The 72,089-nt window shown below is 37.6% G+C and overlaps 4 protein-coding genes and 2 long non-coding RNA genes across 6 annotated transcripts; 3 read left to right on the top strand and 3 right to left on the bottom strand.

Moving 5' to 3' along the window:
* Window positions 1-28,830: 28,830 nt before the first annotated feature.
* On the bottom strand, window positions 28,831-33,433 carry LOC103424556 (N-carbamoylputrescine amidase). The gene is made up of 9 exons (XM_008362641.4): window positions 33,154-33,433; window positions 31,854-31,902; window positions 30,674-30,765; window positions 30,371-30,522; window positions 30,246-30,292; window positions 30,118-30,151; window positions 29,754-29,920; window positions 29,318-29,414; window positions 28,831-29,190 (listed from the first exon to the last, which is right to left on the bottom strand). The coding sequence occupies exons 1-9, from the start codon at window positions 33,240-33,242 to the stop codon at window positions 29,015-29,017; spliced, it is 903 nt and encodes a 300-aa protein (XP_008360863.3). The 5' UTR covers window positions 33,243-33,433; the 3' UTR covers window positions 28,831-29,014.
* Window positions 33,434-34,376: 943 nt separating this feature from the next.
* Window positions 34,377-38,262, bottom strand: LOC103424546 (uncharacterized protein At2g27730, mitochondrial-like). Its single transcript, XM_008362631.4, has 4 exons — window positions 37,887-38,262; window positions 36,783-36,902; window positions 35,265-35,303; window positions 34,377-34,788 (listed from the first exon to the last, which is right to left on the bottom strand). The coding sequence occupies exons 2-4, from the start codon at window positions 36,882-36,884 to the stop codon at window positions 34,579-34,581; spliced, it is 351 nt and encodes a 116-aa protein (XP_008360853.3). The 5' UTR covers window positions 36,885-36,902; window positions 37,887-38,262; the 3' UTR covers window positions 34,377-34,578.
* Window positions 38,263-43,332: 5,070 nt separating this feature from the next.
* On the top strand, window positions 43,333-46,351 carry LOC114823948 (small ribosomal subunit protein eS25-like). Its single transcript, XM_029099913.2, has 4 exons — window positions 43,333-43,801; window positions 43,939-44,013; window positions 44,176-44,310; window positions 45,955-46,351. Exons 1-4 carry the CDS (start codon window positions 43,799-43,801, stop codon window positions 46,066-46,068), a joined length of 327 nt encoding a protein of 108 aa, XP_028955746.1. The 5' UTR covers window positions 43,333-43,798; the 3' UTR covers window positions 46,069-46,351.
* Window positions 46,352-52,527: 6,176 nt separating this feature from the next.
* Window positions 52,528-53,129, top strand: LOC139194449 (uncharacterized). Its single transcript, XR_011579292.1, has 2 exons — window positions 52,528-52,751; window positions 53,034-53,129. It is a non-coding gene; the product is annotated as an uncharacterized lncRNA (long non-coding RNA).
* A 40-nt stretch (window positions 53,130-53,169) lies between these two features.
* Window positions 53,170-53,690, top strand: LOC139194450 (uncharacterized). The gene is made up of 2 exons (XR_011579293.1): window positions 53,170-53,384; window positions 53,469-53,690. It is a non-coding gene; the product is annotated as an uncharacterized lncRNA (long non-coding RNA).
* Window positions 53,691-64,840: 11,150 nt separating this feature from the next.
* On the bottom strand, window positions 64,841-65,983 carry LOC139194686 (uncharacterized). Its single transcript, XM_070819585.1, has 3 exons — window positions 65,599-65,983; window positions 65,318-65,439; window positions 64,841-65,257 (listed from the first exon to the last, which is right to left on the bottom strand). The coding sequence occupies exons 1-3, from the start codon at window positions 65,981-65,983 to the stop codon at window positions 64,841-64,843; spliced, it is 924 nt and encodes a 307-aa protein (XP_070675686.1).
* Window positions 65,984-72,089: the final 6,106 nt, after the last annotated feature.

Genomic DNA, 72,089 nt, shown 5'->3' with positions numbered 1-72,089 from the left:
GTTGAGGGTAGTGGGCTTATGTGCAATTTTGGTCATCACCTCCAGGCTGCACCTGCTTGCCTGAAATGTGACTTCAAAGGGGGAGCGGATGTGATAAGAGGTTCCACAGTGCACTAAATCAAAGAAGGGGATTGGGATGGCTTGCCTAAATCTCAACTACCTACCACAGAAGTTTGGGTGATAAACTTCTAGGCCACACTCATAACTAACTTAGTCACTCCTCACTCCCCAAGCAAAATCTCATTGTTGGATGTAGCTAATAAATTTCTCCTTACAGAAGCTGCTAGCATCTGCCCCAAATAAGTCTTGGAAAAGATTGTCTGAGAACCAGGGGTACCTCCTAAGCACAGAAGCCCCCTACTCAAGGTCAGTTCTGGTTCTACAGACTTTGAAAAAGTAAAGGTAAGAGAAGGTTGAGTGATTGGTAGCTAGAGCCCCTACCAGAATTCTAGCAGGAGCTACACCTTTAGGGAATTCCAGGTTTAAAACCCGAAACTCTAGAAAGTACCACTGGAGCTAGATTTGGATCATCCAGGTTACTCCAATGAGATTGGTCACGAATGGCTGCTGATGCGTAAAATAAGTTAACACACAAAATTAAACCCTCTTTTTATCAAATGTAGTAAACTATGTAAGTAGGGATCGTTCTAGGCCGGGGATTAGGAGGGATTGCTAAACACTTGAAAACTGACTTAAAAACATAAAAACAAAATTTAAAACACTAAACTAGACTCAAAGAATGCAAAACTATACTTTAAAATACTTAAACAAACATAAAACTCAAAACAGCAACCTAATGACTCAAAACTACCTAAAAACCACTTTCTGGGCAGTTTTGAGAACCTAACAAGAACTTGGACGAAGTTGGATGAAAACTTGAATCAAAACACTTAGAAACACAAATCAAAACACTTTCTAACTAATCTAAGACTTCAAAATAAAGGGGGATTTGTTTTGGACGAAAATTGAAAACAACAGAAACTTTAAAACAAAACAGATTGTAAAACGTTTTTGGATGAAAATGATGGATAAAAGGCTAGTTAGGAGGTTATTCTCCACACATGACACACTTGCAAACAAAATGATTTTCAGTTGTTCTTTCAATAAATTATGAAACTCAACACCCCAAGTTAATTAGATACGCTTAAATTAACCTTCAAGTTCTCCTTAAGTTAATGAATTGGATGGAAAAGCGCATACAACAATTCAAAGCATTCCTCAAAGGTTCCTTACGTGATGAGCACAATAAAGATACAATCAAGAATCATGAAGCACAATGAGAACTATAAGTGTTGACGAGGCATTCGTTACTATGATGAGCATGAAACTAGTGCCAAGAATTCATTCAACGCGATCGTTTTCAAGCGACCTTCACTACTTGTGATTATAAGATTGTAACTATTAGGTGAAACTCCCTCATAATCTAGCATCATATTCATGCATGAAAACTAAGCGTGCACTCTCAATCAACATACACAAATAAGTTATCAATCAAGTAGATGAACGAATTGAATCCGCAACTTATGAAATAACAACTGAATGTAATCAAATCATATTGCAAGCATGTACATGGTTTCGAATCACCCCCCAACTAAGGGGGTTTAGTTCCCCATTCTTGAAATACAAAGATACATAAAATTAGACATTAAAATCAAAGGAAAGAAAACACCTAAAATGCTCCAACTTGGAAAGCAAGTGCATCAATGGATCTCCCTTCCTCCTTGTTGCGGCATGAAGCTTGTGGACAGATTTTTGGGTGGATTTATGGTGTAGAATGGATGGGGAATGATATGGAGGGGTTTAGGGTGAGTGTGGAAGAGTATTTGATGGTTGGAGGGTGGTGGAGAACTAGGCAAAGAGGGTGGAAGAAGGTGGAGTGGCTGTTATGTTTTCTAGGCACTAGAATGGTGTTTTTGGGGTGTTTTGCTTCCTAGGGTGTGTATGGACGAATTTTTGTGATAAAATGATGAATATGGGGGATTGTCCTTTGGCCAAGGGGTGTAAACATGTATTTATAGGCCCCAAAAACCTTAGAAAATCAGGTTAGGTTAAGGATGAAATGCATGGCAATTTGTGTGTGTGGTGTGCAATGGTCCAAGGGTGAAAATGAAGTAATGATGCAAAGTGTGAAGGGTAAAATGGAGTGGTGTTGTAGCTAGGGAGCATGAATGATTGTGTACATTGCATAGAGATGGAAAAGGAGGTGAAATGTGTCAACAAATGGGTCAAAAGTGCAACAACATGTGTTGCACATGGCATTGGATTCCAAATGTGAATGATGGAGCATCAATTGGTGCATGTAATGGATGTAAATGTTGTCTAAAATCTAATGAGTGAAGGGAACAAGAGGTATCAAGCAATTGAGTGTAATAATTAAATGAATTGAAGCATGAAATTAGAAATTATGTAGGGGACAAGAGTGATCAAGCATGGCATGGAATCCAAAGGGAATTCTATGTGGTTTGCATGGCAAGGAATGCAAGTTGGGGTGACAGATTTTTGGGCTGTTTTCTTCATCTTTTGGACCATAATTCTTCATATTATTGGCCTCTTTAGTTCTCAAATTCGTCCATCCACTTGGCCCATGCATTTGCTATCCATTCCAAGCCCGAAACATGCTCCAAAGGCCTCCAAAATGCATCTTCTTGCATACTTTGTACTTAGAGTATGAAAACACACGAAAATGACTTTAAACATTAAAATAACTAAGGAAACATGACATAAATGCACAAGAACAAGCCAACTAAGTCGCATAAATATGCTCCTATCAAATTCCCCCACACTTAGCTTTTGCTAGTCCTCGAGCAAAACAAAGAGATAAAACGAAACAAAGTAAATAAAACACAACCTAAACCTTCCAACATTTGCCTCAGGGATTTCCAATGCACATGACATGTTAAAAATTATTATCCCCACAGATTTGAGTCATCTTCACACTTAAACATGTACTTAATCATAGTCACTACTTACTTGTTCACAATTAATCGATTAAAACAATGTTTTTGATGTAGTAACATGCCTTAGAGAATTTACTCAATTCCTTTCAAAGTATGCACTCAATTTTCACTCAGATTTTCTAACTACACACCCTATACTAGTTATATGTGAGAAGATTGATGTAGATATGAAAACGAACGCTCACATATATGTATCACAAAGAAAGCAATTTCTGGAGTTAATAAGCAAGTTTAGATATGATCTCATGAATGGAATGCTACTACTTAGATGCGAGAACCAGTGACACCATATGCTCATACCAAATTCAAACTCCACATATTGAAACACATGACACTCAAGATGAAGTTAAGGGTTGTAACGGGGCTTGGGGTGATGGCTAACAAATGAAGGATAAGGATAACAATCATTCTTAAAGCAATAGCAAGTAAAGTAATGAAATTGAAACTTAGAATTCACTTAGATTGCATAAATCAGCTTTTAGACACGAAGGGAAAATTCAAGCAATAATTAGGGCCGAATTCTATGTTTTGGACCCTTTCTTCAACAAGCAGCACTTTAAAACTCTTTTTCGCATATTTTTCAACTCTTTTTTTTTATTATTTTTTTTATTTTTTTTTACTCTTCTTTTCTTTTCAACAAGCATAATAACTCACACTTCCCCCACACTTGTTTTCTGCCATACATTAATCAAAAGAAATTCAATTTGAATCATGTTTTACTATGCTTCAAGAACAAGGGTATGGATGGTCCTAAACTAGGCTAGGTAAGGATAATGTGGTTTAACAAAGAATGTAGGCTATCAAGGCTCAATGGGGTTAACTTAAACATATAACGATATGGGATACATGGCAGTTTGGCTTTGGTGGTGGTAACTACACAACTTCATCTTGAATATGTTTTATGCAAATCAATAGCATGCTTTGAATGAAATAGGCATGAGTTCTAGCATTTGGAACTAAATGATGAAACGCCTTCTAAGTAATAACCAAGCAAAGAATAATGAGATCATGCAATGACTTTAGAAAACAAGAATGCACAGATTTTAACTCTCCAAATAAACGTTTAAGCTCAAGTCTCACAAGGTTGTAGTGTTAGTTTGAGTTCTTTCCTTCAAGCATGTTACAAAAACTAATTTTTTTTCTTTTATGATTACATGTGATTTCATAAGTTATAACCACAACCACGCATAAATAAAGAGTAAATCAAACTTTCATCCATGTTTATAACTCTCTTTAACAGTCATGCAATTACAAACCGAATCCTCATCATTGTGTTGGAAGGTACCCTAAGACACAAATAAGCGCACATAAACAACTCTTTTTTGGATTTTCAAAACAATTTTTCAAATTTTTATGAATTTTCGGATTTTTATGTCAAAACACACTGAAACACTCCAAAACAGCTTAAAAATACTTAAAACAGCAAGGAACAACACTAGAAGTAATGGGTGATAAATTTCTACGAATTTCATATAAAACAATGGTTACCCCCCCCCCACACTTAAATCAAACATTGTCCTCAATGTTTCAAGCATATACTCACACCAAAAACAAGCAAATAACAAATGACAAATAAATATGACAAATATGGCAAAGTAAAAACCAGACAGAGTAGAGTTTAAGAACGCAAATCTGGTTTTGGAGATAGTTGATCTTGTTGACTTTCCACAGCTTTGATCTTGAACTGGATTGGAATTGTACGGTGAAGCTTTGCTCTTTGGTGATGTTGCAGTTCCTTATTTGTTCTCCAAGCAGATGTGGCAGCTTCTCTAGTTCTTCATCTCAGACTCCTTCCGCTGGGATGATTGTGCAAGCTGCATTCTTCTCTGCTTGTTTCTTCTGCACGACGGGCAGGCACGAGGGAGAGGTGTTGGTCTGTTTCTTTCTTCAATCTTTCCAAGTGCCCACCTCTTGCTCTATTTCTCCTTGTCCTTAGTTGAGGATGAATCAGCACGTTGTCTCCACATGCTTCGAGGTATCATCTTCACTTCCCTTATAAGTGAGAAACAAAGCGAAAGCATAAGATGATGAGTACTCGAGAGCAAGAGCTGGCTGGAGAAAGGACAGGGAGAAAGCATGATATGAGATACTCTTGCTCTCAACCCTTATGATATGAAATACTTGTGCTCTGGATGGGTTGTTTGCAGGGGTATCCCAGGGGATGAAAAATACAGAATGACTCGAGAGGGTTTGTTGGAAAGCCATTTCAGAGAGGATGAAGGGTTAAGTGAGGCTGAAAGTTGGGTGAGACTGCTTCACTTTGAAGTTCAACATTTATAGAATTTTCTTAATGGCTGGGAAGGCATTGTTCCATTACTCGTGTCGGCAAGCCTGGGATAATTTAACAGTATTTTCCACGTGCATTCCGCTTCTCCAAAAAAATTTCAACAGATTGCGCGTGATTTACGCAACGCAGATGTGCAAATTGACAGATGCTGACACGTCTCGATAAAGCAGAGGTCTCTTTAATATCCAGAATTTACGCTTCGAGTTCTGAGCTTCGTTGAGGGCAGAGATTGCATGTGACAAGTGCTGACGAGGCTGAGAGAGACAGATGGTTGGAATCGGTGCTTCGACAGACTGCCCGTGATTTTCGCAAAGCTGAGTTGCGTGTGATAGGTGCTGACGAGGCTGAGACAGTTGACACTCTTCGGTATCTGGAATTGGTGGTTTGTGAGCAAGCCCAACTTTTGAGAAAGCTGGCGCCTCTTCGATCTCCGAATGGCTTCTTCGATTTCTGAGCTCACCTCTTCGATCTCTGAAATCCCATCGCGTGCTGATTTTTATAGAGGTATGTAGGACGTTCAAAGCACTCTTGAATTTCTGCCTGTAAAAACTCCCGTTTTGCACTTCTACGATCTTGACTTGTCCGATCTCCTCTTTCTTTAACACCTCTGAAAAATGTCTGGCCCTTCCGACCGTCGTTTTGACTTGAACCTTAGTGAAGGAGCAGCTCCTCCTTCTCCAGACAACATATGGCGCCCGTCCCTCATATCCCCTACTGGTCCTCTTACCGTTGGGGATTCGGTGATGAAAAATGACATGACCGTTGCGGTGGTGGCCCGGAACCTTGTCACCCCCAGAGATAACAGACTGCTCGCTAGACGGTCTGATGAATTGGTAGTTAAGGAGTCTCTGGCTCTTAGCGTGCAGTGTGCGGGTTCTGTGTCTAACATGGCCCAACGCCTATTTGCTCAAACTCGTCACGTTGAATCGTTGGTGGCTGAAATACAGAGTCTCAAAGAGGAGATTAGAGGACTCAAGCATGAAAATAAACAATTGCATAAGCTTGCACACAGTTATGCCACAAACATGAAGAGGAAAATTGACCAGCTGCAGGAAACTGATGGTCAAATTTTACTTGATCACCGGAGGTTTGTGGGTTTGTTCCAACCGCATCTGCCTTCGTCTTCTGGGGCGGCATCGCGTAGTGAAGCTCCAACTGATCAACCTCCGATACCTCCTCCTTCCGTGGCCCCACCGACTGCTGAGACTCCGCCGACTACTGCAACTCTGCCGACTACTGCGACCCCGCCGACTACTGCGACCTCTCCCAAGCAGCCTTTGTGAAAGCTCCCCCTTGTATTATGCTATGTTTTTTTTATTTCCCAGTTTGCTGTTCATTTCCACGAAGTTTAATGTTAAAATCCTTTGCATATTTGTTAATGTTTCAAAATAGAAAATCACAACCAAAAATAATTAAACAAGTAATAAAATTTATAATCAAGCAGAATAAATGGGTTGCCTCCCTTAAAGCGCTTGCTTTAACGTCTTCCAGCCGGACGATGAACACAATTATTCCCCACTGGAGCCCACGGCATGGAATTGATCCTTGAATGGACGGTGATACTTGACATGATCCGGCAATGGTTTAAATTCTAGTGTAGGTGCCTGAATCATCAAATTCAACAAGTTAGTATATACTAAAATCGAAGTTGGAGAAGATGGCTTACTTGCTTGCTCCAACACAAACTCAATTATGAACACCACATCTTTGAAGGTTGCAGGGATATGGGACTTGGCTAGATTTGGTGTTTTGAGAGTTATAACTTGTCCCGTGTCATAAAATCCAACTTCTTTGGGAATTTTCGTCTCAAGTGTATCTTCTTTGATGAATTCTAGACATTCCCCATCCGCTTCTTGCTCTTAATTCTTTGGAAAGGTTTCGAAGATGCCTTTCTCACCTTCTTCTTCCTTGGATTGCATGATCCTACAAGGAATAAGGACATTTGGTGAAACGGGGTCAAGACAAATTGAATTTAGGCTTACCTTGGTTGTAGTGGACGGCATAGATGGCATATGGGGCTGCGGCAAGGGTGGTTCTTCCATTGCCGTGGTCTTGTTACTCTCCTCCTCTTCGAGTAGCAGCTGTTCATCCATGTTTTGGCTTGGTTTGGATGTCTTCGGTTCACCTCCAACCTCCATAGCACTTCCCAAAGTGATAGCATCATGGATTTCAAAATCTTCCTTCAAATTTTCAACAGTTGAGTTGGAGAATTCACTTTGCTCTTGAATTTGTGCTGTGAACTCCATAATTTGCCCAAATTGCTTTTCCAATTCGCCCGTCTTCTTGGCTTGATTTTGTATCTCTTTGTTTTGATTTTCTACTTTCTGGTTCAAAGAGGTGAGTAACTTATTAAACATATCATCATCCAAAGACGTACCTGAATTGAATTGGGCAGATTGTTGTGGTGACTGTGACGGTTGATATGGCCAGTGATAGAACTCCTCCGATAGTGGCAGATATTCTTCTTGTTGTGAGCCCTGCACCCTAGAGTTTAATTCATTAAGAATTTGATTGTAATCTATTGACGAGTCTGAGTTTGATTGGCCATATTGTATATGAGGTTGTGGTGGCTGCCAATATCCTTCATGTTGAACTTGTTGAGCTTCCCACCACATAGAGTTTGAATGATCACTCCAATCTCTTTGTGGGCATTGATTGGCTTGATATCCTTGCCTATAAGACGCACCAAATGTAGGGACACTTTGCATTGTGGTCCTTTCGGCATACTGTGACAATTGAGAAGTAAGAATTGCCAATTGAGTTTGAATGCTAGCAAAATCCATGTCTTACTTCTCTAGTACCTAAAATCAAAGAAAGAAAACTAAATCAAATATCAAAAGTAACAAACAAAAGACATGAAAAAGAAATAACGGGGGATTAGCAAAGTTGCTAATCCCCGGCAACGGCGCCAAAATTTGATGCGTAAAATAAGTTAACACACAAAATTAAACCCTCTTTTTATCAAATGTAGTAAAGTATGTAAGTAGGGATTGTTCTAGGCCGGGGATTAGGAGGGATTGCTAAACACTTGAAAACTGACTTAAAAACATAAAAACAAAATTTAAAACACCAAACTAGACTCAAAGAATGCAAAACTATACTTTAAAATACTTAAACAAACATAAAACTCAAAACAGCAACCTAATGACTCAAAACTGCCTAAAAACCACTTTCTGGGCAGTTTTGAGAACCTAACAAGAACTTGGACGAAGTTGGATGAAAACTTGAATCAAAACACTTAGAAACACAAATCAAAACACTTTCTAACTAATCTAAGACTTCAAAATAAAGGGGGATTTGTTTTGGACGAAAATTGAAAACAACAGAAACTTTAAAACAAAACAGATTGTAAAACGTTTTTGGATGAAAATGATGGATAAAAGGCTAGTTAGGAGGTTATTCTCCACACATGACACACTTGCAAACAAAATGATTTTCAGTTGTTCTTTCAATAAATTATGAAACTCAACACCCCAAGTTAATTAGATACGCTTAAATTAACCTTCAAGTTCTCCTTAAGTTAATGAATTGGATGGAAAAGCGCATACAACAATTCAAAGCATTCCTCAAAGGTTCCTTACGTGATGAGCACAATAAAGATACAATCAAGAATCATGAAGCACAATGAGAACTATAAGTGTTGACGAGGCATTCGTTACTATGATGAGCATGAAACTAGTGCCAAGAATTCATTCAACGCGATCGTTTTCAAGCGACCTTCACTACTTGTGATTATAAGATTGTAACTATTAGGTGAAACTCCCTCATAATCTAGCATCATATTCATGCATGAAAACTAAGCGTGCACTCTCAATCAACATACACAAATAAGTTATCAATCAAGTAGATGAACGAATTGAATCCGCAACTTATGAAATAACAACTGAATGTAATCAAATCATATTGCAAGCATGTACATGGTTTCGAATCACCCCCCAACTAAGGGGGTTTAGTTCCCCATTCTTGCAATACAAAGATACATAAAATTAGACATTAAAATCAAAGGAAAGAAAACACCTAAAATGCTCCAACTTGGAAAGCAAGTGCATCAATGGATCTCCCTTCCTCCTTGTTGCGGCATGAAGCTTGTGGACAGATTTTTGGGTGGATTTATGGTGTAGAATGGATGGGGAATGATATGGAGGGGTTTAGGGTGAGTGTGGAAGAGTATTTGATGGTTGGAGGGTGGTGGAGAACTAGGCAAAGAGGGTGGAAGAAGGTGGAGTGGCTGTTATGTTTTCTAGGCACTAGAATGGTGTTTTTGGGGTGTTTTGCTTCCTAGGGTGTGTATGGACGAATTTTTGTGATAAAATGATGAATATGGGGGATTGTCCTTTGGCCAAGGGGTGTAAACATGTATTTATAGGCCCCAAAAACCTTAGAAAATCAGGTTAGGTTAAGGATGAAATGCATGGCAATTTGTATGTGTGGTGTGCAATGGTCCAAGGGTGAAAATGAAGTAATGATGCAAAGTGTGAAGGGTAAAATGGAGTGGTGTTGTAGCTAGGGAGCATGAATGATTGTGTACATTGCATAGAGATGGAAAAGGAGGTGAAATGTGTCAACAAATGGGTCAAAGGTGCAACAACATGTGTTGCACATGGCATTGGATTCCAAATGTGAATGATGAAGCATCAATTGGTGCATGTAATGGATGTAAATGTTGTCTAAAATCTAATGAGTGAAGGGAACAAGAGGTATCAAGCAATTGAGTGTAATAATTAAATGAATTGAAGCATGAAATTAGAAATTATGTAGGGGACAAGAGTGATCAAGCATGGCATGGAATCCAAAGGGAATTCTATGTGGTTTGCATGGCAAGGAATGCAAGTTGGGGTGACAGATTTTTGGGCTGTTTTCTTCATCTTTTGGACCATAATTCTTCATATTCTTGGCCTCTTTAGTTCTCAAATTCGTCCATCCACTTGGCCCATGCATTTGCTATCCATTCCAAGCCCGAAACATGCTCCAAAGGCCTCCAAAATGCATCTTCTTGCATACTTTGTACTTAGAGTATGAAAACACACGAAAATGACTTTAAACATTAAAATAACTAAGGAAACACGACATAAATGCACAAGAACAAGCCAACTAAGTCGCATAAATATGCTCCTATCAGCTGCCCCTTGGTCATCTTGTAGAGCAAGTGATAGAGATGGGCTAGGATGAAAGGTCTCATAGCCACATCATCAAAGGAGTGCAGAGCTTGCACCAAGAGGATCTACCCCAACTTTACTCTTTTAAACTTGTTAGGAAACAAATGTTTGTTCAACCAATAGAGAATGAAGTATATGTGTTCCTGATCTTGATCAACAGAATGAGATGGCGGGAAAAAATTCTTCTTAACAAAATGAATGAAGGCCACAAAGGAGGTACCATAGCTTTTGAAGGTGGTGGAGTCATAGTCTAAGCTCACCACAGCCTTCGAAGTCTCAGAACTTCCAAGAACTGGTTAAGAAAGAGAGGGCCAATCATGGGTAATGTCTACACACTTGCTCCACGGCCTTAGCCCAAACACCTAAGCCATGTCCAAGACAGTTTGAGCCATAGGTCACATCCTGAAGTCAAATGTGTTAGTCCCATTGTTCCAGAAAAAATGGGCAGTCAATAGGAGCTCATGCTTGATGGAAATGGTGATCTTGGACATCATGATTAGTTCGTAGGTGACCTTTTCCATCCACTTCTTCTTCCATATGGGTTCCATATCGTCCACCCATTGCGACCAAGTTGCATCGTTCATTGAAGGAAAGCCCATTTTGAAGCTCGACCATCTAGCAGCTGAAATGCCCTTTTAGGCCTCATAAGGGTTAGGAGTGAACCACTCGTTGGAAGGCATATTGTTCTCCATAGTAACAAGGACCCTGGTGGTCCAGGTACGTCCTAATGGAGTGTGCGCTATCTTCAAGAAAGAAAATAGGGAGATTAAGGCCAATTTGAGGGCGATAAAGGCCGTTAAGACAGCAACGGAGATTAATGATGCCTTCTCGAGACTCATATGCAAGATGTGGTTTGGGAGCCATTATTAAATTTGAAAAGTGAAGAAGGTAGCTAGAAAGAGATCGAAAAAAAATTGAAAATTTGGGAAATGGCGCTAGGGATTAAGCTTGTTGAAAATAATGGTTGAAAATGGTAAAGTGGAAGTTATAAAAACGGGTAGGTAGTTAACATTGGAAGTCATGGGTTAGTGCAAAGGATTAGTTAAAACGGCTCTGTTGGTCCTAAAAACTACCAAGACTACGTGGCGCGCAGGCCGAGTAATCTATAAGCTAACTACGTCCTTCAATGAATGCGGGGCGTGCCAACTCGTCGATCGAGCTCGACCGAGGAGTAAATTTGTTGATGTTGTGTTGGGTGCGCGGCTGACTTCTGCGTCTTGCGATTGTGACCAAGGAAGGAACATGTCTCGGCCTCTTGGGTTCTCGAACCTGAAGATAAGGCTGCTAACTTAGCGAAGTTCAATATCCAAGTCGGCTTCCAATGTGCCAAATGTAGTAACTCGTAACACCTTACTTCGCCGAGAAGGCTGATGAGATGACCTCGACCAATAAGGATTTAGAAATCCTTCTCAACCGAGACTTGGATAGGTAATCAACCGTCATCGCCGCAGTGCTGTTGATGCCAACGGAAGATGCTGCGAGATCGGCTGATTCTACGGTGACAGAGCTATCTATGCCGACTTAAGATATCACCGGTTGCTTTCACAGTGCTGTTGATGCCAACGGAAGATGTGTCAATGAAAAGAGAAAATAAAAATCTCAATTCTTGAGAGAGTTTGCGCAGGGCAGTTGTGTGTTGAATTAGAGGTCCCTTGAATGTTGCACCGAGTCTTGTATTTATAGTATTCATTTTTCTGCTTAGCAAGGTCTGATAATATTGTAATGTTTAATTGCAACTCTAATTCCTGAAGTTGATCCGTGTTAAAAGCCAAGCATATCCCCAGATTGTAGTTCATGACTTCACCTTTCTAACTGTTGCTGCTGACCACTCATTTATCCCATGCATAATTATAATAAATAAAACTCTGACCACTTTATCTTTTATGCACCTACAGTCACTCCTTAGACCTTATCACATCAATCAATGCTTAATCCCATCAAAATAACCACTATTATATATATATATATATATATATAAAACTTTATAGTCTGGGAGATGCATGCAAACTATACAGCCTACATATATATATAACTTGTAGTTTTTCACACGACATGCAAGTCTTCTATCATCTGACAACGTCCTAGCTTGCTTAGGTCCTATCCACCATTATCTTCGGCTTGCAAATCCATGTTAGGCCAAGTGAAGAGTCCAAGAATCCCTATAATTTATTTTGTACAAGAAAACTAAGATAATTTATTAAAAGATAATTATGATAAAAACCATAATATTATCCTTCAAAAAATATCTTCACTTTTCCATCCGACGGTTGAGAACTATGCTTACTCAACGGCCTTGATTACATGGATCGATGGTGTAAAATTGGGTCCAAACATTGCCCCCCAATTTCCTTGGACTTCGGCTCGCGAGCCGAATGGTTAAGGAAATTAAGCATTGCCAACCAATTAACTGGGGCCGAGAGAAACTGGGTAGCCAAGAAAACTGGGCCGAGTACTACTGAAAAACCATCATCTAATAAAATTTATTCCCATTATTTTCGAAAGAATATGCAATTACCCATCCCAATTACTGTCAAGGTGGATGGCATCGGTCAAAGTGAGAAAGTATAGTGTGGCATTCTTCTTGGCCACACGTAATTGCTAGTCATAGTGCACCGAATAGCCACTAAAAGTGTGTCATTTATCTGCCTCTTGCCTCACTGTGGGGTCCAGCTGAGTGCCTTCTATAATCGCCAAGAACTAATAAATCACAAATTATCTCCACATCCAATCGAAGTCACATCAATAACTGGCCGAATACGCGCATCGGTCGAATGCACCAGTTGAAGAACTGCCATTAATAATGTCTCCACTTTACTGTCGAATGACCCCATGGCCGAATGACCCCATTCAAAGACTTTTGACTAAATAATATTAGGCCAGGGGCCTACCACCCAAAAGTCATGGCTACTGGAACATGTCTTTTTGAATTGGCTTCCCAAAAATTGTGGCCATTTTTTGTCTTGGAACCATTCATTGAAAATGAAGGCTGCTTATCTATATATATATATATATATATATATGGTACCGAAAACATCAAAGAGTCTCATGTAAAAGTGGCCGAGGAACTTCATCAGCCAGGGAACATGTTTGGTCATACCAAGATGAACAACAACCGAGACTATACGATCATGTAGCATCTTAAACGAGAAAATTAGCTCTGAATCGATAAGACGAAGATGTCGTGGTCTAATGGCCGAATGGAAAAAAAACCATATGGCCGAAGGCACCTGAGCTCGGACTAAAGCACTTGACGCATCGGCCGAGTCGATGATACTCCACTCGGCGACCTTGGCTTGCATGTGTCTGCATATTTTTTTTTTTTTTCAACAAACCCCCTTGTCTCAATCTGTGACGCTGTTGTACATGCAGTTGGCATATATATATATATATATATATATATATTGTTTCAGGTTGTTACTACCGAGAAGAAAGGGTGCCGCATATATATCCTGATTGTAGACTGGCTTTAACACTGAGGTTATAATGGCTCGCTGGCTTGATATTTCAAACAAATTGCACACTGCACCAAGCATATATATATATTTTTTCCTCCTGACAAATGCCACTGAGTGGAACCACTTGATGATGAAAAGGTCCTTGTCCGAGACGAAAAATGGTCGCAGCACCTTTAGGCTGCCCACTCCATTTGGTCGAACTGGCCAAAGAAAACGAGACCGAGAAAAATATGATTCTCGGCCGCTTGGTTTACCATCAATTCTCGGCCATCGCATTGGTAATGTTCGTACTGCACGTTGCCCCTCTTATTTTCTTAAGTCTCGGCATGCACGGCCGAATGATTAAGAAAATAAAAACGGCTGAATCATAATTAGGAGGAGGCCAACGATGCTTTATTCCAAGTTGAGATCTTGTAATAACAAAATCTTCACATTGATTTCGCTCTAAGCCGAATAAAGGTTTTCCTCCAAATACTTTTGACTTGGCGAAATATTTTTTATCATCGGCTGCCGAATGTATTGAACAATTACTATGCCCCCTGGGCATAATAATTTCCGCTTTTAATTCAAACATCTTAGCCGAACGAGATTTCTCTATATCGGCTTTATCGCCAATAATCATATCAATTGTCGTGGTTTCTTGGGCTAAGCCAATGTTGCGGCCTTGTTCGTCATTGGAGCACTCCTCTGACGAATCATTTTCTGAGTCAATTTGTGGCTCATAAACTTGAACATTTTCTTCTAGGCCTACCACACTTCCAGTCTCGACCGAAAAAATAGGTGGCCTTTGTTCTTCGGCCAAATTAACAATTTTCTTAGGCCGAATATTGGTTGTGGCCGGAGTGGAAACTTTCCCCCCGGCCTCTTGCCTTTCAGAAATTATTCCCAATCTCTCGAGAAGTTGTTTTTGCTTCTTTAATAGGCAATGACACTCATCCCTTGAAGCCTGATCGAGATAGATCATGTGAACTTCGTAGTTTTAGCACTGGGTCCCACTGGGAGTGCCAAAATGTTGGTCCTAAAAACTACCAAGCCTACGTGGCACGTAGGCCGAGTAATTTATAAGCTAACTACGTTCTTCGATGAATGCGGGGCGTGCCAACTCGTCGGCCAAGCTCGACCGAGGAGTAAATTTGTTGATGTTGCGTTGGGTGCACGGCTGACTTCTGCGTCTTGCGATTGCGACCGAGGAAGGAACACATCTCGGCCTCTTGGGTTCTCGAACCTGAAGACAAGGCTGCTAACTTAGCGAAGTTCAATATCCAATTCGGCTTCCAATGTGCCGAATGTAGTAACTCGTAACACCTCACTTCGCCGAGAAGGTTGATGAGATGACCTCGACCAATAAGGATTCAGAAATCCTTCTCAACCGAGACTTGGATAGGTCATCAACCGTCCTCATCGCAGTGTTGTTGATGCCAACGGAAGATGTTGCGAGATCGGCTAATTCTACGATGACAGAGCTATCTATGCCGACTTAAGATATCACCGGTTGCTTTCACAGTGCTGTTGATGCCAACGGAAGATGTGTCAGCGAAAAGAGAAAATAAAAATCTCAATTCTTGAGAGAGTTTACGCAGGGCAGTTGTGTGTTGAATTAGAGGCCCCTTGAATGTTACACCGATTCTTGTATTTATAGTATTCATTTTTCTGCTTGGCAAGGTCTGATATTATTGTAGAGTTTAATTGCAACTCTAATTCCTGAAGTTGATCCGCGTTAAAAGCCAAGCATATCCCCATATTGTAGTTCGTGACTTCACCTTTCTAACTATTGCTGCTGACCACTCATTTATCCCATGCATAATTATAATAAATAAAACTCTGACCACTTTATCTTTTATGCACCTACAGTCACTCCTTAGACCTTATGCACCTACATATATATATAACTTGTAGCTTTTCACACGACATGCAAGTCTTCCATCATCTGACAACGTCCTAGCTTGCTTAGGTCCTATCCACCATTATCTTCGGCTTGCAGATCCATGTTAGGCCAAGTGAAGAGTCAAGAATCCCTATAATTTATTTTGTACAAGAAAACTAAGATAATTTATTAAAAGATAATTATGATAAAAACCATAATATTATCCTTCAAAAAATATCTTCACTTTTCCATCCAACGGTTGAGAACTATGCTTACTCAACGGCCTTGATTACACGGAAAGGACAGGGAAAGGTGGTAGCCCAAGATGAATTTAAAATCATTTTCTAGCAACTAATAGGCAGCAAGCCTATATGAGGTGACAAGCGGTAAAGGACAGCTCACCCTCAATGAAAAAGTAATTTTCCATGGCATAGGAAGGTAATTAATAAAAGCAGATGATGACTCACCATGCGCTGGGATCCATCACCAAAAGGGAAGGCTTGGACAATAGGGCTAGGAAAGTCTATAAAAGCAAGGAAGGGCACAAGCATAAACTCTCTCTCAACCAATCAATCAAGCAACTATTAGTACACTCAAACTTGAAAGAAAAAAAACTTTAAGGCATGTTTGGTACTCTACTAGAATCCAAACTTTTTAAACTCAAAAATAATTTTCAAGTTTTAGGCCTTAAAAACTTGTTTGGTAGAACTATTTTTAAAAACTAAACTCAAGACTAACTAAAAAATATAGTATATTCTCTAAAAACATAAAAAATGAGTTTTTAGAGTTTTTAAACTTAAATTCACTCCTTTCTTTTTTCTCTCTCCTCCCTTCTCACTCCAAATCTATCTCTCTCTCTCTCTTTTCTTCAATCCTCTTACTTTCTTTTTTTTTTTTACTTTTTTCGTCTCTGCTCCAATCCGTTCTCTTCATTCTCTCGGTTCTTTCTCTCACTCCTCTTCCTCTCTATCTCGTTCAATCATCTATCTTCTTTCTCTTTCCTTCAATCCTCTTACTTTCTTTCATTCTCTCTCCTCTTTCTCCCTCACATGTGACCCTCTTTTTAGATCTCTTTGTCTAGTTTAAGTCGTAAGATTTAAAAAATTTAAATCACAAGCAATCAAGTTTTTGATCTTAAAGAAAATTGTTTTCAAGAAATGTTCTTAAGAAATGTTTTGAGAAATGATAAAAAATTTCAAATAGGATACCAAACAGGCCATTAGTTTGTTCATCCCTTGTCCTTTTCAAGTCTTAGGTCCACCATAGAGAGCTTTCTTTTGTTTGATTTTAGAAGCCCTTCTCTTTGTTGTAGTATCGAATCCCTTTAGTAAACCTTGTTTATATTTCATTTTCTAAAGATCCCAATCACTGTAAAATACAAGGAGAGGTGTCTGCAAGAAGATAAACCTTGCCCGCCAAGTTTGTAATCTTGCCTGAATCTCATTTATCTATACTTACATAAAGTAGATGTGTAGTTTTTGTTTCTTCCTTTGAATTTCATGTCATTTCTAATTATTTTTGCTCAACTTTTAGTCATAATTAATCTTGGCAACTAATTATTTTGGTTACTTTGTTGTCGATCTAAAATAATAACTAAGAAATCAACTTGATTAATCTCAACTTCCTTTATATACGAACATGTGATGCTACAAATGAAAATCCTTAATCAAAAGGCAAAGAAAAGAACTTAATGCAGACTTAACCTATGTTTGAACAATCCTGATATTACAAGAAGTTAAAGTGACTTGTAGCGCAAGAAATCGATTAATTGAATAATCAAGTAAACAATCTGTTAGACAAAAAGAACAGTGGCACACTCGAATCTCTATTAGTTCTGATTGTGAGCCTCAATGCCTAAGAAATGCCTTACAAAGGCACCTCTCAGACTAATTCCAAATTCGTGTTGCAAAGAACTAAACATCAAACTTTGCCTGATGAGAAAGGCCAAGGGAGTTATGCAAGGGACAAATCTAGCCCCAACAATAAGGACATAAAATAGTAAGTAAATTGTCGTTCTTTTCAAGCATGCATTTAGTTAGTTCAACCCTTTCTGGATGATAATGCACTAAACAATAAAGAGTTGTCTGACCAAAACGATCTTCAATTTCCAAGTCTTCCTTTGCCATTTACTCCACCAAATTTTCAAAATGTGCAAGTTGGCGGTCTTGTGCGGATGTATGATGGTTGTGCAATGAAGAGTTGTACCATTGTCGTCATCTATGTAAATTGGAAATCTTCCTAGCTGGCGATGTTCACGAAGCAACTTGATCACATTATCCCAATCTTTAGACTTGATATATTTGACGAAAGTTGCATCAATATCGTTAGCATTGCTAATCTTATCATTGTAAGCAGTATATAAATATATGAACTAAAACAATGTAGAAAACCAACATAACACTAGGATTACCAATTGAATATTAGATTCACAATAACTGATATACAACAACATGCAATATGATAAAACGACTTACCTGGAGATGTCACCATTGAAGAATTAACATAATAAGTCTTCTACTTCCAACACTCAATAATACTCTTCCCTAAGTGAATAAGATTTTACATGTCAATAGAGCGTATGTGTGGAAACAAGGACTTCATCTATTTATACAACCATATATAAGGCTAGAGATTCACTAGGTCCAGCCTATTATAACAAAGAGTGATAATCCATATCTCTTTAACAAGTTTAAGTCCTATCATGACTCTAAATATTAGTATATACTCAATAAGGATTTAAATAGATCAACTACAATATTTAAAACTCCATGACTTTTATTTTACTAAGGCTCTCAAACTCCTTATGTTTCACAAAACCAATACAACTAGTTAAGTACCACTTAAGCAATCCATCTGTAATCTTATTGTCATTCATATAAGGTTTTACATTCTCCCACTTGAATGTCAATGATATGCCTCAATATTATAAGAATCATGATGATCATTGAGTTCACAAAAGTTTGCAACTATCCTTCTCAGTAACCTGTCATCTTGAGTAAAATACAGGACCACAAAAAACAAAGCACACATTATCTACACTTTGCACTCTGTGATCACATACATATTTAACTTGAAATACTATGTTACCTTTAAGACTCATGATGTCAAGATTTGACAACTCATAATGTCAGTTTCTCATAACAAACTGAAAACCTTCAGTACCAAAATTGTTTGTAAAAACACAAGTAGCCATTTGAATAAATAATATGATAATAATGAATTGCAACGCAACTAACAGCTGTCAACTATAAAGAAAGAACAATTGAAACAAAATCAACACAGTTCATGGAATGCGTACTCCCATTCATTAACTGAATCAAAAGACTCTCTTACTCCCATGTTAAAAACATGTTTCTTGAAGATCGACTCCCACTGGTAAGGCCTTTGTCATTGGGTCAACAACCATTAAACTTGTGTTGATGTACTCAATTTTGACAGTCCCTTTCTTCATGTCATCTCTCACCTTTAAGTACTTAATATCCATCAATCTACTTGCATAAGACCTCTTATTATTCTTCGGGAAAAAAAATTGCAGCTCTGTTGTCACAATACAGCTTGAGGGGCCTTTCAATACCATCAATGATTTCCAATCCTTTCATCATGTTTCTAAGCCAATTGGCTTGTTGAGTTGTTGCATAACACCTTATAAATTCAACTTATGTAGTTGAAGACGCAATACCCTTTTGTTTTGCACTCTTCCATGACAATGCACCATTAGCTAATAGGAAAATATACCATTAGCTGATTTCCTATCGTCCACACATCCTACCAAATCATAGTTTGTGAATGCCACCAATTCCAACCACATGATTCTAAGTTAACATGAAATCTCTTATTCTTTTGAGATACCTCAGTATCTTTTTAGCTACAACCCAATGAGATGCACCAAGATTTGATTGAAACCTACCTAGTACACACTGTAAAATCTAAATCCGGTCTTGTGCATACCTAAGCATACATCAAACTCCCTACAAGAGATGTGTAAGGCTTGTCTTTCATTCATTCCTTCTCCAATTTATTTTTGGGACATTGATCACTGCTCAGTTTGTCTCCCTTGCCAATAGGCAATTCTCCATTTGAACGCTTTTTGATATATTGTCTTTGAGAGATACCAAGAGACTTCTTAGCATGATCTTTTATTATTTCTATCCCAAAACGAATCAAGCTTCCCCCAAATCCTTCATGTCAAAGTTTTGAGTGAGCACACTCTTAGTTAACTGTAGTAGAGATATATCGAAGCTGGCTAATAATATATCTTCCACATACAATATTAAGAATATGACCTTTAAGCCACAAACTTTCAGGTAAATACACTCATCCATTTTGTTCTCTTGAAATCTAGAAGTTGCCATTACTTGATCAAATTTCTTGTTCCATTGCCTTGAGGCTTGTTTCAAGCCATAAATAGACTTATCCAACTTACAAACCATTGTCTCTTTCCCCTTTTTAACAAATCCAGGTGCTTGTTGCATGTAAATGTCTTCTTCAAGGTCTCCATTTAGGACTGCCGTCTTGACGTCCATTTGATGAAGTTCTAAATCAAAGTGTGCCGTGAAAGCTAGGATTATTCTCATGGAATCTTTTGTTGAGATTGGAGAAAATGTCTCATTATAGCCAATTATTTCCCTTTGCGTAAAACCCTTTGCCACTAGCCTTGCTTTGTGTTTGTCAATATTGCCCTGTGAATCTCTTTTTATCTTGAATACCCACTTATAGCCAACAACTTTTGTTATCCCAATTGGTTTTGGAACTAGACTCCACACATTGTTCCTCTTCATAGACTCTAGTTCTTTGTGCATGGTCGAACTCCATAACTTTGATCATGCACTTGTTATAACTTGATTGTAAGACAAATGATCATCTTCATCACCTATGGTATGTTCAATCTCATTAAGATACACAAAATCTGGAAGCATAGCCTTGCGAACCCTCTATGATTTTCGAACATTTAATTTTGAAGTTGCAGTAACTAAAGCATTCATAAGATCATCTTAAGTTAGTTGTGCAGGTGCATGTATTTCATTTTCTTGAGCAGCTGCATGGGGAACTTATTCCTTGTTCATTATGTCCTCTTCCTAGGATGTATGTAGGTTGTCATGAGAAGGTCAAGCCTGCAAATCAATGGGAATAGTGATAGTAGTTGCTTGCTGATCAAGTAACTCACTATCATGTGGGATTTCTTCAAATTCTAGGGATATGGCTGTTGATGTACTTATGTCAGTCTCATCCTCATTTGTGAGAAATTTTTCATTATGTGTTTCCATGACCCTCGAGTGACTGCTAGGGCAAAAGAACTTATACCCTTTAGACTTCTCAAAATACCCAATGAACTTGCAACTGGTGGTTCTCGGATCAAGCTTTTTCTCAGTTGGATTATAAAATCTAGCATCGGCATTACAACCCCATACACGAAAGTGATTAAAACTTCGTCTTCTTCCCGTCCAAGCTTGGAATGGTACCATGTTAAAGGACTTGCTTGGTACATGGTTCAATATATAGTGTACAATTTTCAGTGCCTCTCCCCAGAGAAACAATGGGAGCTTTGAATGTCCAAACATGGACTTGATCATGTCCTTTAGAGTTCAATTCCTTTGTTCAGCAACACCATTTTGATGAGGAGTCCTAGCGGTAGTATATTGAGCCATGATGCCATTTTGTTCCAGATAAGTTGCAAAAGGTCCTTTGTGTTGACCAGCCTTAGTGAACCTGCCAAAATACTCACCACCTCTATCAGATCTTACAATTTTAACGTGTTTTTCTAGTTGTTTTTCAACTTCTAAATAAAATGATTTAAAACAATCCAAGGCTTCAGATTTTTCAAAAATGAGAAAAACATATGCAAACTGTGAAAAAGCATCAATAAATGTTATGAAATATGACTTTCCACATATGGTTTTAATTGGAAAATGTCCACAAATGTCAGTGTGTATAATTTCTAATAGAGATTGGCTACAGTGTGACCTATATTCCTAGTATTGGTGAGTTTTCCTTTAAAACAATCAATGCACTCTTTAAAATTGTTGAAATCAAGTTGTGGCAATAAATCTTATTTCATAAGGGTGATGATGCTTTCTTTAGAGATGTGCCCCAAACTCTTGTGCCAAAGCATTGAGGTTTTTTCATGAGTGAGCACTTGTTTTGAACCAACACTTTGAACATTAAAATATTCAATCTCATAAGTACAATTCATTTGCCACATATCAACTTTAAGATAAGCTTCACCAAGTAATTTTTTCATATTATTTGAATGGAAAAACTTTACACTTTGACCGTCACCCACAAATGTAAAGCCGGATTTAACTAGCTTAGATGCATAAATTAAATTCCTTCGCATTGAAGGTATATAAAGTACTAGACTCGAATCTAAAATAAAGATAGATGAAAGAACTAACTTGACACTTCCTATGGATTTGACAACAACTTTGCTCCCATTCCCCACATAGACATTGTAGATTTCATTGTTTATCTCCCTTGTTTTTGAGAAACCTTGCAAATAATTAGTTATATGAATAGAACAGCCTGTGTCAAACCAACAACTTTTAGGAGGGAAATAAACTAAATTAGACTCAACACACACAAAAACATTTATTTCATTACCTTTCTTAACAAGCCAATTTTTTAAGCCATTGCAATGCTTTCTTAAATGACTTGTTTCTTTTCAAAAGTAACTCTCCTTCTCTTTCTCAGTTTCTCAGTTTCAGTTTTAACAAGCTTTATTTTATGAGATCCCTTAGAGGTGATGTTAGCATATTTAAATGAAGAAGAAATTTCTTTCTTTCTTCTTCTTACCAGCAACCATTGTTGAACCTTGAGTGAAGTCCTTTTTGCATTTTTCTCCTTGCACAAAACTCACATCCACTGAATTGTCACTCTTGAGATGATCTTCTTCTTGCGCACACATAGAAATCAGTTCATTGATGCCCCATTTATCTTTCTGAGTGTTGTAAGAAACCTTAAGTTGCCTATATTTTGGAGGCAAAAAGTTCAAAGCTATATGAACTAAGAACTGGTTAGTCATGGGTACCTCAAGGTCCTTCAACTTTTGAGCAAGATCAACCAATTTGAGAATGTGTTCTCTGATACTTCCATCACCATCAAACTTCATGGCAGTAATTTGACTAAGAAAAGTCCCAGTTTTAGCCTTTTTAGATTCTTTAAACTTTTCCCCAACTGCAAAGTCCTTTGCATTATCTTGTTTTGGAACACCCCCTTTAATTGATTGAGTCATCACCTTCCTCATAATCATCAATGACATTCAGTTTGTTCTCTCCCACTTTTCAAATTTTTCCTTATGATCTACGGTAATAGCTACAGGTTTTTCTTCCCTTAACGCCAAATTGAGATCCATAAGGCCAAGAACCATTTCAACATCCTCCTTCCACTTCTTGTTGTTTGAACTAGTCAAAGTCTCAATATTGTTGAAATTGAGGGATGTCATGTGAGGAGCTGCAAAATCAAATATTAAGTTTCATAGTTGTTAGTCATTAAGTGTCAACAAACAAAAGGAAATATTTCGCTTAATCTTTTCCCAAAACATAATCGTATAAGCATAGTATAACCATTTATACTAGATTTGCATAGCCAAAATATTAAACACAAGGGCAATTTACATAACTCCAACACTTTTGAGCAGATGAAGAAAGCAATCTTGTCAATTTAATACTTCACTATACACTGATTCATTCGTTAACTTGAATAAATAAACACTTTTGAGCAGATTATTATTCACTTGATACAAACAAATCACATGTCCAATTACTTAGACAGCAAGCCAAAATCAACAAACTAAACACTTTTGAACAGATTAGGTGTTGAAGTCCTTGTTTACGATTCAAATCGTATATATCAGTTTGGTTTTGACAAATAAAATATGAATCCAAGTTCTTCTTGATTGAATTTCCAATATTGTAATTGTTCTTTAAATGATGGTCTCTGCACAAAGTAGCAAACACAACTGGAGGTGTACATAGTTGATTATATATAATGATCATACAAATTTAATTGTTAGTATGCAGCGGAAGCATTTAACCATGTACAAAATCCAAATAAGGAACCCTAGCCATGTTGGGTTGGCTCTAATAGCACATGTAAGCAATATATAAATATATGAACTACAGCAATGTAGAAAACCAACTCAGCACTAGGATTACCGATTGAATATCAAATTCACAATAATTGATATACAACAACATGCAATCTGATAGAACGACTTACCTGGAGATATCACCATTGAATAATTAACATAAGAAGTCATCTACTTTCAACACTCAATAATACTCCTCTCTAAGTGAATAGGGTTTTAGATGTTAATAGAGCGTATGTGTGGAAGCAGGGACTTCATCTATTTGTACAACCATACATATGGCTAAAGATTCACTCAGTCCAGCCTATTATCAGAAAGAGTGATAATCCCTATCTCTTTAACAAGTTTAAGTCCTATCATGACTATCCATATTAGTATATACTCAATAAGGATTTAAATAGATCAGCTGCAATATTTAAAACTCCACGACTCTTATTTTACTAAGGCTCTTAAGACTCCTTGTGTTTCACATAACCAGTACAACTAGTAAGTGCCACCCAAGTAATCCAGCTATAATCTCATTGTCATTCAAACAAGGTTTTACAATCATGTCCTACATTGAGCCCTCCTTCCATTGCAGCATCACGATCATTTCCATCAATCCGGCTTGGATACGCTTTAACAAGTGACCTCTCATTTGAAAATGGAAAACTTGATGTTCAGATGTTACCTATCAATTCTTAATTGGTCTTTTCTTTTTCTACATTTCCAAACAATAATACTTTTCTTTTTATTCGTTACAAAATGAGATTACTTTATTACATAATAATTACAAAATATTTCTCATCAAATTAGGATAGATCTCCTAAAAGGTACAACCATATTACCATATATATACATACATACATACATACATATATATATATATATATGTGTGTGTGTGTGTGTGTGTTTATCAGCTCTTCTTTTTTCCTTCACCTTTTCATGTATGCACGTACCTTTTGTACTTGGGGTATCACTTGACTTCAGAAAACTATACAAAGAAAGCCATGCTATTTTGGCCTCAGCGTCGTACTTAGATTATTTTATATGTATCATCCCCGCAAGAACTCTGGATTGCGTATAAGGCTTTGACATTATTCTTCCAATCCTTACGTTCAGCCTCAGCATCTTCTTCTCTAGGAAGTTCATAGGTGCCTTTGACAATGTCCCAAAGATCTTCAACCAACAAGTAGGTCTTAATTCGAGAATTCCAATCGTCATAGTTCTTACGGTTAAGAACTGTAAGAACAACTGTAGCTGCCATGTTCAATCTGCCTATTTATTTAATGAGATTTTATGTCAATTAAGCGGAAAAAAAAGGGTGTGATAAAAAAAAGGGGTGTGATATCGACACACCTCATTTTACTTCTCACACACCTTTTTAATTTTCGACCATCGGATTGGATGAATTGAAGAAGATCAACGAACATAAATTATCAAGGGGTGTGTGGATAGCACACCCCAAAAAAAAAGTAAGAATAACAAAATGAAAGAGAGTCGGTTTGTCTAACAACACTTGAGGTGGGCCTATTCTCGTGCATGTATTGTATGCATATAGATTAGTAAGAGATGACACCCTTTACTTGATTGCAATTGAAAGAAGCACTTATCATTCAGTTTCGATGTTAATAAGTCATGTGAGCATTTTTCTAAGTAAAAAAAAAGCCCACTAATAAATAAAATAAACTAATAAATTTCAACTCACCTTATTCTAATAAAGAAATAAATAAAATAAAGTATTTTATTCTATGTGCGTTTATATTTCCATTTTTTGACTTCCAATTCAACTCGCCTTCTAGCTTGATCTTCAACAAAAGGGTAACAAAGGGGAAGCAACAAGATCCAAGAAGGAAAACAAACCGAAGTACCAATCTGGCAAGCAAGAACCAGCAATCCAAAACATAAATAAATTTGAAATATATGTCTCCAAAATGGTTACATGTTTTGGAAGATCAAAAGAAAATGAAATCAAATGAGAGAAGTGGAGAGAAGTTTATAGAAACTAGGAAGAATTTTATTCTGACGTGAGATGTGAAATTTGAACAACTACTAAGACAAATAAAGAATCTCATTATAAAGAAAGTTAAAGTTACACCATAAAACCAATTGACAATATGAGGAGTATCCCAACTTACTTATAAGTCCATGCAAGATTTATTCTTCCATCAATGTGAGATTTATTCTCAACACATTCTTATAAAAGAAAAAGCCAAAGTACAATCTCACCTTTATTTGTTGTCTTTTTATTTTTTTTATTTTTTGATTCTCATCTTTATTATCATATAACACGTGAAATTGGTGGTAGATGTGATATATATACAGCTTTCTCATACACATTTGATAGATTCTTTGCTTCTCCCAACATGCATTTGATTTTCTTCTCTCGAGTAGGAGCATCTTCAAAAGGTCTGGGCAATTGAACATGCTACCATTATCTTTACCATGTATGTACATATGCATTTAGTCCTGTAACCCCACATGTACCTTATGATTAATTACAAGGAAACAAAACATTATCAGGAAATACAGCTTGAATGAAGCTGGTGCTAAAGTTCATAAATCCGATGAGTGCGCGCAAGCACGCCCGGGGGAGGAGGCGTTGTTCATTGGAACCATGTAGGTTTACAAAAACCTAATAGTGTGGTGTGGTAATAAAACAGTAATGAAGCTAATGCTTATAATGTTCTATAATCCTGGTAAGACAGTAGGTTCATTGGACAAAAAGGTTTACTAACTAGTTTCTTCTTCTTCTTGCATTTGTGGAATTTTGGAAACAGTGGTTCATACAGGCTAACAATGGCGCAAATAAGTCAGAAACCCTTAACGTTCAGGTGACGGTATTCAAACAGCATGTTGCAAGTCTGACAAGTATGTGAGTTGTATAGTTAAGTGTTTCAACACGGGCCGAGGGGAATTTATTTTCGGACAGATGCAACAATCACTAGTGATGATATTGGTGAATTGTCTGGGTAACGTGAAGGACCCAAAAGGATCAACCTATACCAACGGCCGAACGCCAAAGATTCTCATTTCAGAAAAAAGACAGTATTCTCTAATGTTGGAAGGATGTGGAAGGAAAATTTGGAAGGACGAACGCCAAAAATTTGCACTTTACTTGTGTCTGTCCCTATCTTTCAGCCATACTGGCAATGATCTTGGGTGGAAGCTCATATGTTATATTGAAGATACAGGAGGGTCGATGTCTGAATACGCCTAAAAACCTTTTTTGAGTCATAAACAACCAAAAATGCAGCAGCCATTGTTGTTCAGGGCCGAACTGGCAACTTTGCTACTTACTGCACCTCCAAACAATGAACCTAAATATAAACAATGTAATGAAATTACAATTGAAAAACAGAGTACCTAGAGATGCAAAACCATTGTTCAAAAAATCCCCACCTAGCGCCGTCTAAGTCCCGTCTAGGTGCTAGGCGGCTGGTCACCTCTCTGATTAATAAAGAAATGGCACCTAGAACTGCTTTGGCGCCCGCCTAGAGTGCCTAGATGCCTGCCTAGCCCGCCCAAACCAACCTAGGCACCATGCCTAGGTCGCGACTCTCACTTAGACAAAAAATAGATAACTTTCATTTTGCATTTTATTTTATTTTTTATAAATTGTGAGAGACTTGTTGAATACTTAGATTAACACACACTACATGTTGTCCCCTATATTTTCGTTATGTTCTAATACTTTATAATCCATGTCATTATATTTTGCAATTTATGCATCCCAATGCAATTATGTATCTTTTAAGTATTATGAAAATAAAATAAAACACTTATTTATATGATATATAATAGATTTTACTTAAATCTACCTAATCCGCCTTGGTCCCTGCCCAGATCCTGCCTAGGCATTAGACCCCCAGCCCACCGTCCGACTAGCGCTTAGCCTTTTTTAGAACCATGTGTAAAACATACCTGGACAACAAATTGAAAGCAGCAATCGAGTTTTGTTGCAAAATTTGGTATATATAATGGAGGAGCATAATTTGGTATATATAATGGAGGAAATTAAGTCTCAAAAACATAAGGGAAAAAGGTGAAATTTGCCGCCTGATACACTTTGATAAACTAGGGTTGCTAATTGCTATAGCTACAATCTCCTTCCAATGGTACATGATTTCCAGAAAGCTAGCAATTGAACTCGAGAATTTTAGTCTCGGTGTTCATTCAACCTCTACACTTCGTAATGCTTCTCAAAGAAGTATATGATTTGGACGCCACGTTGTCCTCATTCAACCTCTACACTCTTTTCAGAGATACTGGATTAAGCATCTCATTGGTAAAGAGTAAGCGTACAATTCTTTATATAAAACGTAAAGGACTAGAATCTAATACAAATTCTGATGAAAAATATAAAATAAAATAAAAAAATTGACACTTAATGAAAGGGAAACAAAGGAAAGGGCAAGATCAAGCCATCAAGGAACTTGGCCTAGTCATGCATTACAGGAAGCTTCCGGGTTGAATGCTAATGTGTAGTGGATGGTTAATTCCGGGGTTTTGGTTTTTTCCAACCACCTTGTGTGGGTTTGGAGAATAAGGTTACTATTGTAGTTTGATGACCAAACTTTATGCGTAATTCGACTCACCAAATCCATTCATCCTTTGATTAAAAAGAAAAAGAAAAAGCTTTCGGATTGAGAATATTAGTTGATTGAAAAATTTCTTTTCAATTTGTCGAAATGAGTTGAAGGTCCATTACTCAGAGCTCTTCTCTAGCTTATATATTGATGAGGAAGCTTTGGTGTTCTTACTTGCATAGTGCGAGCGAGGGCAAATTGGACCTGTTATCCTGACCATCTACGAGCCAACGTGGGAAATTCGCCACAACAGTTGGGTGATCGTAGGAGGGCACGTCGAGCAGTGGCTTGTTGGGTGATCGTATGAGGGCACATCGAGCAGTGGCTTGGCGGCTGACAGGGATTATGGCGAATTCAAACACCGATATTTCTGAAAAATACTGACGTTACAACAAACTGGACCTCCAATGGTTGAATGCCAATAGCAAGCACAGAATATGAACATAGGAAACACAATGCATAATCCACTAAATCCATTTTTCATTAAATCCAAATTTGCCCAAGCAGAGATACATACTCCACCTGCCAATAATACTTCCTCCAAAGTAAATCGTGAATCCTCCATGAAATCACCGTAGCCGCACTGTACTTAGGAAGTACTTCCTTTATTAATTCTAGAACAAGCATGGTATCAAAACAAATCATCACAACGGGGAATTGCTGCCATCTGATGTCAGTAGCACCTTGTATAAATCTGGGCGGCGATCACGGAATACTCCCCAGCTATGTCTCTTCCATTTGATTTTGTCTAGGTCAAATTGTGCTACTAGTACAGCTTCCTCCTTATCATTAGCAGTTGCAACAATTTCTCCAGTGGGTCCTGGACATTGAATTATGCAAATCCACCAACTTTTTAACAGTCCAAATCAATCAAGAAAAAGACTGATTATATTGGAGGTAGTTTCAACTTTCAACTCTTAAGTTAAAAGAAAACCTGAGAAAAATACCTGCTATGAAAGAGTTACCATAGAAAGTGATCTCACTCTTTCCGTGCTCGGTCTCGATTATCTCCTTTCCTATACGATTTGAAGTTACTACAGGGACCTGTAATTCATCAAAACTGGATTTAGATTACATTCTTTGGCAATAATTCAGTATGAAAAAGCTTTCAATTTGTCCCCATTTATTTGTTGCATCTTTTGGGTGGCGAATATTGATTCAAGGCAGTCGCCACTTTTAGAAAATAGAGACCAGAGGACGAAAAAACACTTCGCTCCGTATATGAGCCACTTAAATGAATAATGACAGACAAACTAACCTCATACCAACTACAAAACTTTATAAGTCAAAATTGTAGTCTGCTCCTTGGCCCTCCTTAGTACCAAAAAGAGAGAAAAGAAAGGAAAAAAAAAACAGTATCCAAACTACACTGAAAACACTTACCACATTAGCCCCAGCATGCCCTTGCATCACTCGCCTCCAGTGATCCCGAGAATCAAGTCCTCCATCTTGAGGTTCGGAACCAATAGCAGTTGGGTAGAACAATATCTCTGCACCTTGAAGAACCAAACACCGGGCAGCCTCAGGGAACCACTGATCCCAGCAAATTGCTGCCACAAAATGAAGTACTAGCAGATTTAGTTTTTAGTCTTCACACTAAATATTCCGTTTGTCAATACACAACAAATACAAGGCTCCATGTGAATTTACTATCCAGTACAGAAAGATTGCAGAGTTCAAATAAAGCCCAGAGAATATTGTAGAAAAATCGTGAAATTAAAGAAGCATCTAATTAAAGTTTTCTCACCAACTCCAATGGTTGCGAACTTGGTCTTGAAAACCTGCTTAACAACAACATTGCATCATTAATCACCACCAAAATAAAAGCAAGCTAAATAGCATTATGCATAGATTGTAATTGTATTAAGCACCAACCTTGAATCCAGTGTCACCTGGATTGAAGTAGAACTTTTCCTGGTAGCCTGCAGCAGAAAACTAGCGGCTGTTATTAAAGGTAACAGGTGAAATCAAACAAGAAGAACATTATGCTACTTGAATACCAGGTCCGTCTGGGATGTGGGACTTCCTATAAAGTCCAAGATCTGCCCCATCAGCATCTATAATGGCAACTGAATTGTAATGAGCATTATTTGCCTCTTCGAAAAAGCTAACTGGTATTACCACACCCAACTCTTTTGCAAGTATTTGCATCCTACATAGCATGCAATTAAAATATCTAATTAAGTATTACTGCCCGAAAGGTGTGTGCAAGTTCAATTAAGAAGCTTTTCTTAACCTCTTTTTCTACTTTTTTTTTAAAGGTTCTCCTGATATGTTGTAAAGCTACATTGCAGCACTCTCACCTAAGAATGGTTGGATGATCCTTGTAAGGCTTTGCTCGCTGAAAGAAGTCCTCCCTTTGTGCCTGACAGAAGTAATGTCCCTCAAAAAGTTCCTGAAAAAATCATTCAGAAAATGCTTAAAAAATGTACATTCAATCATAAGTTTATGGAAAAATTTCTCCTCAAAGCATATTTATCTGCGTCATTTAAACCCCCACCCCAAAAATACATATGCCTCGGTTTTACCATAACCATATATTAATGGAAGTCTATCATTGCCCAAAACAAGGTGCTAAAAGGCCACAACAAATACATGCACATAATATTTGCAAGCACTGCATGCAGCAGTGCTTGGAACTTCATTCTATCAATGAACAGAAGAAACACCCATTACTGGATGGAAGCACGAAAGTTTAATTATAATTTATAACCTTAGTTTCATACTGATTGTAATTGAATATCAGTGACGTAAACCAAGCTTTTTCTACCATTAGGTGGAAAGATTTAATCAGAAACATTGAACTCAAATAAATGCTGCATGTCTCTCTAATGATCTTAAAATGAACACATCAATAAATTCATGAACATATGATTATTTTTAGAGCTGAAATGGCAGAATACAAGCCTAGTCGCTAGTCCCTCTGAGGACATTATGGGAGGAAACTATGAGGTACACGAACACCCTTTACGAAGTAATGACACATGTTGACCAGATTTATACACAACACCCATATGAACGTGTAATACATCTAAATCTTACTTACAGTACACAATACAGACTATAAGTAGATACAAACATATCATGCAACAAGTACGACACTACTTACTATACACAATACAGACTATAAGTAGATATATACATATCATGCAACAAGTACAACATGTCACACTGTGACCATCTTTTCTGTCATGGAAAAAATCAACAGTGAAGCCATTCCAGAAATTATTTGATTGTTGTCCAAAGGTTGTGTCAAAGAATTGATCAAAGTATTTACTATCTTAGGTTGAATGCATTGCCTCTTACTCTGCACCTTTTATGCTTAGTTAAGCTCTGCATATATACTTCTCATTTTAATTATCTATTAATACCTTTGAGAATGTATCACTATAATAAGCATGGCAAATAAAAGAAAGGGAAAAACAAAAGAGTTCAAAACTTAGAAAAACAAAAGAAACATCTTCCAAATTTGAAGTGTCATACCTGTATAAGAATGATGTTTGCACCCTTCGCATGGGCAGCTCTAACCAACCTGAATGGAAAGGATTATAAATTCAACTCACAAGATAATTGCTTTAGAGAAAAAGTTGCAGCATGAGGAAGAGCAAACATAACTTTAGGTCAAGGCTGACCTGGAGAGGACCCTGTTGAGGCAAGAGCCTCAAGACCTCAACTCTTTAGTTTAAATTAGCCCCCATCAAGATCCAAATCCATATATTTTAGGGGAAAAAATGTGTGCTCATTTAATCTCAAATTAAAATGGCCCAAGTTTCGGAAAAAACATCATCCAATACCCAACATCGCATGATATGCTTCGGATACAAAAACATTCCAATGAAGCTGGGACGAAATTAGTTGTAGATCAGCATATCATGTGAAACTCTTGACGCAAACTTGTGTGTTTGTGTGTGTGTCCAAATGAAAACTAAAAAAATTAATTTAGTTGATTTTTTTAAGGGATGATCCTTGAAGAGGACCTAAAGATAGGCAGTCTCGATTATGGCACCAAGCAATGTAATTCTTTCTTTTCTTAAAAGAAGGTCTTCCTCTTTTGAAGCCCTACACAGCCGCACTAGAATGCTCAAATGCATACTCTTTAAGTAATCTAATGAAATACATATCATGCTCTCAGTCAATGGATCAAAATCCAACTGTTAATAGGACAAAAGCTTGGATCATGTAAGCGAATGACACACTTCATATCAACCATTAGATTTTGATTCACATACACATACGAATCTTCGAAAGCATACACTTACGTAATTGATGGGCCACACATCATGATCCAATTCATTGGATCAAAGTTGAACGATTAATACGACAAAAAGCCTACTGACCACAGCAAGCAAACTGAACCTGAGTAAAGCAGTGTCTAGTTGAAATCAAGAGACATCCGCCATAACGCGAATAGAATCCATAGCAACCATTTACTTTTACTCTTATAAAAGGGTTTTCAGTATTGGCCACATTGAGAGGAATGGCAAAACAAACACACATATATAATTACACAATTGGAGTAATGTTGTGGATAAAAAAAATAATAAAATGGAATGATATTGGAAAAAGAAGAGCTACCCAGAAATCGAACCAGTACAAGAATTGTTCACACAAGGAAAAAAAGCTTATAGCTTTTGTGGGTCTGGTTCTCTAGTTGCAGAAATGCACATAACAAGTTCAAAAATTGCAAACTTTAATATATTGGGGGGAAACAAAACTCAGTAAATTTATTGAACAAATAAGATTAACTGAGTGAAGAGGAAGAGGAAGGAATGAAAAGAGAGACCTTTCGGCGGTGGCGACGTTGGTGGCGACGTCGTCGGTGCAAGCGAACTGCAGAGCTGAGACCACCACCTCCCTCTTGCCCTTCTCCATTTTCTTTTCTCTGTGAGGATTATGTTCGAACAGAGGAGAAAGGAGAGACCTGCGAGTGCGAAAAAGTGTGGGGTTTCAGCCCTTCAGGTTCGTCGACCGAACACGTTAATCATTTCGTTTTTTATTTTTTATTTTTTATTTTTTTGAAGTTATTGTAGATACAGAAGCTTTTAAGGGGAAAAAATAGAGATATCCTCTTAACGGGTGTCCCCCATTTGATTTTAATGAAATTCTGTGGTTGAGATTCTGTTGCTTATGATTTAATCTCAACCATAGAATTTCATTAAAGTCAAATCTAATGGTTACGAGGATGTCCCCATTTTTTTTTTGAAAAATTGAATCCATTCCCATAAAAGGCCTGTGTAAATATTTAACAAGATTTTCTTCTTTAAAAAAAAAATAATAATAATTAGTCTTTAGTTTTTTAAAAGGTGAAAACAACAATTAAAGTTGAAATGATTATCAAACGATCATTTAAGTATTTTTTATTCCGAGTTTTGAAATGAAAAAATTATCATAGATCTCTGTGATTAGAATACTAAAGGTCCTACCATTTTATTCCACGCATTATAAGATACTTTAGATTTTTAAACATTATATTATAATTTTTGTTTTTTATATAAAATATTAAAATTTTAAAATATCCTATACTTCTAAATATCATAGAAAGTTCACCCCAAAAAAACTCAACCCAACCCACTAGGATGCCTAAAAGAGGTTTGTATGTGTATAGTGATCTTTTTTAATGAACAAAGCTCTATGGTTCCCATTACATTTCCATCCGATTGCATAAATTTATAGAGAATTGTAGCATCTTTTTGTTTATCAATGACAGGTGGCTCGAGTGCCGAACACAATGATGAAACTGTTTATATGGTTTAAATCACAAGGGCACTGGTACACTCTCAGCATCTTGACGTACTGTGTCAAAGATACAAATCATAGACAAAAACTTAGAGAGTACTGACACGAAATGTCACGATGGCCTGCTATGTAAGTCATTCAAAACCACATGCGAAAAATACACAAATTAACGAACCTGCTGTGCCCCGGTAACATTCCAACCTGCTAACACAATCAACAGTTCAACACCCTTCTCTACCCATTTGTTAGCATAATGGAAAACACTGGCACTGGAAAACCGGGTGCTAAACACCTTTCATTTATGCAATATATTTCCCGAAACAGAAAAGGTCATGAGAATATTGCGGAACTGAACACAGTATGCATCCGGAACACAAACAGAGAAGGTTCACAGTTTGGATTATTCCTCTGCTCTACCAGAACGAGCGATGACAACTCATTCTTCAATTGTCGATATCAAATTACATCAATCTCAGTCCTGCACTTCTTCCTTCTTTCCACTAGCTTTGAGGTACCAACCCAGAGAAGCAGCAGCAGTCATAACACCAGCTACAACAGCATAATTCCGGTACTTGTCTGTCGATACCTTGGCAGTTGATGCTCCAGAGGAAGAGGCACTTGGTTTGGCATCAGAGACTGAACCCCCTGAACTTGCAGCTGGTTTCTCTTCTGGTGTAGGGCCCTGAAAATGTTCAGATCATCGACCATATTAATTGTGGTATCAACTTGACAATACCTTTCCAACTAAATCCAAGAGGCTGGAACCAAAAATAATAACCAGAACGTAAAAATCAAAATTAATTTTGTGATAACCATGATAAATATGTGATCAGCAATGCAAATGAAAAGTTGATAAACCAACAAATTGTATCTAAATCGCAATTTCTGTAGTTTCAGTTTTATCGGCCGTTTCCGAAGGGACACGAGCCGAATAATTATGTGCACACAAATGTATCATCCCCTAGTTGTATTATCTTGTTTTTCAATTTTAAAATGCTTCATTGAAAACTACAAAAGCCTTCAAAAAATAATTCAATTTTCAAAATGCTGAAATCTGTTCGCTAAAATAAATAAGGAATGCTTTACATTCTAAAGTGATAAGCATCCAAGATTGCCCAAGTCTCAAAGAACATAAAAAGTAAAACATACTGATCATACCTTACGAGCAAGCTTCTCCAGCTTCTCTTGCTCGGTTTTCTGCAAAATAACAAACAAACAATAACAGGGAGAAGATGTACCAGAATAGCATTGCAAAATATGATAAGGAAACAGACAAAATCAAAGCAATCATTCACACATCATATAATATATCAACATATTTATAAGTATCTATGCACATAGGTTTCTTCACAAATAGAGTACCACAAACTTCCAAATGTGTGGGACTGACAACAACGATGAGATCCTATGGATCTAAATATCTGAAACGGTAAAAATGAATGTAAATTTTATTTAGAAACAGCCAAAAGTCAAAGGAGAATTAGAAGCAAATCAAGATCTTAAAACTGTTGGTGCAGTTGGCTTTCAAACCCAAAATGAATGTAAATTTTATTTAGAAACGGCCAAAGGAATGGAGATAAATAAAAATAATGGGAATCATTCTCAAAGGAAAAGTGGGTAGTATTCTCTCCTCCATTGTCGTCGCAATTGAAAGAATCAAATTCAATCGGACTAACACATTGTTAATCATCACAAAGAAACCCCCCACACCAAGTTACCAACTTGATAATCAAGATTTAGAATAAAGAAAACAAAGAAAGAAATAAAGGTATCTCGAGAATAACTAACAATATTTTATGGAAACCAAACCCAAAATGATTAACCTATGAACAGTGACTTAAGAATTGAGATCCATCACATGTCACCACTACCCAGTTCATGTGTTGCTTTTATTTGGGCCTATGACGTTCACATGCAGATGTACAAGTTCAAGATATAAGTACAAGATTGATGAAAACAAAATTCAAATCCTTTGGTAGTCGAAAAGGAAAAGTTCAGGATTTAAGCTCAGAGTGGGATGTACTCATCCATTTTGAATAAAAAAGAAATCCATTATGTAACTAGCCGAGCCAAAGAAGAACTTTTTTTCACCAACTCTTTTTCATTGCTTACGAAAAAACCCCTTTCATAGGTACATTGTTACATGAATCTCAACAGACCCACAATACGCTCGAGAAATTCTACAAACAAATTGTGACATCTAATACATCAATCATGTGACATAGAAAAACTAAAACACAATGAACCATCATATACATGTCTAAATTTCTTTTTATTACATTAAAAAAATATATATAGAGCCTCTTCATCATATGTGCTTGTAATTAGATCGACTTATTTAGTATTCCTTTAACTTGGCTCTTGCATCATTTACACCCAACTCTAAAAAGTGCTTACCAACTATATGATTAATACTTAGGTATACGATATACTGACTGATACATTCCTCCAAGTATTTCTTCGGATTCTTAATCAGTTTGTTATTTCATATTCCCAAGACAGACCAGTGATTTACATAAGTTCAGCTCCTAAATAAAGACGTTTCCATCATCCAACAACGATCCTCAGCACTTGATCTATGTCCAAGAGGAAATTAATACAAATGCATGACAAATAAGCAGCCAAACAATTCAAAGGAAAAGCATAAGAGAAATATCCAGGGAATTTAAAAATGACCTTGATGTAAACATTCTCTGCAGCTTTTTCCTCCTCCCCGAGAACTTTTCCACTGCTTGAAAACCTCCGAGGCACAAACCTTGCAGCCATCCTTGATGCCATTGTAGTTGATTATCCTTCCTAAAAATGGTATTATGGATCAAGAAAAACACTTTTACTTTTTTATTCTATAAGCTATATTTTCAATCCTATAACTTCTGAAATACAAAACATAAAAATTGTAAACTATGATACTCAAGATAAATTTTCTGATAAACCCAATTGTCATATTGTTTAACTTGATTAAAGAACCCTTAAATCCATCTATGTGTAACCTATTATCAAGCTGTATTTAAATTTCCATACGCACAATACAATGATCTCTATTGTACCCTCCCCCCACCCCGGTGGAAAAACAAAACTATTAAAGGACCCAATAGCACGTCTTCCGAATCCAATACTAATCAACACCATTTACAACCCACGGCCCTCATCCCCTCACCCAAAAGAAATATAACACAAACAAAGAAAGAAGTGAAATGCCTCGGTCAAAGGCAGAGCCTGTAACAGACAACCGCCTCTCCCAGTGGTCGAGAATATTACATATTACCATCTCCCTTAGGTCTCGAAGGTCTGTTCAAATGCATATCACCCAGATTTCATATATTTAACACAAACAAGGGAACGACAGCAGCTTGTACCACACTCCATTAACTTTCGAAAGAATCGAAAATTTTCTTTTCACCATTTATAGCCCATAACTAAACAAAACCTTAATGAACTGTGCCTTGACGTGCAAACAATTTCCTTTGTTATAACCCCATCCATTCCAATAAATTTAAATTACAGAATCACAAGCAATTAAATGTGGTATAAACAATTATAAAAAAATTATTAATTAATCGAGCTTCCATTTTTACAAAAATTAAGAAACTGGTGCAGCATATATAAATTAAACCCTAAATCAACGGCACTGAAAAAATTAACGAAAATTGATTCCACGAATTCCATCGGAGTCACACTGGCAGCGGCGGCTGACATCAAACAATTAGGCAACTCGATTACAAACCCTAGAAATGCAAGAAACATACAGGCGATGAGAAATGTTGCAGAGAAATGGCTTACCAGACGAACGCTTGTAGCGATTGAGACGAGAGAAGAAGAATATGGTTGCTTCAGGTGTGTTTGGCTATTGGGCTACCGCAGGGTTTATAAAGGATGGATGGACTGTGATGGAAGTAATTTTGATATTTATTCTTTATTTTTTGAGCTGGACCGGTGGCTCGGTTCATTTACTATTCATAGTTTTTGTCCTCCCACCTAAACCAAATTGAAAAGAGGAATTGTACCTGAGAGTCGGGGTGGGCATAAAAATCGTGAAACCACAAAATCGAATCAAATTGAGACAAAATAGTTCGTAGAAAACCGGGTTGACCAAAAAAATTAACCTAGGTTAAAAAACCGGAGCAAACCGGTCATATCCATTTCTGATTTCAATTTTCATGTTGGCTTAGAACCGTATCAGGCCTTAAATATATATTTAATTTAATAATAATAAATCTCATTTTACTCTTGGCGTTCATACGCACAGTGCTTTGCCTATTCTGCCCCTGCATTATTTCTTTTATTTCATTTCTGCCATATGGGATCACACTTCTTCTTCCACCTCTTCTTTCCCACTTCATTTTAATTCCAACCAAAAACTCCTGCTCGAACAATAAAATTTATGTTCCAGCTCTTCAACGACGAACCCAAACATTAACCTGAGTATCGTGTGGGACCACCTTGTATTGCTAACAGTATAAAAATTCATAATCTCGTAGCAACTATTGACAATTTTTGAAGCCACAACTTTACAGTCAATGTCCAATGTAGAGGCTTCAACTGCATGGTTCTTCGCAGTCGATTAAACCGTAAACCAAAAAAAAAAAAAAGAAGGAAGAAAAAAAGAGAGTTAAAAAGGTAAAGAACAAACAAATCATAATAAATATTATATTTTGATGCAAACATATTTAATTGTCACTGCAGAGAAATATACTAACTGAAAATAGCTAAACTATCTGAACCAACATTTAAAAAACACTTGACCCATGTAAGAAAAACTGAACACAAAAAATATAACAATTTAAACGCAAATCAAGAAAGTAATAAATAGGAAAAAATCGCAACCTACTTATTATCGTTATAATCTCTAATCAAAATAATAAGACAATGACGACTCATCACTTCATCAAGCAAGATACAGTGCAGTGTGATATTTTTGAACAGTTTCAGGAATGCTTGATTTCCATATCTTGCACACACGGATCTTTATTTTCTCCGCTTTTGTGTATGGATGCAGTTGAGCAACAGGGGTGACCTCTACGCTTTCCATTTAACCTATCCAAAGCAAATACAAATTTTATAAACATAAGAATTGCACAATACAAATTAAAAAAAAAACATTAAAATAAGGACTGATTTGTTTAATTCTTAATTGAGCAAATCATTAAATAATTTCAAACAACACTGTTACAAAACTAACAACCACAATGTAAATTGGCTAATGCAAAAGACAAGAAGCAGTCCGAAAAGAAATAAGCGAGTTAAAAACAACTAACAAACTAAATTTTGCAAAAAAAATACACTAGACATGACAACAACTATGATACAACAACTATTATAAACAAGTCAACACTGACCAAAGCAGCAAGATTGTTGTTCCAAAATGGACACCCAAAAAAGCACCGCATAATTTGTGAATAAAACAATAACACATAATTACGTTTTAATTTTGCTTCCATGATCTTAATAATCAGGTTTTCATTGTTTTGCACACACACCAAACTTGATTTCTTCAATGCAGATCCAGCTTAGTCATATAAACTTTGACCAGCAAATTACACACAGATATTACAAACGAACGAAGTTTTTTTTTAAAACAAAATAGGTGTCCAAGGATGGGGTACTATTTACATAGATGTAAAAATTCATTTTCAACCTTATTTACAATGAGGAACAAAATTGTCCAAGGGTAGAGTTGACACACCCTGATCCTATAATCAAGGCGTGCTGGCCGTCACGTGAGTGTGACATAACCAAAAGTGCGGTGCAGAAGCAAAGGATATGAGAAATACGAAGGAATAAAAACCAACTACTAGCAGTAATATCCAACTAGCATACTAGAGTGAGTTTAAGAGTGCAGTACACAATTTCAGAGCATAAAAGAAACTAGGTGCAGTCAAGTAGGACTATAATTAAGTTACAACACCCGTAGGTGAGTCCTACATGCAGGAAGTTTGTCAGAACGCCGAAGAAAACCTCGTGAGCCACCAACTGCTAACTAGAACCTGGAGGGGCGCAAAAACAAAATTGAGTGGGTCAGTAAAACCAAAGTTTTCCAAAGCATTTCATTAAAAACATTTCTAACCCCTCACTGTAAAACCTGTATACTTTCCCAGAAAATAACATAATAGTATATAAAACCTCATACGTCACAAATCACCAATCTATCACAAATCTAGGAACATGCCATGCCATAAATGTCAATAACAAAGCATGGATGCATTAAATAACAGGTGACATAATGAATCAACCGAAGACCCTGCAGTTGGTCCTGTACGGTTAATTCCATAGCTCAATATCCAACCCAGCCGGAGTCACCACGGTGACCTGTACGGCACTACTCTGCACATAAGTCGGAACTACCTGAAGTAGTATGTACGACAAGAATGGTGTAATAATACGCTCTAGTACTTCTCTCATCAATCATCTGGCGCGTAATCTAAGGTCACCTACTAGTCGGAACCACTTCTAGTGGTCTGTACGACTAGCATGTCGGAACCCTCACATGGTCTGTACGACATGCACCTACTTGGATCCAAGGTGAGCGTGCGGTGCGGTGAATAATATAATCACTAACACCAGGGGTGCAGGTTATGAGATCTCAACACAATTCACATCATCGATGATTCACATGATTAACATAAAACTCACCTAATACTCACATATGCGTCCACAGCACCAATTCACATATATATATGCATCAATATCAATTCATATAATTCATAATATGCATGCATGGCGTTTTAAAACGTACTTTCATATAAATTCAATTTCTGGGAAAATTAATAGTATATAGGTATATACTGAAAACAAACTGCCCACTCATTGGTAAGTCGATGGGTCGTAACCCCCGTGACGTCCCTGGATGCGCTTGTCCTCGGGATAGGTGTCACCTATATGCGAAACAACTATAAAAACGTTAATTTCATGCACATAACCAACAATTCGAAATAATTTCTCATACGGTGCTCAATTTGGGTATATGAATATACCACATCAACCTACTCGACGTCACGAACATCAAGAAATTTTTAGAAATTTTTTTTGAAGCGGCACGCGCCCCCACGCGCCTGGACAGGCACGGGTTCACGCTCCCCACGCGCGTCTTCTTCCTCAAGCTCGCCGGACTGAGTTTTCCGGTGGTCGGAAAACTGGAGATTTTTCAATCTCCTTGTTCTCCATCGTTTTTCAACCGTTTTCTTCGTATTTTATATCAAAATGAAGCCCTAAGCATGTAGTTTCACGTTATACTACTTTAAGGCTCTAAAAACTACAAAATCTCACCGGAAAATTTCCAAGAAAACCGGCCAACTTCGAACTCCGTGATCCCGACGTCCAAAACCTTCCAACGAACGTCCCCAAGCTTCGTGAGAACCTCCTAAAGCTCACTGTGAGCTTGGATTGTCCTAAAAATCAATCGTTACAAAGTTCATGAATAGTACCCAAATCGGACCTCGAGTTTTCAACGTGAAAACGAAGGGTTTCCTACCTGAAAATTATACCTTTGAGTTCGTAGGGCACTCACGAACACAATGGGTGCTAATCACCACTTCGATCCATGAAGTTTTGATGTCCTTGGGTGAGGTCCGTACAATTTGAAAGGAGAGAGAGAGTTGTGAGGGAGGAGAGAGAGAGGCACGGGATGAGTGAGAGAGGGAAGAAATTGTGTGTAGGTGTGGTCTAACCCAAACCATCACCATCCTTTTCTTTAACTCCCTAACCACAAAAAAATACAACCTTATTTTTTATCCACTTAATTTTTCCCAAAACTTAGGAAATATATGAATTTAGTCCAAATAATATGTCACACACACACATACCTTAGTACCCGCCAAGGGTAATTCCGCCATTTCACGTCCCCGATATATAAAATCCCGGAACGGGCTGTGACAAGAGTAATATTCACATGAGTAACAAAATAGATGTCCAAGGGTGGTGTTCTGCATTTCTTGTCACATGAAAGTTTTCTTTTGTCTGTTATATTACAAAGTGGAAATTGGAAGTTGTCAATGTAAGTAAATGACAGTCTTAGTGCAAATGAGAGAACAAAATATAGGTGTGGTTTGAAGTACAGATAAAAACAACGAAAATAAGTTGAAGAGTATTGCCTTATTTAATAAAAAAAGTCCTAAATTTTAAATCCTATATGAATCACGTTTATGAAACTATTCATATTCAAAGCAATCAATTCAATCATGCTCAAACCAATTATGTATAATATGTCAAGAAAATTTATAAATTATATTTGGCATGTATAAATTAGTTCTAATCATATAGGTTGGAGTTTTTAATGAGAGTTTGATATATCCATTTGGTCGTTTCTTAGAAAAAATGCACCTAATTCCTCACTATTACACGTTAAATCTTATGTTTGTACTCCTAAATTGTCTATAACAAAAAAAAAGGGTCAAATCGACATGCAAATAATGTTATAAACTGAAGAGTTGATATTTGTTTGTTCACGCTATGTACCACGACAAAGTTACAAATCTTGAACAAAGGAATAGTACATGATGTGAAAAGGCTGCAAAACTTGTATAAAAATTAGCAGAAATTAATGAGTAGATACCTTGGAGGATGATACTATGTTTGTTGAAAAACATATTTATACTAATCTCTCTTTTTTTTTTTTTTTTCTTTTGCACAAATTAGGTCATCATACTGTTGAAATACACCATTTTCTTTCTATTTCCTTTCTTTCATTTTGCCACCACTGATGGTGTTCATCACTCACAAACTAATGGGCTACAACGACACCATATCTTTAAACACTTGACATTCATAAAACATGCATCACCTTTTAAGAAGCTAACCACCTCCTTTAAAATCAATTTCTCACAAACAAATATGACTGTAACCTCAGCGTCACCAAACTCATTACCAAGAAAAAACATCTCACATTAAAACATCAAACAAAAACAAAACACAATACTACACACAACTCTCACAACACAGAAAAGCAAAAAATTTGCTCCTGCAGAAACCCCAAACAAAAAAGCCGAAAAGACTTACATTCAACACACTTGGCTTCCAAACCTGCACACAAAAGCACCAAAAAGTTTAGACTTTGACGAAACTAAAAACAAAACGAAACTAAAGATCCAAACCAACCAAATCAAAAACCCACACGACTGAGTTTTAGTATATAAAGATTTTGTTGGAATAAATTCGAAACACTTCAAAAAAATTCAGATCGGAAGTTCAAATTTGAAAAATATTTTGAAAAATATTTGAATTTAGATTTTGCAAGTTCAAATTTGAAAATTTTGCTTTCGAAATAGAAAACATCATTCCAACTTGCACCCTCTAGTTGTGAGATACATTCCTATGATCAAAGGGATTGATAACCAAACGACCCTTATGCAGTTTTCTCGAAATTAAGAAAATAAAAATATTGATCTAAGAAAAACCTTCATAATGCTCAAAAACGCATACGCTACTTAATACTACTACGGTTTAATTGTATTTATTTTCATTTGTAGTTAAGAGATCTTAAAATTTGATTATCGCTAAAAACGAATTTAAATCACATTTTTACTAACCAATTGTGAACTTTAACCCTAAAAACCCCACCAAGCCCAAACTGTATTTCTTTGCTCTTCTTTTCTAAACCCTAACTCTACCTTCTCCCTCTGAGCCTCTGACGGCTGCATCATACTCCACATTGACTCCAGAACCAGGCAACCCCTGCGAATCCGCGATTCTCCATCGCCATGGTAATTTTCTCTCCCTTCCGACCCCCAAAGTCTCTTCATTTCCCTTCTAATGCTTGCAAAAAATCTGAATGCCACATTTTTGTTCTTTGAGTTATGTAGATTCGTCGCTTAATTTCTTGTACTTGTTGTTTTTACAGGCTCCCAAGAAGGATAAGGCTCCCCCACCGTCCTCAAAGCCTGCCAAGTCCGGAGGAGGCAAGCAGAAGAAGAAAGTCCGTTTGTTTTTCCTATCCAGAATTTGTTTCTACTATTTGGGTCTTTTATTTGATTGTTTGGGATCATTATTGAAAGATTTCAGTACTTTCATGGAGTTTTGTGTGTGAAATGTGAGAAAATATTTTCATTTTTTTTTATTTTGTTTGATGGATTAACAGAAGTGGAGCAAGGGAAAGCAAAAGGAGAAGGTGAACAACATGGTTTTGTTTGATCAGGGCACCTACGACAAGCTGCTTTCAGAAGTTCCGAAGTACAAGCTCATTACTCCTTCCATCTTGTCTGACAGACTGAGGGTATGAATCCGAGTTCGAGTTCTTATTCTATGTATGGTTGTTTACATAGGGAGTTGTTATTCTGTATAAATGTCCCTTATTTTCGAAGTCTAAGTATCTGTTTCAGTTAGATAATGCTTAATTTTCAAAATGGATTTATAGTTTTTGGTAAACAAATTGACGAAAAGGTATCGTGGGTATCAATAAAGTGATTGAAATGATGCATGATCCTTTACAAGTTCATCCTTTTATCTCTTTGGCACTGTATCTATCTACTTACAATTTGTATTAGATAGATGGTATACTCGTCGTTAGTTCTTAATTTTTTATTTCTTTTATGATTATAGGTTTACAATGTAAATAATTTGTCAACTTTGTAAAAGGGTTTGTTCCAAGTTGTTGTTTTCACCCTGCTCTGTTTAATGGCATAATTACTTTCTCACTAAATTTTCCAAGTTGTTGTTGTTGTTTGGGAGCAGCCTCTCCATAAATGGGGGTAAGGCTAGCCGACATTCACCTCTCCCAGACCCTGCGTAAAGCGGGAGCCTTGTGCACTGGGTACGACCTTTACTAAATACACAGTATAGATGTAAATTTGTTGCAACTGTTGCTGTGCTTTGCTTGTATTCACCATCACGATTCACATTTTTACATGTCAAACAAAACTGGCGCAATTACTCAATGTGATTGGATAGTTATGTTGTATTTGTCATGTAATTTGTGCGCATATCGAGATTTTTATTCCCTCAGTTGAGCTTCAGAGCTAGCATTATATGCTTATGACTTCTGTTACTCTGTTCCTGCATGCATACTTAATCTCTTCTAGACGCAATTAGGAAAGTTTTCTAGCTGATTGTTTCCTAAAATAACCGACACTGATGAATTTAAGCTTTAAACTATTAGGCTTAATTTGGGCCGTGATAATTTAACCTAATGTCCTTCGTTTTAATAGAATATCAGGGAAACTTGTATTATTTTGCGGTAAATCAGTTTTCCTCTTTAGTGCTTAAGCAGCTGCTAATCCTTTTCCAGTCCTCATACTCTACTCCAATTATCTATTCTTCCAATGTTGGGTCTTTCTTTTTGTTCATCTCTCGTCGACTTTTGGACTGTTTATGTCACACTTTGGTTGGTAGGGTTCTGTTTTTTTGGCAAATCTGGGGACTAATGGAAAGCATTATAAGATAGTTCATTGCATCTATGATTCTTTTCTTCTCACTTTTCATCACGTCACATCACATCCTGTTGTTATTACTGATTGTCAACTGAGAAACTCGTATACTATATATCCACCCATGTTGTACTATGAGTCAAATCGTAATTAAGGATCATCATGGAAGACATAAATTCAAATGCTTTATAAGCATGCATAGGCAGTTAAAGTAAAAAAAATTGTGTTTTTTTACTGTCCAAAAGATCGTTCCTGAGAACCCCACTATCCCATGACGCTTAAACTCCATGTATAGCTGTTATAATGATTGGATTTCAAATGAAGGTTTAAGTTCTCCGCATATTTTGCATTGTGTTTTTAGTTGCTGATTATATTACAATTTCCAAGTCTTTAGCCTATTGGTCGATGAAGTGTTCATTGACATTGTCAACTTGATCGTAAAGTAACTAAAGTTAATTTCTTTTCTCTTGTTTCATTGTTTTATTTTTCTTCAGATTAATGGATCATTGGCTCGCCGTGCAATTAAGGATTTGATGGCAAGGGGTTCCATTAGGCTGATAGCTGCTCATGCTAGCCAGCAGATTTACACCAGAGCCACCAATACTTAAACGGGAAAGGTGTTTGTTTTTGGTCATCAAGGCGCAAGTATGCATTCACCTTTTTTGTGGTGATGTTAGGGAAAATCATTGTCTTTTACATTTACTATGGTGACTATATCCATCATTTCTTTTTGTCCTTAAGGGCCATACGTTTGTCTCCGCTATTGTCGACAGTTTATTTTGCACTACTAATGTGGAATCAGATAATGTTATGTGATGTAACTTTGCCCTTTTTGGTCTGATTTTGTTCGGAAACATTGTTGTGCCACTGAAAGTCCCCATTTTTGGTTCACTTGAAGTTCTTATTACAGCGGTTCAAGCGAATTGTTATGCTCTATAGGATTTATGATTTGTTCACTGTATTTGTCTGATTTTGTTGGGTACATGCTAAAGATGTTGAGATGCATAAAGTTTACAACATTGCAAAATATTAGGAAATCGTATGAGTACGTTGTCAAAGCATGATTGTCAAAGAAATTATCTTGTTGAAAAATGCTCATCTTATTGAAAAGGAAACTTCAGGGGTATCTGTTGCATGAGAAGATTATAGGCAGTGTCTAGGGCTGTTCTAGGTAACTTGTTCAAAATAACCGTTTCTTCTATTGAGGATTTGAGGGATACTTTGTGAAATGCATTTCGTAACTTTTTCAATGATCCCAAGTGTTTATATTTCAATTCAATGTTCCCATATTACTGAGGATTTGAGGGATACTTTGTAGGATGCATTTTGTACATTTTCAATGATCCAAAAAGTTTATATTTCATTTCAATATTCATATATCATCTAAAGCGAAGAGGTAAATTTCTATTCAACATTCTTATATCATATTAGCAAAAATTAGATAATTCTAAAATCATTATAACATTCAATTGCTGGATCTATCTTGCAAAAGAACGGAGAATTAGATGGAGATCTCAATCATAGAATACAAGCTGGATGGATGAAGTGGAAGAGTGCATCTGGCGTGTTGTGTGACCGCCGTATGCCACTGAAGCTCAAGGGAAAATTTTATAGGACGGCAATAAGGCCGGCGATGCTGTATGGCACAGAATGTTGGGTGGTGAAGCATCAACACGTACACAAAATGGGTGTAGCGGAGATGAGGATGCTTTGTTGGATGTGTGGGCACACGAGAAATAATAAGATTAGGAATGAGGATATCCGGGGTAAAGTAGGAGTAGCCGAAATTGAAGGAAAGATGAGAGAAAATCGGTTACGGTGGTTTGGACATGTGCAAAGAAGGCCTACTGACGTTCCGATTAGAAGATGCGACTATGGGACAGAGGTTCAGGGCCGAAGGGGTAGAGGAAGACCTAGGAAAACTTTGGAAGAGACTCTAAGAAAAGACTTAGAGTACTTGGATCTAACGAAGGACATGACACAGGACCGAGCACAATGGCGTTCTAAGATTCATATAGCCGATCCCACTCAGTGACTTGGATTTTCCAAGTCTCCAACCGAGAAGTTTTCCTCACTCGGAAAATTAAGGGAACACTACCCCAACCTACATGCTCCACTCAGAAAGCTTCAACATACAAGCTTCAACAAAAGAAAATTCAAAGAACTTAGCGAAGAAGGCTTTGGTGTATTTAACACAATACGTTGAAATGAAGAAAAGCTTATTTATTGATATCCCCGATAAGCTACAAATATGTACATATACATGAGTCAAAATAAACAAACAAGATGGAGCCTTCACAAAGGTTGCTTAGGAGAAGTCTCAGCAGTCGGTAGAGCCTCAGAAAGAGAAGGCATCGGAGGGGGATCATTCGGAGCCTCAGTACTGGACAGAACCCTAGAAGGAGGAGGCATCAGAGGTTGATCATTTGGAGCTTCATTACGCGGTACAGCCCCAGAAGACGAAGGCAATAAATGCCTTTGGAACAAACCCACAAATCTCTGATAATCAAGTAAAACCTGACCATCAGTTTCCTTCATCTGGTCAAGCTTCCTCTTCATGTTTGTAGCATAGTCATGTGCGAGCCGGTGCAACTGTTTATTCTCATGCTTGAGCCCTCTAATCTCCTGTTTGAGACTCATCACTTCGGCCGCCAATGATTCAACTTGGCGGGTTCGAGCAAATAGGCGTTGGGCCATATTAGACACAGAACCTGCACACTGAACACTGAGAGCCAGCGAATCCTTAACAGCTAACTCATCAGACCGTTTGGAAAGTAGTCTGTTATCTTTGGGAGTGAGAAGGTTCCTGGCCACCACTGCAGCGGTCATATCATTCTTCATCACGGAATCCCCAACGGTAAGAGGACCAGTAGGGGAGACGAAGGATGGGCGCCATATGTTGTCTGGAGAAGGCGGGGCTGCCTCTTCAACAAGGTTCAAGTCAAAACGACGGTCGGAGGGGCCAGACATTTTCAAAGGTGTTGAAGAGAGAAAAGGTCGGACAAATCAAGATCTTAGAAGTGCAAGAATGGAGCTTCTACTGGTGGAGATTCAAGTGTGCTTTGGAACTTAATGCCAGCCCCTATAAAAAGCTGCACTCGACGAAGCTTCAGACATCGAAGAGGCGCCTGCTCAGAAATCGAAGAGGCGTTTGCTTTCTCAAAAGATGGGCTGCTTAGAGACCACGAGGGTTGATCGCATAAATCGAAGAGGTGTTTGCTTTCTCAAAAGTTGGGCTGCTCAAAGACCACGAAAGTCGATCTCAGAAATCGAAGAGGCGCTCGCTTTCTCAAAAGCTGGGCTCCTCAGAGACCACGAGGGTTGATCTCAGAAATCGAAGAGGCACCTACTTTTCCAGCCTTGTCAGCACCTGTCACACGCACACTCAGCTTTGCGGAAATTATGGGTATTCTGTCGAAGACTTCTGGGGAAGTAGAAAACACATGAATCTTACTGTCCAATCACCCACTTCCCACACGCAACAATAGCTCATGGGTACCACAGATAACTTTGCCAAAGTTCTCTGCCAAAGTTGAGCACGTGAAGCTTGCAGCTCCCACTACATCGCTCTGACCAAGAAGGGTAAAAGAATAGCAAAGAAACAGCACTAACAAAGTTTAGACCCATAAATTTTGAAGGTCTAGCTACCATATTATTACCCACAAGGGTAAAGGAACAGTACCACTGCTGGATAATTGGAAAGTCCCTGTGTGTCAACCTCTGTGCCTCGTGGCAAGGTAGACTAGCAAACATGCCCAACCTTTACTCACATTCGAGAAAACACTCCCAATAAGATTGCTTGCTCCAAAATCGAAGAGGCATCGTCCTCCGAATCTCGAGAGCCAGACTCCCAACATGACTACTTTCTCAAAAATCGAAGAGAGGGTAAAGGAACAGTACCATTGCTGGATAATTGGAAAGTCCCTGTGTGTCAACCTCTGTGCTTCGTGGCAAGGTAGACTAGCAAACATGCCCAACCTTTACTCACATTCGAGAAAACACTCCCAACAAGATTGCTTGCTCCAAAATCGAAGAGGCACCGCCCTCCGAATCTCGAGAGCCAGACTCCCAACATGATTACTTTCTAAAAAATCGAAGAGACACTGCTCCCTGAATCTCGAGAGCCAGACCCCCAGCATGATTGCTTTCTCAAAAATCGAAGAGGCATCGTTCTCCGAATCAATCGAAGAGGCGTTCGCTTTCTCAAAGCTGGGCTGCTCAGAGACCACGAGGGCCGATCTCAGAAATCGAAGAGGCACCTACTTTTCTAGCCTTGTCAGCACCTGTCACACGCACACTCAGCTTTGCGGAAATTATGGGCATTCTGTCGAAGACTTCTGGTGAAGTAGAAAGCACATGAATCTTACTGTTCAATCACCCACTTCCCACACGCAACAATAGCTCATGGGTACCACAGATAACTTTGCCAAAGTCTCTGCCAAAGTTGAGCACGTGAAGCTTGCAGCTCCCACTACATCGCTCTGACCAAGAAAGGTAAAAGAATAGCAAAGAAACAGCACTAACAAAGTTTAGACACATAAATTTTGAAGGTCTAGCTACCATATTATTACCCACAAGGGTAAAGGCACAGTACCACTGCTGGATAATTGGAAAGTCCTTGTGTGTCAACCTCCGTGCTTCATGGAAAGGTAGACTAGCAAACATGCCCAACCTTTACTCACATCCGAGAAAATACTCCCAACAAGATTGCTTACTCCAAAATCGAAGAGGCACCGCCCTCCGAATCTCGAGAGCCAGACTCCCAACATGATTACTTTCTCAAAAATCGAAGAGACACTGCTCCCCGAATCTCGAGAGCCAGACCCCCAGCATGATTGCTTTCTCAAAAATCGAAAAGCATCGTTCTCCGAATCTCGAGAGCCAGATACCACATACCACTTTTTCAAAGTGCTCTGACAGAGTTAAAACATGTGAAGCTGGCAGCCCCCACTACCGTGCTATGACCAAGCAGGGTAAAGGAATAACATTACTACTTGTTGTTAGGGAGACTCCTATATATGTCGACCTCCATCCCCAACGGACAGGCAGACCTGCAAAAATGCTCAACCCTTCCTCATATCTAAGAGGGCACTCCCAACGAAGCCTTTCGAAATATTCAGCTTTCTTTCCCCCTGATAATACCTCTGCAAACAAGCTATACTAGAGCAAGAATATCTCATATCATCAGGGTTAAAAGCAAGAGTATCCCATATCATGCTTTTTCCCTGTCTTTTCCTTTGGCCTTGTTTTTACCTGCAAGACAAGGAGAAAGAGAGCAATCAGTCAGCACTTGAAATCAAGCTCCCAGCCAGGAACTGACTGCCTGGAACCCCTTACCTGATTACTTACCTGGCATTGCTCTCGAGTACTCATCTTCAACAGCTTATGTTTCCAGGGAAGATACCGCATCTGCTTGAGGAACAGATAGGGCAAGTGCGAAGGATACAAGGAAGCATGTGGAGACAAGCGGAACAGCACACGTGCCGATACTTCCATTACTCTGTCAAAAGCAAAAGTATCCCATATCAGCAGGGTCGAACGTACTCTAGATTTGATGGACTTGTTTTGACCCTCAAATTCTTCAGTCGGCCTTATACTCTGGAGGAAACCAGAAAACCCTCCAGCTCAGTTCAAGAATAAGCATGTGGAAAGTTACTTCTTCAAAAACAAAAGTATCCCATATCATCTCTTCTCATTTTTCTTCTCTTTATCCTTCATGTTGCTGCAAGATGGGGAGAAGGTGAACAATCAGCCGGAGCTCTGATTGCTTACCTTGTCTGTCACCTCTTTCAGCAGATCCCCTAGCTCGGCGACTTGGGAGACTCCTACTACATGGTTTGTATCGCGCTTGACCAAGCCTGAAACTACAAGTAAGCTTCAAGTGAAATTGATACATTACCTTGTGCATCTCCACCAGTTAAAGATACCACCCCTGGATGGAGGAAGAGTACTTCTAGAGAAGCTGCCACATCTACCTATGAGACAGATAAGGCAAGTCAAGATGATACCACACTCCGATACTTAGAAGTTTCGTGATTACGAGATCATTCTCCCACAATATTTCCTAATGTCATTTGTACTCTAATGTCATTTGTACTAAATCATTCACTTGTACTCACTAAAGGAGAGCTTGAACCTATGTACTTGTGTAAACCCTTCACAATTAATGAGAACTCTTCTATTCCGTGGACGTAGCCAATCTGGGTGAACCACGTACATCTTGTGTTTGCTTTCCTATCTCTATCCATTTATATACTTATCCACACTAATGACTGGAGCAATCTAGCGAAGATCACAAAAAGCGACCGTTTTCGCTACCTAGGATCTATCTTGCAAGAGAACGGAGAATTAGATGGAGATCTCAACCATAGAATACGAGCTGGATGGATGAAGTGTAAGAGTGCATCCGGCGTGTTGTGTGACCGTCGTAGGCCACTGAAGCTCAAGGGAAAACTTTATAGGACGGCAATAAGGCCAGCGATGTTGTATGACACAGAATGTTGGGCGGTGAAACATCAACACGTACACAAAATGGGTGTAGCGGAGATGAGGATGCTTCGTGGGATGTGTGGGCACACGAGAAAGGATAAGATTGAGAATGAGGATATCCGAGGTAAAGTAGGAGTAGCCGAAATTAAAGGAAAGATGAGAGAAAATCGGTTCCGGTGTTTTGGACATGTGCAAAGAAGGCCGACTGACGCTCTGGTTCGAAGATGTGACTACGGGACAGAGGTTCAGGGCCGAAGGGGTAGAGGAAGACCTAGGAAAACTTTGGAAGAGACTCTAAGAAAAGGCTTAGAGTACTTGGATCTAACGGAGGACATGACACAAAACCGAGCGCAATGGCGTTCTAGGATTCATATAGCCGACCCCACTTAGTGGGAAAAGGCTTTGTTGTTGTTGTTGTATTATAACATTCAATTGCAGTGAAGAAAGTAAACGATGTTTCCAATAAAAAAAAAAAAAAAAACTAAGTATCTAATATTTAGTCCAACGGTTATATAATTTCTGGTTTGGGTGATTTTTACTAAAATGATTTTTTCAAAGAAAAGCTAAGAGATAGAAGGTTTTGACCTCGTTCCTAATTTTGATCCCTAAATTCTAGATATTAATCATTATTGTCTCTAAAATTTACCACCATCTATTAATCCACAAGGGGTTCGTGTGAAACTGTGAATAAAATTCTTCCAAATCTAAAAATCATGGTGGCTTTTGACTTGGGAATGCCAATTGTGCAGGGCCATGACAAATACTTGGGCTTGCCGATGACAACTTTCTGGGGCCATTAAGGGTGCGTTTGGTACGTGGGACGGGACGGGACGGAACGGGACGAGGCGTTCCGTCCCGCGTTTGGTGCGCCAAAAATGGGTGGAACGGGCTGTTCCACGGGACATATTTTGAGTGTTTTTGCGTTCCACCTCCCCCCTGGAACGGGTTTGTTCCACGTTTGTGGAACGCAATGTTTTACCATTTTAAGACAAATATACCCCATGTCTTTTTCAAAAATTACACCTTCGTTCCGTCCCGTCCCGTTCCGTTCCGTTCCGTCTGCGTACCAAACGCACCCTTAAAGACCGAGTTGGGAAGAAAATATGCGGGTGGAAAGAAAAGCTCTTCAGTTATTTTCGGATGTCCAAAGTATTGGTGCTCCAAATCAAAGAATGAGAAAGGAATACATTGGACTAAATGGGAGAATTTATGTCAGAGCAAGTACGAAGGTGGTTTGGGTTTTTGGGATTTCGAATGTTTCAATCAGGCGTCGCTCGCAAAGCAAGTATGTTTATCGTGCTGGCTACTATCCGACTAATACAATCCTCCAAGCGGGGTTGCGCGTTCGACCGTCTTTCATTTGGCTGTCTCTCGTATGGGGGAAGGATAATGGGATTGCCTCGTCCGTTTACAATTGGATTCCCAGACCAATGAGGTTCAAAATATGTTCACTACCTATTTTGCCGAGCTATTGTCAAGTTTTTTTTCTTTTTTTTTTATCTTCTTCTTGATTTTCAAGGTGCCAACAAGATTGACCAAGTGCGGGGCAATGGGGCTATGGAGGATCGGCGATGGCAGCATCCACCGGGCCCCCGGGGGCATATTCAAAGTCAATGTTGGAGCAATATCGTTGAAGGGATTGAATAGAGGTGTATGAGTTGTTATTATAAATGACGATGGGGCTTTGATGGTAGGTTGTGTGATACATCTATATGGTTATTTCGATGCTTTAACAACCAAATTGCTCGCGGCAAAGGAGGGTTTATTATTTGCATACGATGCGAGGTCCACTTCTATAATTTTGAAACTGGATTCCAAAACCACAGTGGATTTAATTGTTGTAATTGATTTTCATCTTGATAGGGATGATAATATATTGGAGGCGATTGATACCTTGAAGAAGAGGTTCTCTTATTTTTCATGTAAATGGAAACAGCGTGAAGGAAACATGGTGGATCATGAATTAGCAAAATTTGGCCTTCACAATGAAGGTTTTCATACTTGGATAGAGGAGGAGCCACTTTGGCTCATTCCTATTCTAGAAGTAGATTTGGCGAATGATAATTGAATGTAAGTGGGGAGCATCCTGGTGAAGTACTCTTTTTGTCCCTCTACACTGGAAATTTATAACGAGGCTTCCCTTACTCTCCCAATCTTCTTGTACTCTGTTATTTTTACAGAAATGAAAACTTAGTTTCAAATAAAAAAACCCATGCTATCTATGTTAAATATTTTATCAATTTATTGATGTAGCGCACAAGTAAACCTATATCTCCAATTACACATGGACACGTAAATTATACAGTTTAGCTTTCTATCAAATTTTGTTGTTCAGCTCTTCTTCTTCCTTCATTCTTCTTTGATGCATTTAATATGATATTATTTCAGTCAAAGAAACTTTTTGTAATTTGATTCAGGGGCACATAGTGCCAAATGCCAACATGACGTGCAAGGGCCACTTGTCAAAATATTGATTCCACTTAACAAATTTATGGTTGAAGACAAATGTGCAATGGTTCTCTACTATTTTTATGTGTCCCTTTATCCTTCCTAGTGGGATGGGATATCGCACGAGATGTAGACATTTCTGACCAAATCATACAACAAAAGATTTCCACAACAAAGTGACTCAGTATCCAAATTAAATATAAATCAAATCAGAATTCAAGAAGAAGATTCCATTATAATGGCCCCTGCTGGATTGTGGATGATTTTTTTATTGCTTTTACATGTAGCATGATTATATTTTGAATAATGTTAAGTAAATTAATTTTTAAATTAATTAAATAGACGATGTAATGTGTCAATAATAGAAAATAATTACGTTAATTAATACTAGCATATGGGCACACCCAAAATATGTGAGAAATTTTTTTTATATTTGTTTTTGAAATAGAACGAAAGAGGAAGAGATTGATAGACAATGTGGGAGTGAGAAATTTTTATTTTTTATTTATTTTAATTAGAGATATGTTAGGATTACATGTATGTGAGGCTTTGAAAAAAAATAGCAAAATTTGGTTGTGTGAAATTACATTTCTGCCCCATATTTCTTATTCATGTTCTGTTTTAATTAGAGGGTTAAACTGGTAATTTCATAGGTTTTGGTTGACAATGAGTGTTTTATTAATTAGTAGAGATTTGAGTAATAATCTAATTATCAACAATCACGTTATATGATTTACTAAACGATGTCTCAAAAAAAAAAAAAACTAAAATATCTAATATGTAGTCCAACGGTTATATAATTTCAAATTTGGGTGATTTTTACGAAAAATAATTTTTAAAAAAAAGACCTAAAAGTTAGAAGTTTTTGACAAAAAAAAAAAGGATAAATGGATGGATCGTTAAAATACAATGTGGAGTGAGCTCCATGAAGGTACTTGAGACATTTTTAACAGAAGCTCCCTATATTTATTAACATTGTATATTAACATTGATTTTTTATTGTGGGTGTAAGATCCCACATCGCCCACGGGAGTGATCCTTATATGTATATTCCCATCCCTACCTAGCATGAGGCATTTTGGGAGCTCACTGGCTTCGGGTTCCATTGAAACTCCGAAGTTAAGCGAGTAGCGCGTGAGAGCAATTCCATGATAGGTGATCCACTAGGAAGTTCTCATGTGAGTTCCGAGAAACAAAACCGTGAGGGCGTAGTCGGGGCCCAAAGCAGACAATATCGTGCTACGGTGGTGGAGCGAGCCTGGGAAGTGGTCCACCCCGGGCCGGGATATGACAAATGGTATCAGAGCTTAACCCTGGCCGTGGTGTGTCGACGAGGTCGTCCGGCCCTTTAAGGGGGGTGGATTGTAAGATCCCACATCGCCCAGGGGAGTGATCCTTATATGTATATTCTCATCCCTACCTAGCATGAGGCATTTTGGGAGCTCACTGACTTCGGGTTCCATCGAAACTTCGAACTTAAGCGAGTAGCGCGTGAGAGCAATCCCATGATGAGTGACCCACTAGGAAGTTCTCGTGTGAGTTCCTAGAAACAAAACCGTGAGGGCATAGTCGGGGCCTAAAGCGGACAATATCGTGCTACGGTGGTAAAGCGAGCCCGGGAAGTGGTCCACCCCTGGCCAGGATGTGATAGTGGGTGAATAATAATTGTGTGTAGTTGGGTTGAGTTGTGTGTGTTCGATGCTTCAAATTTTTTGTTAACATATGATTGGTTTTCATTGCAATGAAATGGTTATGATATCATTGTTTTATGAAATAGGAAGGGATTTTGTCAAGGAAGATTTTTGAAAGGGTAATGATAGGAGACCAAAATTTTAAACTAAATTTATAAATCAAATGATGTGTCACCAATAAAAAAACAAGTATATTAATCGACACTTAGTTAATAACCTAATCATCTATGATCACATCATTTGGTTTGAAATTTGATTTAGAAAATTTGATCTCCCTAACATTATCCTTTTTACAATTTGACCTTGTTCCTCATTTTGATCCCTAAATTCTAGAAATTAATCACTAATGTCTCTAAGCTTTACCACCATCCGTTAATTCATATTGTCTATGCTTGTTAAATATTTTATCAATTTATTGATATAACATACATGTAAGCTTGTATATCCCATTAAACGCCGACATGTAATTATAGAGTTAAGCTTTCTCTCAAAGTTTGTTCCTTAGTTATTCTTCTTATTGCAAGTGACTCCTTACAACAGTGGTGGAAAAATGTTCAGCTCTTGCATGACGATGTGGATTCAAACTCCATCGATGTCTAATCTAACATCTAATTTAATAAAATTTATTGTTTGACGAAAAAAATTTATTCTTCTTCTTGATGCATTTAATTTGGTATATTCAACCAAAGAAACTTTTTATAATTTCTTTCAGTGGCACATAGTACCAACTTGGCAAGCAGGGGGCCACTTGTCAGAATGTTGATTCCACTTGCCAGATGAGGATCCTCATCAGATTCTCCTTACGAGGATTTTAGGGATCTTCGTATCATATCCGTTCATCATATAATATGCAGCTAATTTTCGTTAGGTATTATTTTTGTTTAATTTAAAAAAAAAATTCTAAAAAACTTCTGATCGCACGATATATGATAAACAGATAATATTAAACTAAACATGGTAAATACCAAAAATATATATGATAATATTTGAGAATTTCTTATATATTCATTAATCTCCAAAGTGGAGTATATATAGGAGCTACAATTGGTATTACATATGTACTTCACCAATTGATAGGATTAAAAGCACACCACAAAGTAGCACACAAATGTCCTATTGATTTTCCTTATTAACACTAAGATTTGTCAATTGTAGCATATGAAAATAAGGGTCTTTCCCGCAGAAGATTGTTTTATCTAACTACCTAAAATGTCACAAAAACTGGGTTGCTGTCCCTACTGACCAGCCACCGAAAAATAATTATTAGACCGACTTATACTTATCTAAAGTCTACGAAATTTTATATGCCGATACTAGACACACAGAGCTACACTTACACAAATATTCGGGATTTTTGGAGTTGATTTGCTATTTAAATTAAATCCAAAAAAAAAGGATAGAAACATATATTAAGTAGTTCACAAATTAAGAAAAACGAGTTAGGGGTATTGCTATCCACCACCAAATAATCATGCAAACATGTTATGTTTCATTCAAATTTCTTTTATTTCCGGATGAAGATGCTCAAGTTGGCTCAATGTTAGAACTCAACCTACTGCTCTTTCTTACGTAGTATGTTAAGAGAATGGCGTTTTCAACTTAACTTAGTCCCTAGCATGCAATCTAGAATGGCATGTTCATAGATTTAACAAGTAGAAATCATTAAGAACGAAAAGAGTTTGAGTCATCACAAGGCATCGTAAGTACTGGCGTTGTCTTACTTAACCATGTTAATCACAATTAACAAGTACTACTCTAGAACATATGTAGGTCCTCATTCGACAAGGGCAGACACACACATATTCATAGCATTAGAATCCTATATATGCTTACTAAGTATGCATCCATAGAAAACAAATAAAGAATTCATCAATGAGACAAGTAGTGAACCAATTTTCATCCATTCATAAAAGTAATTCAAACAAAATGTCATAACAAACTTGCAATCATATTCGGGGCTTCAAAACAGCCCCTAACTTCTAAAACTTTAGTTACACATAGTTCTCAAATTAAACCAAAAGAAAGACATGAGTTTGAGAAGATAAAACCTAAAGAAGAGAATGCCAAGATTTCCTCCTTCCTTTCCTTCCTTTCCTTCCTTCCTCAACGCAGCAGCCTTGCCTTTTTTCCCTTCCTTTCCTTCTTTTTTTTTTCTATCTTTTTTTCCTAAAAAAAAACTACTCTTTTGCCGCTGCAACCTCAGCCTTTATGCCCATGCTTGCTGCCTCATTTCTGCTCCATAACTCACCCCACTAACAGCCAATTAGTGATGACAATAAGTGAGAGGAAATGGTAAAACAATTGTAACTCTTTGGGTAGCCTTTATGCCAATTACTCCCACTTAATCCTCATCTTTATTTTCATTTCCTCTGATATTTGAATAGGTATCAGCTGGCTTGTTCTTGGCTGCATCAGTTTTGGTTGCTAGATTTATTGGGTTTATTGCTTTCATTGCAGTTACAAACTGCCCAGTCTTTTGTGAACCTTTCAGTGTTAAAATGGCCATAACTTCTTCTACAAAAATGATATTAACAATCCGTGAAATGCTCTAGAAAATAGACATCCGTAGCTTTCCAAACATATAAGGCTCATTCTCTAATTCATTTTGAGCTGTTCACAACTTGCTTCCAAAGTCAGCTGACCTGCACATGCAATTTTGACGAATGTGTTACTTAATATCCAACTTGTGCTATTTTTCTTTTCTTTGCTTGACAAATCCTAGAAAACACAAAAACAAAGTAAATAGCTCAAAAATATAAGGAACTAAGTAAGAAAAGACAAGTGAATTTGATGTAAAGTATATATAAATATGAGCTTATCAAATACCCCCACACTAAGCTTTTGCTAGTTCTCGAGCAAAACGAAGAAAATATGAAAAAGTAGCAACATGAGAAACAATAGCTTCCCCCTATGTGACCCTCATAGAATTTCATTCAAGAAAACAAATCATCAAGAACCTTAGCTAGCACCAAACAAGCTAATCCAAGCTCATCTTCCTTATTCAAATGTTAGCAGTAACCTTTTAATCATCCATGAAGTGTAGTGTGTGTAATAGCCATGCTAATGCAATTTCAAGTTTTTTTTTTAAAACACCACATGCTAACTAGTGATCTTCTCACGGGACATACACTCAATCACACATATGTTTAGTTTAACGTGTTTCGCTCAAAGAATCAGATGTGAAAGATCTACCATAAGCTTGCATAAAGATCTCATCTCCACAATCATAATTGCAAAACTTAAATCAAGAGGACTTTTATTGGTTGTAATGAGGCTTAGGAAGAGGGTTATAGAAATGAAAGGATAGGTAAACACAAGTTCCAAGCTACATTGCAAGCAATTCTCTTGTTGAGATTTACAAGAACTAAAGCTCTCCAACCACTCTACTAATACCTCCAACCACACCCCTAAACTGAAACTTTAAAAAAACTTTTTATTTGCTTTGTATACTTTTTTTTCTCTTTCTTTTTCTTCTTTTTTTCTTTTTTTTTCTTCTTCTTTTTTTTTGAACTAATTTTGCACATTACTAAATACAAACATGAAATACCCCCACACTTATTCTTTTTCCAAACTCCTTCAAAGTACTTCAGAAACATTTCTCATAAGACAATTTCACATTGCTCACTAGCTAGCTTGGAAAGGGTAAGGAAAAATGTTTAAGGTATAAGGGTAGACATATTTGGTGATAAGAAATAAAAGGCTCAACATATATGGCTCAAATTGGCAATCTAATGATATCATTTTTCTTTAGGAAACATGCTTATTTGGGCAATGGTGATAAACTTAATGCCTCTATCCTTTTCAAGTTCATGCAATCAAATGATAAACATTTCGAAAGATCGTTACGCAAGTTCTAGAGATGTAAATTACATAAGTTCAACACATATGAAAAAAATATGAGTGTATGAAAAATGCACACACTTTCAATAGGCTCAAAAACTCATAGGTTGTATATGGTCACTGTATTCACATGCGAAGTTTTAAGTCATACGTTAGTTTCACATCAACAAGGCTGTGTGCATTTGGTTTTTCACAGATGATTAAACATGTACAAGGCTAACAAGAGAATAAGGAATTTCACACAACACATGCTTACTAAATTCTTGATCCTTGTAGTTCAAATTCAATCCAATTATATCATTGGGTCGGGAAACTAACAAAAATCTAATTCAAAGCAATAAATAAAACAAGACAATATTTTTTTGAATTTTCAAATTTTCTGAATGTTTTTGTGTTTTTGTTTAGAGTAAATAAAACTAACTAAGAAAACAAAAAGAAACAACATGAAAACAAATCAAACCAGTTCAAATTTTCAATTTGGACTGAAAACAAAATGAAGCATTTGGACTGAAAACTTCCCCAATTTGCAGTAAAATCAAGTAGTGACCCCCAAACTCCAAATCTGCAATCAACTCCAATGGTGGGCAAGATCAAATTTTCCTACAAAGAAAAGAAATAATTCAGTTTAGCATGCAAGAAAATTCAGAAAACAAAAACAAACAGAAAATTGAAAAATGAAATAAAAAGACAATGAATAGAAATATTGGGTTGCCTCCCAATAAGCGCTTGCTTTTACGTCCGCAGCCAGACGGTACCAAGAGTAATCATCCAAGGGGAGATGGTTTTTGGAGGGGTACAACCTCCACATCATGCTCCACAAAAGACTCATAATATGGCTTGAGTCTATGCCCATTCACTTTGAACATGTTTCCGGTCTTTGCACTTTGGATTTCCATTGCACCATGAGGAAAAATATTAGTTATAACAAATGGACCAACCCATTGAAAACGAAGTTTACCTGGAAATAACCGAAGGCGAGAATTAAATAGAAGAACTTTTTGTCCAATGGAAAAGCTCTTCCTTTATATCATCTTATCATGAAATGCCTTTGATTTCTCCTTGTATATTCGACTAGACTTGTGTGCATTATTCCAGATTTCGTCTAACTCATTCAATTGAAGCTTTCTATGCTGTCCGGCAACACTCATGTCCATATTGTAGGCTTCGATCGCCCAATAAGCTTTGTGTTCTAACTCTATTGGAAGACGGCATGGTTTCCCATAAACTAACCGAAATGGGGACATTCCAATAGGAGTCTTATAAGCAGTCCTATAAGCCCACAATGCATCGTTTAAGCGCATGCTCCAATCCTTCCTACTAGGACTCACAGTTTTCTCCAAAATTTGCTTCACCTCACGGTTTGATACTTCTGCTTGACCACTAGTTTGCGGATGATAAGGTGTAGACACCTTATGTGTGACATTGTACTTCCTAAGCAACGCTTCAAATGTTCGATTGCAAAAGTGACTCCCTCCATCGCTGATGATTGCTCTAAGTGTTCCAAATCTTGCAAAGATGTTAGTCTTAATAAAATCTGAAACAACTTTTGAATCATTAGTTTTGGTGGCTTTCGCTTCCACCCATTTAGAAACATAATCCACAGCCAATAAAATGTAAAGAAAACCATTTGAAGATGGAAAAGGTCCCATGAAATCAATGCCCCACACATCAAAGATCTCAACAACCAAAATAGGGGTTTGTGGCAATTGATTTCTTGGGCCCAAGTTACCTGTTTGTTGACAACGATCACATGTTGCACAAAACTCGTACGCATCCTTAAACAAACTAGGCCAATAAAAAACACTCTCTAACACCTTCAGGGCTGTCCTCTTTGCTCCAAAATGGCCACCACATGCATAAGAATGACAAAAAGTTAGAATAGATTTAAACTCAGATTCGGGGACACACCTTCTAATCAAATGATCAGTGCAATATTTCCACAAATAAGGATCATCCCACTCGTAGTATTTGGCGATTTTGACAAGCTTATCTTTCTGAGCATATGTAAAATCATCCGGAATCTTTTTGGTGACCTTGTAATTGATAATATCTGCATACCAAGGGTTAATACCCTTTAATGAAAACAATTACTCATCCGGAAAACTCTCACGTAAAGGGATAAATATTCCTTTGTGTTTGAATGCACAAATCTGCTAAGATGATCTGCTACAACATTCTCACTCCCTTTCTTATCCTTGATCTCTAAGTCAAACTCTTGAAGCAGAAGTATCCATCGAATGAGTCGTGGTTTTGCATCTTTTTTTGTGAGTAGATACTTCAAAGCTGCATGGTCAGAAAACACAATAACTTTAGTCCCAATCAGATAAGATCTAAATTTTTCTAAAGCAAATACAACAGCTAGAAGCTCATTCTCTGTTGTTGAATAATTCAACTGTGCATCATTGAGTGTTCGAGATGCATAATAGATGACATGTGGCACTTTGTTGACACGCTGCCCTAGAACTGCACCAACAACATAGTCTGAAGCATTGCACATCAACTCAAAAGGTAAACTCCAATCTGGTGGCATGATCACAGGAGCCGTGGATAACAACTCCTTAAGCTTGTTGAATGCTACCACACACTCTTCATTCATATCAAATGTTACATCCTTTTGAAATAAACGGTACAAGGGGTCTAGAAATCATTGAGAAGTCCTTCATAAACCTACGGTAGAAACCTGCATGTCTAAGAAAAGAACGAACCTCCCTGACAGTAGTAAGGAGGGGTAAAGAACTAACAAGTTCTACTTTAGATTTATCAACTTCAATTCCCTTTTCAGATATGATATGCCCTAGAACTAATCCATATGAAACCATGAAATGACATTTTTTCCCAATTTAAGACTAGATTAGTTTCTTGGCAACGTTTTAAAACTAGAGACAAATTATGTTGGAAATGTATCAAAAGAATCACCATAAACTGAAAAATCATCCATGAACACTTCAATTATTTTCTCAATCATATCAGAAAAGATACTTACCATACACCTTTGAAATGTGGCTGGAGCGTTGCAAAGTCCAAACGGCATCCTCCGGTATGCAAATGTGCCAAATGGACATGTGAAAGTCATCTTTTCTTGATCCTCCGGAGCAACTGCAATTTGATTATATCCAGAATATCCATCAAGAAAGCAATAATGAGAATGACCAGCTAACCTTTCTAACATTTGATCTATGAATGGGACTGGCAAGTGATCATTGCGTGTGGTGTTATTTATCTTCCGATAATCTGTACAAACTCTCCAACTATTTTGCACACGTGTAGGCACTAGCTCACTAGCTTCATTCTTAACATCTGTGACTTCGGATTGCTTTGGAACTACTTGAACATGGCTTAACCACTTGCTGTCCGAGATAGGATATATGATGCCAACATCAAGAAGTTTGATAACCTCTTTCTTAACGACCTCCATCATGAGTGGGTTCAAATGGTGTTGAGCTTCCTTTGTTGGTTTTGCACCTTCCTCCAGCAGAATCCTATGCATACATGTAGCTGGATTTATACCTTTGATATTTGCAATACTCCAAGCTATGGCAGTTTTGTGATCCTTCAGTACCCGAATCAGTTTCTCCATCTCTTCTGCTGTGAGTTGTGATGATATGATAACTGGTAATGTTTCATCTTCTCCTAAAAATGCATACTTCAAATGTTCAGGAATCGGTTTAAGCTCCAATTTGGGTTCTTGAATCACAAAAGGAAGAGTTTTTTCGTTACAAGTATGAAGAGAAATAAAATAGGAAGAACACTTACCACAAATTGGTGAAAGAGACTTAAGAGCGGCCACTGTTTGGATTAATTCTTCTTCAATGTGCTCGAAATAATTAAGCTTTTCATGTGTAATGCTATGCACTAATGCCTTCTCTAAATTATCTTGTCCCACACCTTCATTAAAACAATCTTGCACAAAATAGTCAAACACATCAATAGACAAACAAGATTCTAATTCACTAGGGTACCTCATAGCATTGAAGATTTTGAACTTGACGCTTTCCCCATCAATTTCCATGGTTAAGGTACCATCGTAGACATCAATCTTCGTACGTGCCGTTCTAATGAATGGTCTTCCCAGTATAAGAGGAAGTGCAGTAGGCATAGGGTCATGTTCCATCTTAAGAACAAAAAAATCGGCGGGAAAAATGAGCTCATTCACTTGCACAAGTACATCCTCTAATAGGCCTTTGGGATATCTATTTGAACGATCTGCCAACTAGATTACTACCTTTGTTTCCTTCAAGTCTCCAAGGTTCAATGACTCATACACTGAATATGGCATCAGATTGATGGATGCCCCCAAATCACACAATGCTCTCCCAAACTCTTTGCCTCCAATTACACATGGAATGGTAAAGCTACCGGCATCTTTCAACTTTGGTGGCAGCTTTCTCTGCAAAACAGCTGATACTTCCTCGCTCAATGCCACAGTTTCTTGATCATTGAATCTCCTCTTGTTCATACAAAGCTCTTTAAGGAACTTTGCATACTTAGGCACTTGTTTTATGGCATCTAAAAGAGGTAAGTTCACTTGGACTTTCCGGAAAGTATCCAAGATTTCCTTATCAGTTTGCTCTTTCTTAGACTTCATAAACCTACGAGGAAAAGGAACAGGGACACATGAGTTAAATGAATTTTGAACTTCTTTACTTACCTTATTATAATCTTTTGTGTTCAATTCTGCAGCTTTAAGAGACTTTTCGGTTTCTGTTGAAGCCCTATCTTGCTCAAGATTCTTGGTTTGTAGCTCCCCTTGCTCATTTGTGTCTTTTCTAGTCCTCTTTTGCATCCTCGGCTGCTCAAAAACTTCTTTTCCACTCCTTAAAGTCACAACATTCATCTACTCCGCATTTGGATTCACCACAGTTTGGCTAGACAACCTTCCTGGTTGGTGTTGTTGCCCCATCAAACTTGCAAACTAACTCATTTGGCGCTCAAGGTTTTCAATTGCTTTGTCTGTTTTCTGTTGATGAGATTGAGTAGAGTTAGCTAAGGAAGCAATTAAATCCTCAAGAGACTTACTTGGAGCTTGTTGTTGTTGAGGCTGAAATGGTGCATGTGGTCTTGCTTGAAAGAAGCTAGGTGGACAGTTATAGTTGTTGGGAACAGATTGTTGTCCGTTGTCTTGATTGTTCCACTTTAAGTATGGATGATTGCGCCACCCTGCGTTATAGTTGTTAGAGTATGGATCATACTTTTGCCTTTGTGGCCCATGAAACCCTCCTAACGCATTAGCTTGCTCAAGACCACCTTGATCCATCAATGAAGGGCACATGTCCGTGGCATGTCCTATCATTGAACATACACTGCACACCTGTTTTGGAGCCACCATAACCTGTTGCACAAGATTAGTCAAGTTAGCTAATTGTAATTCAATACTAGAATTTGCACTTACCTCATTAACTTTCTTAAGAGGTAGCTCATCTCTCCCTCCAAATTGTCGTGTATTGCCAGCAATGTTCTTTAGCAATGCCTTAGCATTAGTTGGTGTCTTGTCCATGAATGCTCCTCCACTTGCTGCATCAAGCATTACACGATCAGTACCACACAATCCTTCATAAAAGTATTGTATTAAAAGATGCTCTGAAATTTGATGATTAGGACAAGATGCAACCAAATATGTGAATCGCTCATAGTAATCTCTAAAGGGTTATCCATGTTGTTGTCGGATTGCACATATGTCCTTCCTTATGCTTGCAGCTTTTGTGGCCAGAAAATATTGCTCTAAGAATGCTTGCTTCACCTGGTTCCATGTGTTCATTGATCCCGGATGTAAATTGTAAAGCCACTCATTTGCCTTGGCTTCTAATGTAAATGGGAATGCCCTCAACTTGACTTGCTCCTCATCCACATTTGCTGGTCTCATTCCTGAGCATACCACGTGAAACTCCATGAGATGCTTGTTGGCATCCTCTGTTGAGAAGCCATGGAACTTAGGCAAGTAGTGAATCATGCCGGACTTGAGCTCAAATCCTCTATCTGCATTTGGATAGGTGATGCACAATGGTTGTTGATTTGTATTCGGCGTTGCCAACTCCCTCAAAGTACGGTTATCAGCCATGCCTTCTTGTGGTTCTTCCTCCTCTTCTGAACTCAAATGTAGTGGAGAAGATGGTGGTAAGGACACTGATGCACGCTTCTGCTTGATTTTTCTCTAAAGCTTTTGAAGTGTTCGTTCAAGCTCGGAATCGTATGAAGCTAGATCAATGATCTTGGACCTTCGAGTATGCATATACTATGAAGAGTACCTGAAATAAAAACAAAAACAAAAACACCAATGAAACAAGAAAAGAAAACAACAGAAAAATAAGTAATTAGAAATAACAATCCCCGGCGACATGGCGCCAAAAATTTGATAGGATTAAAAGCACACCACAAAGTAGCACACAAATGTCCTAATGATTTTCCTTATTACCACTAAGATTTGTCAATTGTAGCATATGAAAATAAGGGTCTTTCCCGCAGAAGATTGTTTTATCTAACTACCTAAAATGTCACAAAAACTAGGTTGCTGTCCCTACTGACCAGCCACGGAAAAATAATTATTAGACTGACTTATACTTATCTAAAGTCTATGAAATTTTATATGCAGATACTAGACACACAGAGCTACACTCACACACATATTTGGGATTTTTGGAGTTGATTTGCTATTTAAATTAAATCGAACAAAAATAGGACAGAAACATATATTAAGTAGTTCACAAATTAAGAAAAACGAGTTAGGGGTATTGCTATCCACCACCAAATAATCATGCAAACATGTTATGTTTCATTCAAATTTCTTTTATTTCCAGATGAAGATGCTCAAGTTGGCTCAATGTTAGAACTCAACCTATTACTCTTTCTTACGTTGTATGTTAAGAGAATGATGTTTTCAACTTAACTTAGTCCCTAGCATGCATTCTAGAATGGTGTGTTCATAGATTTAACAAGTAGAAATCATTAAGAACAAAAAGAGTTTGAGTCATCACAAGGCATCGTAAGTACTGGCGTTGTCTTACTTATCCTAGAAATTGGTTCACATGTTAATCGCAATTAACAAGTACTACTCTAGAACATATGTAGGTCCTCATTCGACAGGGGCAGACACACACATATTCATAGCATTAGAATACTAGATATGCTTACTAAGTATGCATCCATAGAAAACAAATAAAGAATTCATCAATGAGACAAGTAGTGAACCAATTTTCATCCATTCATAAAAGTAATTCAAACAAAATGTCATAACAAACTTGCAATCATATTCGGGGCTTCAAAACAGCCCCTAACTTCTAAAAATTTAGTTACACATAGTTCTCAAATTAAACCAAAAGAAAGGCATGTGTTTGAGAAGATAAAACCGAAACAAGAGAATGCCAAGATTTCCTCCTTCCTTTCCTTCCTTCCTCAACGCAGCAGCCTTGCCTTTTTTTCCTTCCTTTCCTTCTTTTTTTTTTCTATCTTTTTTTCCTAAAAAAAAAACTACTATTTTGCCGCTGCAACCTCAGCCTTTATGCCCATGCTTGCTGCCTCATTTCTGCTCCATAACTCACCCCACTAACAGCCAATTAGTGATGACAATAAGTGAGAGGAAATGGTAAAACAATTGTAACTCTTTGGGTAGCCTTTATGCCAATTACTCCCACTTAATCCTCATCTTTATTTTCATTTCCTCTGATATTTAAATAGGTATCAGCTGGCTTGTTCTTGGCTGCATCAGTTTTGGCTGCTAGATTTATTGGGTTTATTGCTTTCATTGCAGTTACAAACTGCCCAGTCTCTTGTGAACCTTTCAGTGTTAAAACGGCCATAACTTCTTCTACAAAAATGATATTAACAATCCGTGAAATTCTCCAGAAAATAGACATCCGTAGCTTTCCAAGAATATAAGGCTCATTCTCTAATTCATTTTGAGCTGTTCACAACTTGCTTCCAAAGTCAGCTGACCTGCACATGAGTTTTGACGAATTTGTTACTTAATATCCAACTTGTGCTATTTTTCTTTTCTTTGCTTGACAAATCCTAGAAAACACAAAAACAAAGTAAATAGCTCAAAAATATAAGGAACTAAGTAAGAAAAGACAAGTGAATTTGATGTAAAGTATATATAAATATGAGCTTATCACCAATGTGGGACAATAAACTACTATTTACACTTTAACTAATATATAACTCACAACACTTCCACTCAAGTTGGTGCAAAGATGTCATGCATGCCCAACTTGTCAAGCAAGTTGGAAAACCCACTATTAGACACAGCCGTAGTAAGAACATTAGCAAGTTGATCTTCAGATCTCACAAATGGAAACATAATAATTCCAGCATCCAATTTTTCCTTAATGAAATGTCTATCAATCTCCACATGTTTTGTTCGATCATGTTGCACTGGATTATGAGCAATCCCAATAGCAGCCTTGTTATCAAAAGGAAGTTTCATAGCACCCTTGGGTTTAAACTCAAGATCTCTCAACAATTTTTTCAACCACAACAACTCACATGCACCATGAGACATACCACGAAACTCAGCTTCTGCACTTGACCTAGCCATCACTTTTTGTTTCTTGCTTCTCCAAGTAACTAAATTACTACCCATAAACGTAAAGTATCCAGATGTAGATCGCCAATCAGTGATAGAACCTGCCCAATCTGCATCTGTTTACCCTTCGACATTCAAAGGACCATTCTTGGAGAAAACCAAGCCTCTGCCAGAAGCCATCTTCAAGTACCTCAAAATACGGGTTACTGCATCCATGTGAGCTTCACTAGGTGAGTGCATAAACTGACTTACCACACTAACTGCATAAGAAATGTCAAGGTGAGTGTGAGACAAATAAATTAATCTCCTCACAAGCCTCTAATACCGTTCCTTATGAGTAGGAACTTGATACGGAAATAAGCCCAGACAATGATTCTGCTCAATCGGAGTATCAACAGGTTTGCAATCTAACATACCTGTTTCAGCTAACAAATCAAGAACATACTTCCCTTAAGACAGAAAATACTATGCTTGGATCATGCAACCTCGATTCCAAGAAAATACTTCAATTCACCCAATTCTTTCATCTTAAATTCAGTAGCTAGGTACTTTTGAAGACGTTGTATCTCTTTCTGATCACAACCAGTCACTATCATGTCATCAACATATATAATCAATGCAGTTAGCTTACCATTTTGTCGCTTTAGAAACAAAGTATGATCTGAATGACTCTGGATATACCCAAACTTCTTCATTGAACCTGTAAACCTCCCAAACCATGCTATAGGAGATTGTTTCAAACTATTCAAAGCCTTTCATAACCTACATACATTACCTTTTCTAGGAGATGTTCCAATACCAAGTGGGAGATCCATATAAACTTCCTCCTTAGATCACCATGAAGGAAAGCATTCTTAACATCAAACTGCAACAGAGGCCAATCTTGGTTTTCTGCTAAGGACAGAAGAACACGCACATTATTAAGTTTGGCAACAGGAGCAAAAGTCTCCTAATAATCCACCCCATAGGTTTGAGTATAACCCTTAGCAACTAATCTGGATTTATATCGGTCAATAGAACCATCTGCTTTGTGCTTAATAGTAAATGCCCATCTACATCCAACGACTTTCTTCCCGTTTGGTAAAGGAACCAAATCCCAAGTAGAATTCTTTTCCAAAGCTTCCATCTCAACTTTCATGGCATTAACCCACTTAGGGTCAGACAAAGCATCTTGCAATTTTGTTGGAATTGATACACTATATAGGTGACATATGTAAGATGCATACGGTTTGGACAAACGATGAGTAGACACATAATTATTGATAGGATATTTGGCTTTGGCATGCATATCAGGCTCATATTGTACTTTAGGTTTTCCACGATTAGCTCGAGGAGGCAACTGATAAGTAGAAGAATCATTAGAATTTACCTCATGTATGCCATCATCTTGTACCAAATTGTTAGAAGAATCATCACTGGACGAACCATCATCAGGCAACTTGTTAGACATATTAGTAACAGGTAACCAATTATCAGAAGGTAATTCGTTTGACATACTAACAAACAACTCGCTGGGCACATCTGATCCGTCGTCAGTAGAAATAGTTCCGGGAATGACAGGTGACCGATCACTATATGTAGCCAACTGATCAGTATCACGCAACATAATAGGTTCTTTTTCCAACTCTGCCTGTAACACATCATCCATACCATCTTTTCGAATATGCACTTCACTCCCATTCTCCCCCTGAAGTGGAGAGTCAGAAGAGGGGTTTACAAAATACGAAACTTCCTCGTAGAATGTAACATCCATGGTAATATAAGTTTTTTGAGTCAAAGGATGATAACACTTATAACCTTTTTTATTGTTAGCATACCCAATAAAGACACATCGGAGAGCACATGCATCAAGTTTACTCCGCTGATGAGAGTAGACATGCACATACGCAATACACCCAAACACATTCGGAGGAGGCTTTGATACAGAAACAAGAGAAACATGTTTTTGTAGCACATCAAGCGGTGTCTGAAAATCAAGAACTTTACTTGGAACACGATTGATCAAATACACAGCAACCAAAACAGCATGACCCCACAAATGATTAGGAACACATTTATCCAACATCAAAGAGCGAGCAACCTCCATTATTTGGTTATTCTTCCATTCGAACACACCATTTTGTTGGGGTATAAACGGAGTAGTCATCTAGTGAATAATACCATGATCACAAAAAAAACATGCCAAAGTGTGATTCACATATTCTTCTCCGTTATCAGACCTGAAGACCTTAACCTTGGTTTGAAACTAAGTAGACACCATTGTACAAAATCCTTGAAGAAGTAACGGAACATCACTCTTATTCTTCATCAAGAACACCCAAGTTAACCAAGTACAATCATCAATAAAAGTAACAAACCAACGAAATCCATTAAAAGTAACTTTCATCGGACCCCACACATCAGAATGTATCAAATCAAATGGCAAAGTAGCTTTAGAATCACTTACAGGAAAGGAAGCATGATGACTTTTAGCCATGACACATGTTTTACACTTGAACTTTGAATCACTACAAGTGCGAAACAAAGAAGGAAATAGATGCTTCATATAACTGAATGATGGATGTCCCAATTGTCGATGCCACAACCAAATTTGATGTCTGTCATTCACTTTAGCACTTAAAACTTGATGATTATTTGAACAGGAAACAACAGTATCCTCCATAGTCAAGATGTACAAACCCCCTATTTTTTTTACCACGACCAATTATCTTCTGAGTTTGAATGTCTTGAAAATAACAATACGTAGGGTAGAAGTGAGCAGAACAATATAAGGTATCAAGAAGTTTTCCTGCCGACAAAAGATTGCACTTAACATGAGGAACAAGTAAAGCACAGATCGGTGATAAGGTTGGAGTCAGAGAGATAGTGCCTTCACCCTTCATAGGGGAAGGTGCTCCATTTGCACTAATAATATACAGATCACAAACATAATCACATAACTTATTAAACACTCTAGGGTCACTAGTCACATGATCAGTGGCTCTAGTATCAATTATCCATTTATTTGTTCTACCAAGATGCATAACAACACTATGATTATATTGAGCCATTGAACAAAAACACGAACAATAAAGGCACAAAAGATACCCAGCAGAATGAAAAAAATTTACCAGAACACTGTAGCAATCATTGTTCATGGCAATGTAGCAGAGCACTATTCACGGCACTGTAGCAATATGTTCACAAAGCAGATCAATGTTCACGCGCTGTAGCAACGATGTACTGTAGCGCGACACTATTCACTTTTTTTTCCCTTTTTCAACTAAGGAAATCACGAAAAATGTGGGCACAAAATTAAAGCACACAGGTCACCAAGAGCTAATTGCACTGATGCCATATTAAACTAAACATGGTAAATACCAAAAATATATATGACAATATTTGGGAATTTCTTATGTATTCATTAATCTCCAAAGTGGAGTATATATAGGAGTTACAATTGGTATTACATATGTACTTCACCAATGTGGGACAATAAACTACTATTTACACTTTAACTAATATATAACTCGCAACAGATAGAATGTGAGATATCTAAAATCATCATAAAGAGAATTTAGATGGGATCTAAATCCTCACTTGCCTTCAATAACAACAAATTTGTGGTTGAAGACAAATGTGCCATGGTTTTGTACTATGTTTTTTT

This window comes from Malus domestica, chromosome 03, assembly GCF_042453785.1.
Source record: "Malus domestica chromosome 03, GDT2T_hap1".
Classification (NCBI taxonomy): domain Eukaryota; kingdom Viridiplantae; phylum Streptophyta; class Magnoliopsida; order Rosales; family Rosaceae; genus Malus; species Malus domestica.
This window is presented reverse-complemented; position numbering and strand designations above follow the sequence as displayed.

What these genes read in the sequence shown, in the direction of transcription:
- LOC103424556 (XM_008362641.4), bottom strand. Translation starts at nt 33,242, where the DNA reads ATGGAGAAGGGCAAGAGGGAGGTGGTGGTCTCAGCTCTGCAGTTCGCT. An exon ending in CAAACATCATTCTTATACAG is followed by an intron (nt 30,766 to 31,853) that starts GTATGACACTTC and finishes TGATTTTTTCAG; the next exon opens with GAACTTTTTGAGGGACATTA. An exon ending in CAGGTGACACTGGATTCAAG is followed by an intron (nt 30,152 to 30,245) that starts GTTGGTGCTTAA and finishes GTTGTTAAGCAG; the next exon opens with GTTTTCAAGACCAAGTTCGC.
- LOC103424546 (XM_008362631.4), bottom strand. Translation starts at nt 36,884, where the DNA reads ATGGCATCAAGGATGGCTGCAAGGTTTGTGCCTCGGAGGTTTTCAAGC. An exon ending in CAGAGAATGTTTACATCAAG is followed by an intron (nt 35,304 to 36,782) that starts GTCATTTTTAAA and finishes GTTATTTTGCAG; the next exon opens with AAAACCGAGCAAGAGAAGCT. An exon ending in TGGAGAAGCTTGCTCGTAAG is followed by an intron (nt 34,789 to 35,264) that starts GTATGATCAGTA and finishes GAACATTTTCAG; the next exon opens with GGCCCTACACCAGAAGAGAA.
- LOC114823948 (XM_029099913.2), top strand. An exon ending in GAGGCAAGCAGAAGAAGAAA is followed by an intron (nt 44,014 to 44,175) that starts GTCCGTTTGTTT and finishes ATGGATTAACAG; the next exon opens with AAGTGGAGCAAGGGAAAGCA. An exon ending in TCTTGTCTGACAGACTGAGG is followed by an intron (nt 44,311 to 45,954) that starts GTATGAATCCGA and finishes ATTTTTCTTCAG; the next exon opens with ATTAATGGATCATTGGCTCG.
- LOC139194686 (XM_070819585.1), bottom strand. Translation starts at nt 65,983, where the DNA reads ATGGCTGATAACCGTACTTTGAGGGAGTTGGCAACGCCGAATACAAAT. An exon ending in AAGCATAAGGAAGGACATAT is followed by an intron (nt 65,440 to 65,598) that starts GTGCAATCCGAC and finishes TGCTTGATGCAG; the next exon opens with CAAGTGGAGGAGCATTCATG. An exon ending in CTCTTAAGAAAGTTAATGAG is followed by an intron (nt 65,258 to 65,317) that starts GTAAGTGCAAAT and finishes CTTGTGCAACAG; the next exon opens with GTTATGGTGGCTCCAAAACA.